This window comes from Henckelia pumila, chromosome 4, assembly GCF_033568475.1.
Source record: "Henckelia pumila isolate YLH828 chromosome 4, ASM3356847v2, whole genome shotgun sequence".
NCBI lineage: Eukaryota > Viridiplantae > Streptophyta > Magnoliopsida > Lamiales > Gesneriaceae > Henckelia > Henckelia pumila.
This window is the reverse complement of record NC_133123.1, coordinates 83,530,438-83,602,526: the sequence shown is the minus strand read 5'-3', so window position 1 is coordinate 83,602,526 and position 72,089 is coordinate 83,530,438.

Below are 72,089 nucleotides of genomic sequence, written 5' to 3'. Positions count from 1 at the left end.
GAGGATTTCTGTTTTCTGTTCGTGGACCTGATTCCGAAGATTGATCGTGAAGCCATCGGTTCCCGGGATTTTCAAGAAAAGCAGATTAAATTCTGTTGGAGTCCATAATCAAGTCGTTGCTTGAAGAGGTAAAATATTATTAATTGTGATTATTATTATTTTACTTGCATAATTTAATCGTAAAGTTTTGATACCCATGATATGGAATCGTTTCATATATAAAAATAAAATTTTTAAACTTCCGATGCACCGGGTATCAATTCTTAATTGATCCGAACACGTTTTTCCAACAGTGGTATCAGCGCCAGGTTGCTCAGATCAAACGATTAAATTAATCGATTGTACAAAATTTTTGGCCTCGGGTTTTTGAAACAAAAACAAAAAAATTTTAAATTAAAATTTAATGGGCACATCGGGCAGCGATTGTCGCTGCCCAGGGCAGCGACGGGCTGCCCGGGATTGTCCCGGGTAGCCCGGGAAAAAAAATTAAAATTGATTTTTTAATTAAAATTTTAATATTTTTGAATTTTAGTTTTTGGTCCGATCGAAAATTGTTTTTGATTGGTCCACGAGGCATCGGATCGAATTGTTTGAGTCAGAAATTTTTAAAATTGATTTTTGGATAAATTTGAATTTTTTGGAAAATTTATAAATTTTATCCGTTAAATTAGATTTTATAAAATCAATTATTTTGGTACAATTTATGATAAGATATGATCTTATGAAAGGATAAGATAAAATTTGATTTTATCTTTTAATTATGATGCCATTGCATGTTATCCAATTATTTAATTATTGAATTAATTATTGGATAAGGGATAATCGATTGCCATGACCAATGTTTTAGGTGTATGTTAGGTAATTTACATTTGGTTTTATTATTGTTGGGTTTTATTAATGGGCTTGGTTTATAGCCCAATTTAAATTGTCATTTGTAATAAAAGTGGCTTTGGTTTATGGCCCGTTCCCACCCCTTAAATATGTATCCCCTACTTGTCATCGAAATTTATTGTAAATTTGTTAGACTTAGTGGGAGATAAAGATTTGAAGTCAATGGTGGGCCCAGCAGACGATAAAGACCGAAGAAATGTAAATGAAAGCTCAATTTAATAGGATTGCATTGCATACTTGCATATCACCTAGGATTGGACTTAGACTCGTGATTGGCAACCACGGGTCGATTAGATAATGGGATCGATCATCCTTAAATAATATATGATATTATTGATGTATGCATGTTTAGACTAAATTGTATGAATCCAGCAAGCATACATAAATTGCATTATGAGACAAATTTTCAAAAATTAAAATCCCTCATTTTAAATATGATTTAAAATTGATATCAAGATTTATAAAAGGGAATTTAAATATTGTTTAAATGTTCCTACCTTCCATCAACGATCAATGTATGAGATGCTACCCGCGGATACGGTCCGGCTCATATTATTGGGGGGGCCCGTTCGTCGGAAAGCTGTACATTGGATCGACACATGTTGTAAGTTGGGTGGAACTCCCATGGGATTGGCTCATATTATTAGGGGATCCACATGGCGACCGTCCATCACAACTTAATATTGATGGGTTATCTTGACATGTCACAATAAACGGCGTCATATTATTGGGCCCTTATTGGACATGAGGTAAAAATATGGGGGTTACTTTGGAAGTAATTGGGCTCTACCTTTTGAAAATTATGGTTGGCTGATATTATTCGGGACTATGATTTGTCAATTGGACTCCATGTTCCCACTAAGGAAAGGAGTTTCCCGTTTTCACTAGAGGTTAGTGAAATCATTAAAATAGTGGGAGTGAAATTCATAAAATTAAATCGCCATATTTTATGTCTTAGTAAATTAATTAAACAATCATCGATTATTGTCTGTTTCATCTCAGTATATCATTATGATGAATCTTCGTAATCCACATGTTTCAATTCTCGAACAAAACAAACTTTTTGGCGCAAACCATACGGAATGGTTACATAAGTTAAGATTGTCCTGAGCTCGGAAAAGATTTTCTAAGTGTTAGAAAAGGCTCCTCCGAAAACAGCCCCGGCTGATGTAACTTTGGAAAGTTTGGCCGAACTAGAGAAATGGTAGGACCATGATCTCAAGGCCAAATGTTACATGCAAAGATGGACAAGTCTAAATAAGTTTGCCATCACTGCAAGAAACCCGGTTACTGGAAGCGCAACTGCAAAGAATGTATATCGAGCAGTTACGAACTACAAAGGATATATTTTATAAATGTTTCACTTAATACTATTTCTTGGGTATTGGATACCAGATGTAGATCTCATATTTGCAATGAGTTGCAGATGATGACAAGAAGTCGTAAGCTTAGGATGGGTGAGACCCAGTTAAGGCTCGAGAATGGTTCCAGAGTTGAATCCAAAAGCTATGGAAAACATTTGTTTGATTTTGCAAAAACAATTTTAAGTTATATTTTGAGAGAGATGTTTTTATTTGTACCAAGATTTCATTGAAACATTATTTCTTTTTCTATTCTTGATAGAGAAGATATTTCTTGAAAATTTGCGAATGGGATTTGCAATATTTACAAGAATGAATGTTTGATTTGAAATGGACAATTTAAAAACGATCTATATAACTTAAAATTAAAAGACGTTCCAGTTGATTATGTTGATAAACCGGTAACAACAAACAAAAGGAAAATTGATAGTCAAAACCCAGCAAGCCTTTGGCATGCTAGGCTAGGTCATATTTCCTCAAGGAGGATGAACAAGATAGTGGGAGGGGACATGTTTGATATGTCTGATATTAACTCTCTACCTACTTGTGAGTCCTGCCTAAAAGGAAAAATGTCTAAATCTCCTTTCAAAGGGAAGCCTGAGCGTAGTTAAAATCTGTTGGATTTGATCCATACAGATGTTTGCGGACCATTTAGTATCGGTACTAAATTTGGTCACACCTACTTCCTTACCTTTACTGATGATTATTCGAGGTATGGGTATTTATATTTAATGAAATATAAGTCTGAATCATTTGAAAAGTTCAAAGAATTCAAGGCTGAAGTAGAAAACAAACAAGGTAGAAGTATTAAAGCACTTCGATCGGATCGAGGTGGAGAATACTTAAGTACCGAGTTTTTGAACTATCTAGGACTCCTCCTATGACACCTCAGCTAAATGGTGTCTCGGAGCGTCGCAATCGAACTTTGTTGGACATGGTTCGATCTATGATGAGCTTCACTGAGCTCCCACCTTCGTTTTGGGGCTATGCGCTTGGAATGGCGGTATTGTTGTTGAACAATGTCCACACTAAAGCAGTAGATAAAACTCCATACGAGTTATGGAATGGCAAAGCTCCTAAGTATTCGTACTTAAGGATTTGGGGATGTCCTGCTTACGTGAAGCAGACAGTGGGAGATAAGTTGGATAGTCGATCCACCTTATGTTATTTTGTAGGATATCCGAAGAATTCAATCGGATATTATTTCTATCATCCTTATGAGACAAAAGTGTTTGTTTCGAGGAATGCCACCTTCATGGAGAAGGAGTTCTTATTAGATAAGAAAGGTAAGATGATGGAACTCGAAGAAATTCGAGAAGAACCCGAGATACAAAATAACGACCACACACCTCAAGAACCTTCAACGGACACGCCTATATCTAGGAGATCTGAGAGGACTTCTAGACCTCCTATTCGATATGGTCTTCTTCTTGAAGGGGATCAAAGTGAACCCGACATTGGATGTGATCCAAGAAACTTCAAGGAAGCAATTTCTGATGCGGATTTGAATTTATGGTTTGATGCTATGTAGTCGGAAATAGACTCGATGCATACAAACCAAGTTTGGTCTTTAGTAGATCCTCCCGATGGAATTGTTCCAATAGGGTGTAAATGGATCTACAAAAGAAAACTTGGGCCTGATGGCAAGGTACTTACCTACAAGGCATGATTGGTAGCAAAAAGTTATACTCAAAGACAAGGAGTTGACTATGATGAAACTTTTTCACCAGTCGCAATGTTCAAGTCCATAAGAATCCTTATTGCCATAGCAGCATGGTATGACTATGAGATATGACAAATGGATGTGAAGACTGCATTTCTTAATGGAAACATTAAGGAAGAAATCTATATGATGCAGCCCAAGGGATTCACATCCATGGGAAGCGAGCATAAGGTATGCAAGCTTCAGAGATCAATTTATGGTCTCAAACAAGCATCAAGAAGTTGGAACCAAAAATTTGATGAAACAATAAAGGACTTTGGTTTCATCAAAAACCCGGAGGAACCGTGCGTGTACAAGAAATTAGTTAAGGATGCGGTGACGTTCTTAGTGCTTCATGTTGATGACATCCTACTCATTGGGAATGACGTAGGGATGTTGCAGTCAACAAAGATATGGTTATCAGGTAGATTCTCGATGAAGGAATTGGGTGAGGCATCCTATATTCTAGGGATACAGATCTATAGAGATAGATCTAAGAGAATGATAGGACTCACTCAAGCAACCTACATCGACACCATATTGAAAAGGTTTCCTATGGATGAGTCCAAGAGAGGACATCTACCTATGTGTCATGGAGTTTCTCTATCCAAGTCTATGTGTCCCAAGACTGACGAAGAGATAGAGAAAATGACACACATACCATATGCGTCAGCCATAGGTAGTATTATGTATGGGATGATATCTACCAGACCGGATGTAGCCTTTGCTCTGAGTGTCACGAGCAGATATCAGGCCAACCCCGGTCAAATGCATTGGAAAGCCGTAAAGGATATTCTTAAGTACTTGAGAAGGACTAAGAATATATTCATGGTTTATGGAGGAAGAGAATTGAAATTGGAAGGCTATACCGACTCTAGCTTCCAAAGTGACGTGGATGACTCGAAATCAACCTCTGGATTTGTATTCATGCTCAATGGCGGTGCTGTCTCTTGGAAGAGTTCCAAGCAAGACACCACAGCGGATTCCACCACTAAGGCAGAATACATTGCAGCATCAGCTGCTGCTAAAGAGGCCGTTTGGATGAGGAATTTCGTCCAAGAGTTGGGCGTAATTCCTGAAGCTGTTGGTCCAGTTCCGGTGTACTGCGACAACACTGGTGCCGTTGCTCAGGCAAAGGAACCAAGGTCTCATCAAAGATCCAAACACGTACTGAGAAAATACCCCATCATATGGGAGATTGTGGAAAGAGGAGACATCAGTGTCGAGAGAGTGGCCTCTACAGACAATATCGCTGATCCACTTGCTAAGCCCTTGCCAGGACCATTGTTTGACAAACATCGCGAAGCAATGGGATTGCGTAGTGTGACTAGTTGGCTTTAGGGCAAGTGGGAGATTGAAAGAGTTGGTGCCCGGTTAGCCAACTTGTGGCTAAGGGCTTTTATGACTCTATGTATAAACAATCTTTGTTTAATATAAATTTACATTCATTAATGGCATTTTCTTTGTCTTTCTTCATATTGTTATATTGTGATATACTATTGATGTTTTGATAAAGACCTTGAATATACTATAGTGTAAGTAAGATGAGATAGTGAATAAAGAGAGATCACTATTATGAAACACATCTTATAGTCTCTGTATATTCTAAACAGTTCCTAGTCAATAGAGCCGTCCGCTAATAAGGATAAGGATCGCTCGAGATTGAGACTAGCATTTGTGATGCCAAGTACCACGTTTGATTGGCAATGGACATGGAGATGTTCAAAGCATGCAAATGGATATTCATATGATGAATGATCGAACTACCCTATTCGGACTTTCCAAGTGGTTATCACTTATCGAGTGGATAAAGTCCGCGGTTCTGGTTGTACACCATTAGTCCTTACTACTTGAAACATCATTGAGACTCTATATCCTAGTACTGTACTTTGACTCATTTACCGACTCTATTGGGGTCAACAGGTGTCGGGATTGGGTACAGTTACGACACATATAGGAGTCGATGCTTTGTTGTCAAGGATTCACCACATACTTGCGAGTGTGGATATCCTATGCGATCTGAGGAGATATTAGTGTGACGAATCTCTGGCCAGAGTACATGATGTGTTTTAGGTTACTCTGTTTTCCTAGTAACACATGCGATGTCACTATTTGATCTCCAAGATGTAATGCATAGTTATCGAATCTCGAACGACTCTCGATGCACCAATGGTTGTTGATTCGATCGGGATATATGGATGAAGGGACCGTACTGTACGCTAACTAAAATCTACTGGTTCTTGCAGGCACTATCAGTGATACCTAGGGAATCATGGGGCGATGTTGCTAGACGCTCTTACCATGATTCGTTGGGCAAGTCGTAAATTGTTGTTCCGAGTCACAAAGAGTTGTGAGCCCACGGCTAGCTGTATCCCTGAACCATTGAGGGTCACACAAGTAATGGATTACTAAACCCCGTTGAGATAGTTAAATTTAAAGAGTTAAATTTAATGAAAGAGAAGTTGGACTTCTTAATTAAAGGGAGTGGAATTTCCTAAAATGACATAGGGATGGACATTTTTGGAAATCACTGAATTCGGATTCAGAAAAATTATCTTGACTTTAAAAGATGCAGAAATGGTTTCTGTGTACATTGGTAAAATCAGTTTATCAATAAGAGTCACGATGAATTTATATTAATTTCTATAACAACAGGCTTGGCTTGTTGGGCTTAAGTTATGGATTATGGGCCCTAAGGAGTTAGAGTCCTAATATAATCATAACTTAATCTAGTCTAGAAATTATCTACAAATATATGAGTAGTGTTCGAAAAACATGGGCATTCCATCTTGCAATTTTCGAAATCACACATATATTTTCAAGGGGAATTTTCGAAAATTCCTCTGTCCCTTTAGAGAAAATTCGGTCTATGATTTTTGTGAAAAATTACATTCCGAATTAACAGATCAAATCTGTTTATTCTCTTCGATAAACATCTGATTGATTTCTAGTGCAATCAATCAGAGGATTTCTTTTTTTTGTTCGTGGACCTGATTCCGGAGATTGATCGTGAAGCCATCGGTTCCCGGGATTTACAAGAAGAGCAGATTAAATTCTGTTGGAGTCCATAATAAAGCCGTTGCTTGAAGAGGTAAAATATTATTAATTGTGATTATTATTATTTTACTTGCATAATTTAATCGTAAAGTTTTGATACCCATGATATGAAATCGTTCCATACATAAAAATAAAATTTTTAAACTTCCGCTGCATCGGGTATCAATTCTTAATTGATCTGAACACGTTTTTCCAACACGTCTTACTACTGCACCTGTGTTAGCTCTACCTTCTGGATCAGGAGGTTATTTTGTCTATACTGATGCCTCTGGTCAGGGGTTAGGATGTGTTCTTACATAGCATGGACATGTTATTGCCTATGCTTCTCGACAGTTGAAGACGCATGAGAATAATTATCTAGTACATGATCTCGAGTTAGCCGCCATTGTATTTGCACTCAAGATTTGGAGGCATTATCTTTATGGCAAGAAATTTGAGATATTTACGGATCACAAGAGTTTGAAGTATTTATTCACTCAGGCGGAGTTGAATATGCGACAGAGACGCTGGATGGATCTTCTGTAGGATTATGATTGTGAAATCAAATATCATCCAGGTTCTGCTAATCTTACTGCTGATCCCTTGAGTCGGCAGGTGAGACTGTCTGCACTTCAGACTAATGAAATATCTCATATGATACAAGAGTGTTGTTCATTGAGTTTTACGATCAAGCACAGGAAAGGGAGAAATGGGATTCGATTGTATACTATTCTATCTGAGCCATCATTGTATTCTCGGATCAGAGATGCTCAGATATCTGATGTTAAGAATCAGCGTTTGGCACATCTAGCCAATGGGGTTAATACATCTGGATTTAGTTTTCAGGCAGATGGATATTGTGCTTATCTAATCGAGTGGTTGTACCTGATGTTGCGGAACTCAGGAACGATATTCTTTCTCAAGCTCACAGGAGTCGATTATCAGTTCATCCTGGAAGCATGAAAATGTATAAGGACTTGCGAACTAGATTCTGGTGGAAAGGGATGAAGAGTAGTGTGTATCAATTTGTTTCGAGATGTTTGGTTTGTCAACAAGTCAAGGCTGAACACCGACGACCAGGTGGATTACTGCAGAATCTTGAGATTCTCGAATGGAAGTGGGAGCACGTGACTATGGATTTTGTCACACACTTGCCTATGACTTCACGTCAGTGTGATGCTATCTAGGTCGTTGTTGACCGTTTGACGAAATCAGCACACTTTATTCCTTACAACCGGGAGTATTCTTATGATCGCATGGCACGCTTATATGTCCAGGAGATAGTGCGATTACATGGGATTCCAGTGAGTATAGTAAGTGATAGAGACCCGTTATTTACCTCATGTTTTTGGGGTAGTTTTCAGCAGGCTTTGGGTACCACTCTGAGTTTGAGCACTGCATATCATCCGGAGACTGATGGGCAGTCAGAGCGGACAATTCGTACGCTGGAGGATATGCTACGTTCTTCTGTCATGGATTTTGGTTTGTCTTGGCAGGATCAGTTACCTTTGATCGAATTTGCCTACAATAACAGTTATCATCGTAGTATTGATATGACACCTTTCGAGGCATTGTATGGTCGATGGTGTCGTACTCCGTTATTCTGGGATGAAGTCGGAGAACGACAAGTTGATGGTCCTGAGTTGGTGCATCAGATTGTAGATAAGGTAGATTTGATCAAGTGGAGGATCAAAGCTGCTCAAGATAGACAAGTCAGTTATGCTAATATTCATCGCAGACCATTGCAGTTTGAGCCTGGTGAATATGTGTTCCTACGAGTATCACCTTTTAGGAAGGTGATGAGATTCGGTGTGAAAGGCAAGTTGTCACCTCGTTTCATTGGGCCTTTCTAGATACTGGAGAAGATTGGAGATGTTGCTTATCGTTTGGCATTACCGCCATCTCTTTCCAGTATACATAATGTTTTTCATGTGTCGTTACTTCGACAGTACATAGCTGATGAATCACATGTAATTCAATCTACTGATGTTCAGCTAAAGCCAAATCTGTCGTATGTTGAACGACCACTCCGTATCCTAGACAGGAAGGAGAAAGTTCTTCGGAACAAGACTATACCACTTGTGATGGTACAGTGGCAGCGCCGAGGCGTTGAAGAAGCAACTTGGGAAACCGAGAGCCATATGCGAGCAGAATATCCTAAGTTGTTTGCTGTGTATTTTTTATTACAATGTAAAGATGTAATTATAGTTGTTGTAATAAAACATGGTTTGATGTTTCATATTATTATCTTGATTTGTCTTTAGATTTTATTTCGCAGACGAAATATCTAAAGGTAGGGAGAATGTAGTAACCCAGATTCCATTTTAAGATAATGATATGTTAAACATGATTAAAGGTTAGTAATTAACCAATTCCAGGGCATAATTGGACTTCAGAATTACCAGAGGGATCGCTGCATATAAGGGAGATAGCCAAGTTCCACTTTCCATGCTATGATATGGCATATACTTTTAAATGTGGAAAAACATGATTAAGGAGTCCTTATTTGGTAAAAATAAGTGGAAAATCAGCTCCGAAACGTTTGAAAATGGTAGGAAGGGTCCTGGGGGTCTCGGACAGTTCGGAGGCACCGAAATGAGTTCGGACCATCCGAACTCAAATACAAAGTTCGGACCATCCGAACCTGGGTTCGGAGGATCCAAACCCAGCACTTAGGAGGCTCCGAACTCAGCCAGTTCGGAGGGTCCAAACCCAGTTCGGAGGCTCCGAAATCCGACCGATTTTTGGCTATAAATAGGGCTCTTCGGAGTCATAATTTGAATACGAATTTCTGAGTTTTATTCTTTAGTTATACACTTGAGGGCCCTATCGGTTATAATAGAGGTTCTGTAATAACTAAGGAGTGGTTATAGTCATCCGGGACTAGCAACTTCAAAGGGCTATCGACGGACGAAGGTATGGTTCGGGAATCTATTTAAGTTTTGGAAGTACTTATTAGCTTAGTTAAGGCTTATAGAACTTGTGTAGTGATACGATGAACTTCTGAATATAGGCTTGGAACCTAGGATCCTACTATACTTGAACTAGCTTAGAGGTACGTACACATTGACTGAGATTGCCAGCGAGTATACATGTTTATATGTTGCATTTATTTGGCATTATTATATGACATGATATATGATTTACCGCTTTCTATATTCATATGTCATGTGCATATACACGTTGAGCCTATTGTTAGAGTAGGTGCCCGTCGAGCCAATGTGTTGGCCGATGGTCCTTGAGAGAACTCTTGTATGACAATCTTTATTTTAATAATATTTGACATTATTTAATTTGGCACATCTTTATCTTTATACCCATGCAAACTGCATAGATAAAGCCCTTAAATATACAAATAGTAGAAAGAATATGAGATGGTCATGTGATGACTATCATGAAACTCATATTTGGAATACTGTATATTCTAAACTGTTCCTAGTCGATTCAGCCGCCATAAAGAAGGATAAAGACCGCTCGAGCTTGAGACTAGTATTTGCGATGTGAGTACCATGTTTCATTGGTAGGGGACATGGAGATGTCCAAGCATGTGTAAGAGTGGGTGCCCAGTGAGCCAACTGTGTGGCTATGGGCTTTGTTGACTCTTTGTATAAACAATCTTTTGTTTAATATTATTTACACTTTTATGGCAATGACTTTATATTACTTCATATTGTTATATTGTGATATACTATTGTTGTTTTGATAAAGACCTTGAATATACTATAGTGTATGTAAGATGTGGTAGAACATGGAGATGTCTATCATGAAATACATCTTATAGTCACTGTATATTCTAAAACCGTTCCTAGTCGATTGAGCCGTCCGATAATAAGGATAAGGATCGCTCGAGTTTGAGACTAGCATTTGCGATGCGGAGTACCACGTTTCATTGGTAGGGAACATGGAGATGTTCGAAGCATGCAAATGGATATTCATAGGATGAATAGTTGAACTACCCTATCCGGACTTTCCAAGTGGTTATCACTTATCGAGTGGATAAAGTCCGCGGTTTTGGTTGTACACCATTAGTCCTTACGACTTGAAACATCATGGAGACTCTATATGCTAGTACTGTGCTTTGACTCGTTTACCGACTCTGAGGGGGTCATCAGGTGTCGAGATTGGGTACAGTTACGACACATATAGGAGTCAATGCATTGTTGTCAAGGATTCACCACATACTTGCGAGTGTGGATATCCTATGCGATCTGAGGAGATATTAGTGTGACAAATCTCTGGCCAGAGTACTTGATGTGATTTAAGAAATGGTTTCTTAGTAGCACATGCGATGTCACTAATTTGATCTTCAAGATGTATTGCATAGTTATCGAATCTTGAGCGACTCTCGATATACCAATGGTTGTTGATTCGATCGGGATATATGGATGAAGGGACCGTACTGTACGTTAACCAAAATCTACTGGTTCTTGTAGGCACTATCAGTGATACCTAGGGAATCATGGGGCGATGTTGCTAGGCGCTTTACCATGATTCGTTGGGCAAGTCGGAAAGTGTTGTTCCGAGTCACAAGGAGTTGTGAGCCCACGGCTAGCTGTATCCCTGAACCATTGAGGGTCACACAGTGTAATGGAGTTTTAATCCCCGTTGAGATAGTTAAATTTAAAGAGTTAAATTTAATGAACTAAGGAGTTGGACTTCTTAAATAAGAGTAAGGGAGTAGGATTTCCTAAAATGACATAGGGATGGACATTTTTGGAAACCACTGAATTCGGATTCAGGAAAATTTATTTTGACTTTAAAACGTGCAGAAATGGTTTCTGTGCACGTTGGTGAAATCGTTTCATCAATAGGAGTCACGATGAATTTTATATTAATTTCTGAACGAGCGGGCTTTGCTTGTCGGGCCCCAGCTTATGACTAATGGGCCCTAAGGTGTTAGTGGCCTGCATTATAAATAAGTTATTTCAGTACAGAAATTAAACACAACAGGTCATAATTTTTTGAGACAGGATTTTCGAAACCCTAGCCCCTCTCAAAAACGTTTTCGGCCGCCCCTCCCTCCCTCTGCCCGAGAAAATTCCGGTCTGTGATTTTGAATCGCAGTAAGGAATAACGAATCAAATTCGTGTATTCTCTTCGCAGAAAACTTCTGATAGATTTTCTAGTGCAATCTATCAGAGGGATTAAACCTCTGTTCGTGGACCTGATTGAAGGCGTTCATCGGTTCCAGGGAGAGACAACAAGAGCAGAATTGTTCTGTTGGTGTCCATTAATCTCGTTGCGAGATTTGAGGTAAAATTTATTTAATTGTTATCTAAATTTTACACACACAATAATTCAATCGTTGTATGGTTGATACCCACACCATGGAATCGTTCCATGAGAAAAATTTTAAACTTCCGCTGCACCGGGTATCAATCGTAATTGGTCTGGGAACTCGCCAGTTTTCCAACAGTGGTATCAGAGCCAGGTTGCTCAGATCAATCGATTGAATTAATCAATTGTACAAAATTTTTGAGTCTCGGTTTTTGAAACAAAATAAATATTTTTTAATAAAAAATTTTTTTTCGGGGGCGAAACCCGGGCAGCGATTGGATCGCTGCCCGGAAGGGGCAGCGATGGTCGCTGCCCCCAGGGGCGGCGCACGGCGCCGCCCAAAGGGGGCGCACGGCGCCGCCCAGGGCGGCGACCGTCGCCGCCCAGGGCGGCGCACGGCGCTGCGCAGGGCAGCGCTTGGCGCCGCCCAGGGGCGGCGCTCGGCGCTGCCCAGCGGCGGCGCCAGGCGCCGCCAGGGCAGCAAGCGTTGCTGCCCTAAGGGGGCAGCCGGGCTGCCCCGGCCCGCGCCCCGGGTGCGGGCCAACCCGGGAGTGTCCCGGGTGGCCCGCGGGAAAAATTAATATTTTATTAAAAATTAATTTTAATATGTTAAAATTTTATTTTTGGTCCGGTCAAAAATTGTTTTTGATTGGTTCACGAGATATCGGATCGAATTGTTCGAGTCCGTAAATTTTAAAATTGATTTTGGATAAATTTGAATTTTTGGAAAATTTTAATATTTTATCCGTAAATTGAATTTTGAAATCAATTATTTTGGTACAATTGATGATAAGATATGATCTTATGATATATTAAGTAAAATATGATTTTATTTGTAAAATTGGATTTTATAGATAAAATATGATTTTATTTGATATGGAGATAAAATATGATTTTATATGTGAAATGTGATTTTATATATAAAATATGATTTTATCTTGTTTAAATTTGAATTGCCACAGCATGTTATCCAATAAATTAATTTTGAATTAAATGTTATTGGATAAGGATGATCGATTGCCATGACCAATTTTGTAGGTGTATGTTAGGAATTTACATTTTGTCTTTATTGTTGTTGGTTTTATTAATGGGCCTGGTTTATGGCCCGATATGAATGTCATATGTAATAAAAGTGGGCTTGGTTTATAGTCCGTTCCCACCCCCTAAAAATGTATCCCCTACTTGTCATTGTTATTTATTGTAAATACATTAGATTTAGTGGGAGATCAAGATTTGAAGATGGTGGGCCCAGCAGACAATGAAGACTGAAGAAATGTAAATTGGAAGCATATGTAATAGGATTGCATTTGCATACTGCATATTACCTAGGATTTGACTAAGACCCGTGATTGGCAACCACAGGTCAATTAGAAATGGAATCGATCATCCTATATAATATGTGATATTATGATTGTATGCATGTTTAGACATAAATTGCGTGAATCCGGCAATGCATGCAATAAATTAAATATGATGAGACAAATATTTTATAAATAAAATCCCTCATTTTAAATATGATTTAAAATTTATATCAAGATAAATAAAGGAAATTTAAATATTGTTTAAATGTTCCTACCTTCCATCAACGGTCAATGTATGTGATGCTACCCGCGGATACGGTCCGGCTCATATTATTGGGGGGGCCCGTCCGTCGGAAAGCTGTACATTGGATCGACAAATGTTGTAAGTTGGGTGGAACTCCCATGGGATCGGCTCATATTATTGGGGGATCCACATGGCGACCGTCCATCACAACTTAATATTGATGGGTCATCTTGACATGTCACTTTAAACGGCGTCATATTATTGGGCCCTTATTGGACATGAGGTAAATACATGGGGGTTGCTTTGGAAGCAATTGGGCTCTACCTTTTGAGAATTATGGTTGGCTGATATTATTCGGGACCATAAGTTTGTCAATTGGACTCCATGTTCTCACTAAGGAAAAAGTTTCCCGTTTTCACTAGAGGGTGGTGAAATCGTTAAAATAGTGGGAGTGAGATTCATAAAATTAAATTCGCCTATTTTATGTCTTAGTAAATTGTTAAGCAATCATTGATATATGTCTGTTTTTCCTTTTCAGTATTTCATACAATGAATTCGCGAAATCCTTTATTCTCGATCCTCGAACAAAACAAGCTGACTGGCGCCAACTATACGGAATGGTTCCGGAAGTTGAAGATTGTCTTAACTTCGGAGAAAATGCTCTACGTGTTAGAGAAAGCACCTCCGAAGGAAGCACCAGCTGACATAAGTCCGGAGGAATTGGCCAAACTTGATGCATGGTGTGACCATGACATCAAGACCAAATGCTATATGCAAGCCTCGATGTCTGATGAACTCCAGAGGCGATTTGAGGACACGGTGAATGCTGCTGACATTCACACGCAACTCAAGGAACTTTTTGGGGCTCAGTCGAGGGCTGAAAGGTTCTCTACTGTTAAGGAGTTGATGACGTGCCGCATGCGTGAAGGGACTTCGGTCCGTGATCATGGGGTACGAGTGATTTGGCTCATACAGAAGTTAGCGACCCTTGATTTGGTGTTGGAGCATGAACTCAATGTGGACTTGCTGCTTCTATCTCTTCCTTCTTCATTTGATGGATTCGTGATAAATTTTAATATGAACAAGATAGAGGCCACCCTTGAAGAGATGGTCAATATGCTCGTTACATATGAATCCACACTTAAGAAGGATAAGCCAGCTTTCTTGGTGGGCTCCTCATCTTCTGCTAAGAAGGGGCCAAGTATGAAGGGCAAGAAACGTTCTGCCCCACCCAAGAAAGTGGAACCCGAGAAGAAGCAAAAGACAAAGGCTTCAAACGATGGAAAATCCAAGGATGTTTGCCATTACTGCAAGAAGCCGGGTCATTGGAAGCGCAACTGCAAGGAGTATCTTGAGCAGTTGGGAACTGCAAAGGGTATGTTCTATATCGAAATAAACATGTCACTTAATACAACTTCTTGGGTATTGGATACCGGATGTGGATCTCACATTTGCAATGATTTGCAGGTGATGACAAGAAGTCGCAGGCTTATAGAATGGGTGAGACCCAGCTGAGGCTCGGGAATGGTTCCAGAGTTGAAGCTACGGCCATTGGAGATGTTTGTTTGATTTTGCAGAATGGTTTTAAATTATTGTTGAGAGATGTTTTATTTGTGCCAGATTTAATTAAAAACATTATTTCTATTTCTATGCTTGATAAAGATGGTTATTCTTGTAATTTTGTGAATGGGATTTGCAATATTTACAAGAATGAATGTTTAATTGGAAATGGACAGCTTGAAAACGATCTATACAATTTAAAACTAAAAGACGTTCCAGTAAATTGTATTGACAAACCGGCGACAACAAACAAAAGGAAAATCGATAGTCAAAACCCGGCAAACCTTTGGCACGCTAGACTAGGTCATATTTCCTCAAGGAGGATGAACAAGCTAGTGGGAGAGGGCATGTTTGATATGTCTGATATTAACTCTCTACCTACTTGTGAATCCTGCCTAAAAGGGAAAATGACTAAATCTCCTTTTAAGGGAAGCCTGAACGTAGTCAAAATCTGTTGGATTTGATCCATACAGATGTTTGTGGTCCATTTAGAGTAGGGACTCAACATGGCCACACCTACTTCATTACCTTTACTGATGATTATTCTAGGTATGGGTATTTATATTTAATGAAATATAAGTCTGAAGCATTTGAAAAGTTCAAAGAATTCAAGGCTGAAGTAGAAAACAAGCTAGGTAAAAGTATTAAAGCACTTCGATCGGATCGAGGTGGAGAATACTTGAGTACCGAGTTTTTGGACTATCTAAAAGAGAATGGGATTCTCTCTCAGTGGACTCCTCCTATGACACCACAGCTTAATGGTGTATCGGAGCGTCGTAATCGAACTTTGTTGGACATGGTTCGATCTATGATGAGCTTCACTGAGCTTCCACCTTCGTTTTGGGGCTATGCGCTTGAGACGGCGGTATTGTTGTTGAACAACGTCCACACTAAAGCAGTGGACAAAACACCATACGAGTTATGGAATGGCAAAGCTCCTAAGTATTCGTACTTGAGGATTTGGGGATGTCCTGCTTACGTGAAGCGGACAGTGGGAGATAAGTTGGATAGTCGATCCAGCTTGTGTTATTTTGTGGGGTATCCGAAGAATTCAATCGGATATTATTTCTATTATCCTGCTGAAACAAAGGTGTTTGTTTCACGGAATGCCACCTTCTTGGAGAAGGAGTTCTTATTGGATAAGAAAGGCGAGATGATGGAACTCGAAGAAGTTCGAGAAGAACCCGAAATACAAAATAACGATCCCACACCTCAGGAACCATTGCTGGACACGCCTGCACCTAGAAGATCCGAGAGGACTTCTAGACCTCCAGTTCGATATGGTCTTCTTCTTGAAGAGGGTCAAGATGAACCCGACATTGGATGTGATCCAAGAAGCTTCAAGGAAGCAATTTCTGATGCGGATTCGAATTTATGGCTTGAAGCTATGCAGTCAGAATTGGATTCGATGCATACTAACCAAGTCTGGTCTTTAGTGGATCCTCCCGATGGAATTGTTCCAATAGGGTGTAAATGGATCTACAAAAGAAAGCTTGGGCCTGATGGTAAGATATTGACTTACAAGGCGCGATTGGTGGCGAAAGGTTATACTCAAAGGCAAGGAGTTGACTATGATGAAACCTTTTCACCAGTCGCAATGTTCAAGTCCATAAGAATCCTAATTGCCATAGCTGCATGGTATGACTATGAGATATGGCAGATGGATGTGAAGACTGCTTTTCTTAATGGAGACATTAAGGAAGAAATCTATATGAAGCAGCCTGAGGGGTTCACATCCATGGGAAGCGAGCATAAGGTATGCAAGCTTCAGAGATCAATTTATGGTCTAAAACAAGCATCAAGAAGTTGGAACCATAAATTTGATGAAACAATTAAAGATTTTGGTTTCATCAAGAACCCGGAGGAACCTTGCGTGTACAAGAAAGTAGTTAAGGATGCGGTGACATTCTTAGTACTTTATGTTGATGACATCCTACTCATTGGGAATGATGTAGGGATGTTGCAGTCAACAAAGATATGGTTATCAGGTAGATTTTCGATGAAGGATTTGGGTGAGGCATCCTACATTCTTGGGATACAGATCTATAGGGATAGATCTAAGAGAATGATAGGACTCACTCAATCAACCTACATCGATACCGTATTGAAACGGTTTTCAATGGATGGGTCCAAGAGAGGACATCTACCCATGTGTCATGGAGTTTCTCTATCCAAGTCTATGTGTCCCAAGACTGAAGCAGAGATAGAGAATATGACACATGTACCATATGCGTCAGCTATAGGTAGTATCATGTATGGGATGATATCTACCAGACCGGATGTAGCATTTGCTCTGAGTGTCACGAGCAGATATCAGTCTAATCCTGGTCAGATGCATTGGAAAGCCGTGAAGGACATTCTTAAGTACTTGCGAAGGACTAAGAATATGTTCATGGTTTATGGAGGACGAGAACTCAAACTGGAAGGCTATACCGACTCTAGCTTCCAAAGTGATGTGGATGACTCGAAGTCAACCTCTGGATTTGTGTTCATGCTCAATGGTGGTGCTGTCTCTTGGAAGAGTTCCAAGCAGGACACCACAGCGGATTCCACCACTGAGGCTGAATACATTGCAGCATCAGCTGCTGCTAAAGAGGCCGTTTGGATGAGGAATTTCGTCCAAGAGTTGGGCGTCATTCCTGAATTTGTTGGTCCAGTCCCGGTGTACTGCGACAACACGGGTGCCGTTGCTCAAGCAAAGGAACCAAGGTCTCATCAAAGATCCAAACACGTACTGAGGAAATACCACATAATCCGGGAGATTGTGGAAAGAGGAGACATCAGTGTCGAACGAGTGGCCTCTGCAGACAATATCGCTGATCCACTTACTAAGCCTTTGCCAGGACCATTGTTTGACAAACATCGCGAAGCAATGGGTCTACGTAGTATGACTAGTTGGCTATAGGGCAAGTAGGAGATTGTAAGAGTGGGTGCCCAGTGAGCCAACTGTGTGGCTATGGGCTTTGTTGACTCTTTGTATAAACAATCTTTTGTTTAATATTATTTACACTTTTATGGCAATGACTTTATATTACTTCATATTGTTATATTGTGATATACTATTGTTGTTTTGATAAAGACCTTGAATATACTATAGTGTATGTAAGATGTGGTAGAACATGGAGATGTCTATCATGAAATACATCTTATAGTCACTGTATATTCTAAAACCGTTCCTAGTCGATTGAGCCGTCCGATAATAAGGATAAGGATCGCTCGAGTTTGAGACTAGCATTTGCGATGCGGAGTACCACGTTTCATTGGTAGGGAACATGGAGATGTTCGAAGCATGCAAATGGATATTCATAGGATGAATAGTCGAACTACCCTATCCGGACTTTCCAAGTGGTTATCACTTATCGAGTGGATAAAGTCCGCGGTTTTGGTTGTACACCATTAGTCCTTACGACTTGAAACATCATGGAGACTCTATATGCTAGTACTGTGCTTTGACTCGTTTACCGACTCTGAGGGGGTCATCAGGTGTCGAGATTGGGTACAGTTACGACACATATAGGAGTCAATGCATTGTTGTCAAGGATTCACCACATACTTGCGAGTGTGGATATCCTATGCGATCTGAGGAGATATTAGTGTGACAAATCTCTGGCCAGAGTACTTGATGTGATTTAAGAAATGGTTTCTTAGTAGCACATGCGATGTCACTAATTTGATCTTCAAGATGTATTGCATAGTTATCGAATCTTGAGCGACTCTCGATATACCAATGGTTGTTGATTCGATCGGGATATATGGATGAAGGGACCGTACTGTACGTTAACCAAAATCTACTGGTTCTTGTAGGCACTATCAGTGATACCTAGGGAATCATGGGGCGATGTTGCTAGGCGCTTTACCATGATTCGTTGGGCAAGTCGGAAAGTGTTGTTCCGAGTCACAAGGAGTTGTGAGCCCACGGCTAGCTGTATCCCTGAACCATTGAGGGTCACACAGTGTAATGGAGTTTTAATCCCCGTTGAGATAGTTAAATTTAAAGAGTTAAATTTAATGAACTAAGGAGTTGGACTTCTTAAATAAGAGTAAGGGAGTAGGATTTCCTAAAATGACATAGGGATGGACATTTTTGGAAACCACTGAATTCGGATTCAGGAAAATTTATTTTGACTTTAAAACGTGCAGAAATGGTTTCTGTGCACGTTGGTGAAATCGTTTCATCAATAGGAGTCACGATGAATTTTATATTAATTTCTGAACGAGCGGGCTTTGCTTGTCGGGCCCCAGCTTATGACTAATGGGCCCTAAGGTGTTAGTGGCCTGCATTATAAATAAGTTATTTCAGTACAGAAATTAAACACAACAGGTCATAATTTTTTGAGACAGGATTTTCGAAACCCTAGCCCCTCTCAAAAACGTTTTCGGCCGCCCCTCCCTCCCTCTGCCCGAGAAAATTCCGGTCTGTGATTTTGAATCGCAGTAAGGAATAACGAATCAAATTCGTGTATTCTCTTCGCAGAAAACTTCTGATAGATTTTCTAGTGCAATCTATCAGAGGGATTAAACCTCTGTTCGTGGACCTGATTGAAGGCGTTCATCGGTTCCAGGGAGAGACAACAAGAGCAGAATTGTTCTGTTGGTGTCCATTAATCTCGTTGCGAGATTTGAGGTAAAATTTATTTAATTGTTATCTAAATTTTACACACACAATAATTCAATCGTTGTATGGTTGATACCCACACCATGGAATCGTTCCATGAGAAAAATTTTAAACTTCCGCTGCACCGGGTATCAATCGTAATTGGTCTGGGAACTCGCCAGTTTTCCAACAGCATGCAAATAGGTGCTCCTTGTAGAGTGCACTGAACAACCTTCCCTAAAGGATTTTCCAAGTGGTTCTCACTTATCGAGTGGAGAAGTCCTCCTAGTTTATGGTTGTACACCATTAGTCCTATAACCCGAGACAACATGGAGACTCTATATGCTAGTGCTTCACTTTGACTTGTTTACCGACTCATCTGGGGTCATCAGGTGGCAATGTTGGGTGTTGTGATGAAACATATAGGATTCAATGCATTGTAGTCGGGGATTCACCTCTTACCTACGGGTATGGATATCCTATGTTATATCATGCATACGTAGCTTGAAATCTCTGATCAGAGTAAGTGTAATTAAGAAAGAAGTTTCTTGAATTACATTTTCGATGCAACTACGACATGACACATAGTTATCGATTCAATGACAACTCTCGATAAACCAATGGTTGTCGAATCGGTCGGGATATATGAGTTGAAGGGACCGTACTGTACGCTAACCATAATTGATTGGTTCTTGCAGGCACTATCATTTGATACCTAGAGAGTCATGTAAGCAATGCTGCTAGATGTTTACATGACTGGTTGGGTACTATCAGACTTGAGTTTTCTGACGTTCTTATTATCAATGTGTTGATTAATAAGAATGGAGCTATATAGGGTATGCTCATATAAGGGACTTGTTGATCCTGAATCACATGGAGATGTGAACCCACTGCTAGTTGTATCATTGAACCATTGAGGGTCACACAAGTACTAGTTTTCTAGATCCCGTTGAGATTAAAATTAGTTCATTGTGTTGAACAACTTATAAAGGAGTTTATAAGTAAAATAAATTAGAAGTTTGACTTCTAAATTGGAGAATGAATGGAATAAGTAACTTTTAATTTGTGAATGTGTTCCAAGATTAAAAGTTGACTTAAAATAATTAGTTTATGAAAATGGTGATTTTCTAAACTATTATTTTGAACTTAGTTAATTAATTCAAGTGTTGAATTAATTTAACACTAGTAGACATTTTAATGTACAAATAATTAAATTAATTCAAGTATTGAATTAATTAAACACTATTGAGTCTAGTAGAGCTCAAATTAATATAGTGTTGTATAATTATTGATACTAGTTGACTTGAATGGGTTCAAGTTAACTTTAATTAATTGATTAAACTTAAATGGGTTTAGGTTTAATAATTAATTAAAAATAAGTTCAAATAACATTTGAATATATATATTTATATATATATATATATATATATATAGGCGTGTATATATATATATATATGATATATATATGTGTGTGTATGGAATTTGAAGGGTTGAAAGATGGTTTGCAATTTTCCATGCATGTCTTCCAATTTTCCATGCATGTCTTAATTGTACTCATTAATCCCTCTCCTTTAATATATTATTTGGAATAATATATACATACACACAATCCACTCCAAAAATAACTTGAAGTGGCCGAACACTCCATCCATTTTTCCTCCAAGTTTCTTTCATTTTTATGGGAGAAGGAAAGGAAAATCTCAATGAAAAATCCTCTAAATATTCTAGTGCATAATTAGAGTGGATATAGATCGTCTAGTCGTGGACCTAATTCCGGCGACGGAGTTTCGGTGACGACTATGACGACTTGAGTTTTTCAAAAGGTGTTTTGGAATATCATGTGTCATAGGCCCTAAATTATTAAATATATTATAGTTGATTTTTATGAAAAATTAAACTTTATAATATGTGATTTTTCTCATAAAATAAATAGTTAAAGTGTGACTTTGATTATTTATAGTAAATTGTGATTTACAAGAAATTCAATTATAAATAAATTAATTTGAAAGTAAACAAAGGTGTTTGTTTATTTTGTTAATTTATTTTATAATTGTGGTGGTTAGTGATTGGACCAAGATATATAATATTTGATCAATTGATTATTGAGATAATTAATTGATGATGTATGATATGTGATATTGTGCATGAAGGATGATTAAAAGCCCAAGACCAATTTGCTAGGTGTATGCTAGGATATTTTGTGTTGAATGGTTGTAATAATTATCAAATTACAAAGTGAGCTTTGTTTATGGCCCGTTCCCACCCCATGAGATGTATCCCTATTTGCCATGGATATTTTCATGTAAAATATTTGATAGCGGAAGTTCAAGATTGGAAGATGGTGAGCCATGATGAATTATGAAGATCCAAGACATGTAAATATTGGAAGCTTATGTAATTGTTGCATTTGCATCCCATGGATTCCCTAGGAATTGGACCTAGGCCCGTGTTTGGCTCACACGGGCCAAATACTTTTTGGGGCGATTGATCATCCTTATTAATTAGTATGTGCGTTATTATTTTATAATAACAAAGTTGCATGAATCCGGCAAACATACGATCAAACATGGGGATCTTTAAAATTAATGATGAGACCTTTTTCAAAATTAAAAAAACCCTCATTTTGAATTAGATTCAAAATTTATATCACGCCCGAAAAGGGAAATTATAACCATGTCTTCCATCGACAATGGATGCATGACGAACGCTACCCGTATTCAATACTCGGCTCATATTATTGGGGGGGTTTTGGATGCCGGAAAGCTGTGACATCCATTGACATGGTGATGTGAACTACGTGGAACTCCCATGACTTCGGCTCATATTATTGGGGAACTCATGGCGACCGTCCATTAAGGTTCGATATCGATGGGTAAGGCTTGACACGTAAAGATGAACGACGTCATTTTATTGGGTCCTAATCAAGCGTGAAACAAAAGTTTACGTAAGGGTTGCATGGAGATGCAATCGGAAACTACCTTTTAGAAATTATGATTGGCTGATATTATTCGGGATCGTAATTGGCTAATTGGACCTTATGTACCTACTGAGGAAAGGAGTTTCCCGTTTTTACTAGAGGGTAGTAAAAATGTCAAAAACAGTGGGAGTAAATATTTATAAAGTTAAAGTCCACACTTTATATCTTATTGAATATTTTAAAATAGTCATTAACATTTATCTGTTATTATTTTTCAGTACAAGTTTTGACAATGTCATCAATTCGCAATCCGCTATCTACTATACTCGACAAACATTTACTGACCGGTCCAAATTACCTCGATTGGCTAAGAAATTTGAAAATCGTCTTGAACTCGGAGAGGATTGCATACACACTTGATGAGTCGCCCCCTGATACGGCTCCGACTGATTGTAGCCCTGAGGAGCTACAGACTTACAAGGATTGGTGTGACCATGACTTGAAAGCCAAGTGTTATATGCAGGCTTCTATGAATGATGAGCTTGAGCGACGTTTTGAGAGTGCAAAGCATGCTGCTGACATTCATTTGCATCTCAAAGAACTCTTTGGTGAACAAACACGCCCACTTCGACATGCGATTGTCAAGGAGCTAATCACTTTGCGCATGCGAGATGGGGCTTCGGTGAAGTGGATTGGGCTCGTGGACAAACTCGTTAGCATGGATCTTGTGCTACCTACTGAGTTGACCACAGACGTGTTGCTCTTGTCACTGCCTAGCTCATTTGATCCTTTTGTGGTGAATTTCAACATGAACAGGTTAGATCCAACCCTTGAGGAGTTGGTTAACATGCTTGTTACGTTTGAATCCACAATCAAGAAAGAGAAGCCGGTTCTTTATGTGGGATCTTCATCTGGTTCAAAGAATAGACCACATGGGAAGGGAAAGAAGCGTTCCTTCCATGCTCCCAAAAAGAACGTGCCCTTGAAGAGGCAAGCTCCGAGTCCCATTGTGGTAGCCACACCAGTTAAGGCTAACAAGACTAATGACGTCTGTCATCACTGTAAGAAACCTGGACATTGGAAACGTAATTGCAAGGAATATCTTGACCAGAATGGTTCTGGAAAAGGTATGTTCTACATTGAAGTAAACATTTCACTTAACTCTTCTTCTTGGGTATTGGATACCGGCTGTGGCTCACATCTCTGTAATGATTTGCAGGTGATGGCAAGAAGTAGGAGACTCAGAGATGGTGAGACCTTCTTGAGGATGGGCAATGGGGCAAGAGTTGCAGCCAAAGCTATTGGAGATGTTTACTTATTGTTGGACAATGATTTTAAATTATGTTTGAGAGATGTTTTGTTTGTACCAGATTTGGTGAAAAACATTGTTTCCATTTCTATGCTTGATAAAGATATTGTCTGATATTCCTATGTATAATGTCCAAGAGATATCAATAACATCCAAAAGAAAACAAGATACTCTAAATCCAGCACACTTATGACATGCTCGATTAGGTCATATATCTTTTAAAAGGATGAACAAGCTAGTGGGAGAAGGCATGTTTGATATGTCTGATATTAATTCTCTTACTACTTGTGAACCCTGTCTAAAAGGAAAGATGCCCAAAATTCCCTTTAAGGGCCATGTGGAGCGAGCCAAGGGACTGTTGGATTTGATCCATACAGATGTGTGTGGTCCACTTAGCATCACCACTAAGCACGGACATTCTTACTTCATTACCTTTACCGATGACTTCTCTAGGTATGGGTATGTGTATTTGATGAAATACAAATCTGAAGCTTTTGAAAAGTTCAAAGAATTCAGAAATGAAGTAGAAAAACAATTGGGACGAAGCATCAAGGCACTTCGATCGGATCGAGGTGGTGAGTACTTGAGTACTGAATTCCAAGAGTATCTTAGGGAGAATGGGATTCTCTCACAGTGGAATCCTCCTGGTACACCTCAGTTGAATGGTGTTTCAGAACGTCGTAATCGAACTTTGATGGACATGGTTCGGTCTATGATGGGGTTCACGGAGTTGCCGCCATCCTTTTGGGGATATGCACTTGAGACAGCGGCACTGTTGTTGAACAATGTCCATTCAAAGGCAGTTGATAAGACACCATATGAGATATGGATGGGAAAATCTCCAAAGTATTCTTATCTAAGAATATGGGGATGCCCTGCTTATGTGAAGCAGATAGTGGGAGATAAATTGGATGCTCGATCCATTTTATGCTATTTCGTGGGATATCCAAGGAATTCGGTTGGATATTATTTCTATCATCCCAAAGAAACAAAGGTGTTTGTTTCTAGGAATGCAACCTTCTTGGAGAAGGAATTTCTATTGGATGGAAAATGGGAGATGATAGAACTCGAAGAAGTTCGAGAAACACCCACGATTGTGGAACCCACACCCGAACAACCAAGAGAGGAGATACAAGCTCCTAGAAGATACGAGAGGATCTCAAGACCACCTATGAGGTATGGTCTGCTTCTTGAAGAGGGCCAAGATGAGCCTGACCATGGATGTGATCCAAGGACCTTCAAGGAAGCATTGTCTGATGCCGATTCATCCAAGTGGCTTGAAGCTATGGAATCTGAGATGAATTCCATGTATTCGAACCAAGTGTGGAATCTTGTGGATCCACCTGAAGGAATTGTTCCTATAGGGTGTAAATGGATTTACAAGAGGAAGCTTGGGACGGATGGGAAGGTTCTGACCTTCAAGGCTCGATTGGTGGCAAAAGGTTATACTCAAAGGCAAGGAGTTGACTTTGAAGAAACTTTTTCTCCAGTCGCAATGTTCAAGTCCATAAGGATATTGCTTGCCATTGCCGCATGGTATGACTATGAAATATGGCAGATGGATGTGAAGACAGCTTTTCTTAATGGGGATATTAAGGAAGAAATTTACATGTCTCAACCTGAAGGGTTCACATCTATCGGAAGTGAGCATAAAGTATGCAAACTTCAGAGATCTATCTATGGTCTCAAACAGGCATCTAGGAGCTGGAACCTCAGATTTGATGGTACAATCAAAGAGTTTGGGTTTACTAAGAATCCTGAGGAACCATGTATGTATAAGAAGGTCAGTGGGAGTGCTGTGACATTCCTGGTACTTTATGTTGATGACATTCTACTCATTGGGAATGATGTAGGAATGTTTCAATCAACTAAAGTATGGTTATCGAGTAAGTTCTCGATGAAGGACTTGGGTGAAGCATCTTTTGTATTGGGAATACAAATCTATCGGGATAGATCGAAAAGATTGCTTGGTCTCACCCAGTCCACATACATTGATACCATCGTGAAGAGGTTCTCGATGAATGAGTCTAAGAGAGGACATCTACCAATGTGTCATGGCGTGTCTCTATCCAAGTCCATGTCTCCCAAAAATGATGCAGAGATAGAGACGATGACACGCATTCCATATGCATTTGCAATTGGTAGTATCATGTATGTGATGATATCTACACGTCCTGACGTGGCCTTTGCACTTAGTGTTACAAGTAGATATCAATCGAACCCTGGTCTTCAACACTGGAAAGCTGTGAAAGACATTCTCAAGTATTTGAGAAAGACTAAGAATATGTTCTTGGTTTATGGGGGTGGAGAACTAAAATTGGAAGGCTATACCGACTCTAGCTTCCAAAGCGATGTTGATGATTCGAAGTCAACTTCCGATTTTATATTCTTGCTCAATGGTGCTGCTGTTTGTTGGAAGAGTTCCAAGCAAAATAGCACTGCGGATTCAACCACTGAGGTAGAATATATTACTGCATCCGATGCTGCAAAGGAAGCTGTTTGGATTAGGAATTTCGTCCAAGAGTTGGGCATTATTCCTAATGGAGTTGATCCAGTCCCGGTGTACTGCGACAACACTGGTGCCGTTGCTCAGGCAAAAGAACCAAGGTCTCATCAGAAATCCAAACATGTACTGAGAAAATACCACATCATCCGGGAAATTGTGGAACGAGGAGATGTCTTGTTAGACAGAGTCGCCTCCGCAGATAATGTTGCTGATCCACTAACTAAGCCTCACTAGTAGAAAAGTTACAATATACTTCGCCAGTTTTTACTTCGGCAATCAATATTGTCGAAGTAATACATATCTATTTACTGTGATAATAAAATTAATGAAGTAAAATGAAGTTTAGACTTCATCAATTAAAAAACACGGGCTTCACTTTAATTTTTAAGTCACATTTTACTTCGGTTCACGTATTTAATGAAGTAAAAGAGGACAAAATTAAGTATTTAATTTCTAATCGGTGAAGTAATAAATCGATTTCACTCTCGCTCAATCGAGAACCCCATTCTCTCTGTATCTTCATTCTCTCCTTAGGGCTTTCTCTGATCTCCATTCTCGATCTTCACTTCTTCCTGCTGCCATCAATTCCACTTTGAGATCTGTTCACTTCCACTTTGAGATTTGTGGAACCAATCTTCGAGAACACATTTTTTGGGAAGTTTTCTGTAAGCTATGATTCCATCTCCTCTTCGTCAACCCCACGGCGTTGGAATCTCTGTCAAGAATCTCAAAATTCATCGAGTACTTTTCCAATTTAAAGGTCTTCAATTTATTTCCTCTCATTTATCCCTACAATATCGGTTTCGAAAATCATTGGCGGAGTCGATCTGCGACTTCGAGGTTACTTTTCCTTAGTTAGGTTATACTTGTTCACATAGAAACGGTGTTGTTTGTTTTTTTGTTTGAATTTTGGTCTTGTATTTCTATTCGGGTGTTTTGTGATGAGTTCGAGAGCGAGATATCTGCCACCGGGAATGGGCGGTGGCAGAGGAGTTGGAATGAATTATAATGCTGGAGTAAACCCGAGATTTCAACCCTGAAACCCGAATCAACAATACGCACAGAGGAATCGGGTTCCTATTAATCTTATTTATTTGATTTGTTAATGTTATTGTGTGATGTTTTCTGCAATATTTGTAGTTATTTTATTGTTGTTCCTTTATGTTGGAAAGTATGCACTGTTGGTTTTAGCTGCTACTGTTCTATATTAATGTGGAAATCAGAGATTACTTTGCTTTTGTTCATGATGTTGTCAAACATTTACTTCATCCTCTTCTGTTTTAAACAGAAATTCTCGGCAATTTTGCTTTTGAGGCTTGCGTTTCAGAGCCTGGGAGTGGTGTACGGAGACTTGGGTACACTTGACTGTTTGAGGACATGGTATTTCCTTTGTGATGGTGGTGGTGTTGTGTTTCCCTCATTTTTCACGCTTCTTTCCTCTAAGGTGTGCTTTGATTTTGTTAAAGCTTGATCCTTAGCAAATGGAAGTTTAACCTATTGAATTTGGGAGTTTATGTAGAAATTTGGAACCACGGGTTTAGGTGTAGCTACAATTACTATCCAGTTATATTATTATTATCTCCTCGTGACATTGGGATTCTTCCTGTAGTGACCACATATATATAATCGTGTGAATCGAATCTTGCTTTTATATTCAAACTGTTTCTGTAACCTATCATCCAAATGATAATTGTGTTTGTTCTTCCTATACCTTTGTTGTATTTGATTTAATTTTGCTTCTTAAGATGGTATTGTCGTTTTTTATGCCTTTATCAAGTTGTTAATTGGTTATGCTCTAAGAAGTTGTGAAAATAGAAGAAGAATGGAATGGAGAAGTAGGTGTCGACTGATCTAAATTTGACTACACCCACTGGTTGCTAGTAGAAGTTCTTGGTTGGCATTGATCATTACCATTCTTCAAAGGATAACAATGAAGCAAAAAATGAATGCTGATGGTACTTGTACTAGCGGATTCAGATGTGTGCGGTGTGGGTACCCCATTGAATCGCTTTACATTCAGTTCTCCCCAGGAAATATTCGGCTCATGAAATGTGTAACGAAAGTTTCCCATTTTTTCTCTTATAATTAATCTTTTAACTTCTTCAGTTTGAGCATTTGCTGATTCTTTTCTTTGCGATTACTTTAATTGTTAGGAATTCTGCAAAGCTGCTGCTGATGAGTACATCGAGTGTGAATTCATGGTAAATTAAGTAAAGAAACTGGAATTAACAGATCACATATTAAGTTTCAAAATATATTTTTGGTAATTTTCTCTCTTATTTATAACCTAGATCCTCATAATAGATTTGATTCTGCACAAGCCAAAAGCTTATAGACATCTGTTTTACAATAGATTTTCTAAAGAGACTGTGAATTTCAATGTTCGTTTCTTTTCTTTGACCTAGTTATTTGCTTGAAGGACCTTTTAGGCAGATTTCATATTTGAGTAGTTTTGACTAGTGTTGTGTACTAATGTAAGAGTCATTTTGAATTTCCAACTTTTGCAGGGCTTGTTATGGAATAAATTTTTGCATTCCTTATTTTGGACATCTGTATCCATTGTTTAAATGTTATAAATTATTGTTCGCCTATAATCTATAGATTAAAATAATGTACGACATGCCTTGGCTGTACTAGACAGAATGTGGGTTTTGAGGATGAATGAGAATGAATGGACTTTGCCAGTGACAATTGTTTCATTTCTTCTGAATTTGTGTAAGGGGGCATCATCATTCTTGATTATTCCGATTATCAGATCATTTATGCCTTTAGCACACTTGACTGTTTGAGGACATGTGCACATGGACGCTAGTACAATCTAGAAACAGGAGAGGAGAGAGTGTATATATGGATGAACAATTAATTTTTTATTTTATTTTTTCTTCACTTGCCCCCTGAATCACAATTTTTAAAAACTGTAGGGGATAGTAATTTTTTGAAAACAAGCATGAGAAAGAAAATGCATATTTATTTGACTTGGACATGGTATTTCCTTTGTGATGGATTTTGTCCACATGGCACAAGTATATGCAAGATACTACTTGTTTACACGTGATTTTTCTCCCTTTTCCCTTGGAAAATATTATGAAAACTTCAGAAAATGGGAAAAAGAAATTTTAACATGGTGTTTAAATGTACCTTTTAGACATTTACATTAAGATGAGTTTGAAATTTACAAACTTGTAGCTTTGTCTGCTCGTCGCCCTACCCTACTAGATAATGAATTTTAATCAACTATTTCATTTGAGGGCCACCATTGTTTTTTTCCATACAAGCATTGACATAAGATTCATGCTCCCAAACATATTCTTAGTCGAAATATTTTTTTCCATATCTAATTATGCTCTTATATTCATACTTTTACTAATCTCTTTTTTTATTTAAATATATTGCATTGATCTAGCGATGTCAAGCACCTTTTCCTCCGTCTGTTTTTTATCTTCAGCCAGCATTTTTTCCTGCTCATGTAGGGGAAGGAATCAGGTAAGTAGCAGCAGAACTACTTTGTCTATATTCCAAATATTTTGCCGGAGGAAACCACTTAATCCAAAAGATCGAGCTCATGAAAGGTAGAGTAACAATAATTTTATACTTCCACAAGTTTACTTATGTTTGAACTGGAGATTGATTACTCATACCCTAAATTTATATCCTACTCATTACGTGCACATATATTGAGTAATAGCTTAAAAAATAGAAACTACTACCAACTTTATGAAGCAAAAAAAATATTGAACCCCAGATATTTTGCTATGAAAAAATATTGAAATTTATATGTGTTAGGAAGTGCTTAGAGTCTGCCATTACCTTGGGTGAAGTGTGGTTAGTAACACTTAGTTTTCCAATAAATTTGAGTTCTCTTTTTTGATTCAGTTTTAAAAATAAGAGATTAAGGTTAGATTTTTTGTTCTTTGCAGAATTTGAGAACAAAATATGTAGGTGTTTCGTTACTTCCTCTTTCCAGTAAATTTGTTAATATAATACCCTTTCCACAAATTCACAGGTTGAAACACCCCTCGTTTTCCCTCATGGATTAGTTGCATCCAAGTATTCCCCCATGTGGGCTGGCTTGTACTCTGGTTTTGCCCCAAATAACAAGGTGAATTTTCTCTTCTACTATTGTTTTTCAGCTCTGGTGTTTTTGGTCGATGCTTCACCCAAAATGTTATTCACTACTTGCTCTTCGGTTCGTCTCTCTTTTTCTTTATATTTTTCATCCCATTTGTTTCTGCTTTTTTTTTTTGCCTTTTTTCTGCTTCTACTATACTGTTTTTTAAATCTGAATTTTTATGTTTGGAACCTGAAAATCGTGGATATCTGAAAAAAATTACTTGTTATACCTTTGGTTTCTGGTCTAGGCCAATTGTTTTCAGTTATATTATGGATTCTGAACATACCATCCATTTCTTAAAAGCTGAGGCCTACTGCATTTTCCTGTCCTCCACGGGCACACATGAAAGCAGTATCACCTTTTCTTTTGCAGACAAATCTGTGAGATATTTTGATAGTTTTACTTTACAAACAAGATGATTAATGTTCATTAACATGTCAATACTTTCAGGTAATAGAGATGAGGTTGAAGCAGATAGGATAAAGTTGAAGAAAAATGGCGATAGGTCCGCCGACGACAACAGTAAATCGAAGAGAGAATGAGAATGTATAGATCATTATCGGTTCCTCCCGTAATAGAGATGATGTTGAAGCAGCAAGAACTTTTATTCAGAATTGTATATTGAATTTTATTACTGAATAAGACCTGCTAAGTTCGGTGAGTAAAATCCAAAAACTTACTTCCGATATTGTTTGTTTTTGCACCTAAATTCAAATTATATAAATGTTCAAATCTTTGCATTCTAAGTTTGTTGCAGGTACTAGTTACTGATAAAGGATATATGTCTCTGGATTGATTCAGGTTTGGAGGCATTGGCATGAGGGAACACCTGCAAATATGATAGATCCTATGTTGAAGGATGGATTAATGTATAGTTTTTTCCATAGTATTTATATAGTTAGAATTTGATTTTTTTTTTAGATGCACTTTTTGTTTTGTGGAAATACGTGTGGATACATGCATATTTTTGGGTTATTTTGGTGGATATACTTGTGAATTCATGGATGTTTGTTGTTATGAGATGAATAATTTATTAACCTTATTAGTCTATTTTAAATTATTTTAATTTTTTTTTTGTTTTTTAGAATGTCTTTTACTTCGTCAATTAGTGAAATTGCCGAAGTATAAGCATATCTTTTGCTTTGAAAATTTCATTAAAAATCGAAGTAAAAGAATACATTTTACTTCGGCAATTTCTTTAATTGACGAAGTATAAGCATATGTTTTACTTCGTAACTTATGAAATGAGCGAAGTAAAATATATGTTTTACTTCGGCACCGGTCCAATTCTGCTTCCATAAAATAAACAAAAACTTCGGTAATTTAAGGTATAAGACTTCGGCGATTCAGCGAAGTAAAAAGGTACCCTATTACTTCACGTGACACTACTTCGGTAATTAAGTGCCTACGATTCGGTTATTAACCGAAGTCTTAAGCGATTTTTCTACTAGTGCCTTTACCAGGACCATTGTTCGAAAAGCATCGCGAATCAATGGGTTTGAAGAATATGGGTAGTTGGCTCTAGTGCAAGTGGGATATTGTTAGAGTAGGTGCCCGTCGAGCCAATGTGTTGGCCGATGGTCCTTGAGAGAACTCTTGTATGACAATCTTTATTTTAATAATATTTGACATTATTTAATTTGGCACATCTTTATCTTTATACCCATGCAAGCTGCATAGATAAAGCCCTTGAATATACAAATAGTAGAAAGAATATGAGATGGTCATGTGATGACTATCATGAAACTCATATTTGGAATACTGTATATTCTAAACTGTTCCTAGTCGATTCAGCCGCCATAAAGAAGGATAAAGGCCGCTCGAGCTTGAGACTAGTATTTGCGATGTGAGTACCATGTTTCATTGGTAGGGGACATGGAGATGTCCAAGCATGCAAATAGGTGCTCCTTGTAGAGTGCACTGAACAACCCTCCCTAAAGGATTTTCCAAGTGGTTCTCACTTATCGAGTGGAGAATTCCTAGTTTATGGTTGTACACCATTAGTCCTATAACCCGAGACAACATGGAGACTCTATATGCTAGTGCTTCACTTTAACTTGTTTACCGACTCATCTGGGGTCATCAGGTGGCAATGTTGGGTGTTGTGACGAAACATATAGGAGTCAATGCATTGTAGTCAGGGATTCACCGCTTACCTACGGGTATGGATATCCTATGTTATATCATGCATACGTAGCTTGAAATCTCTGATCAGAGTAAGTGTAATTAAGAAAGGAGTTTCTTGAATTACATTTTCGATGCAACTACGGCATGACACATAGTTATCGATTCAATGACAACTCTCGATAAACCAATGGTTGTCGAATCGGTCGGGATATATGAGTTGAAGGGACCGTACTGTACGCTAACCATAATTGATTGGTTCTTGCAGGCACTATCATTTGATACCTAGGGAGTCATGTAAGCAATGCTGCTAGATGTTTACATGACTGGTTGGGTACTATCAGACTTGAGTTTTCTGACGTTCTTATTATCAATGTGTTGATTAATAAGAATGGAGCTATATAGGATATGCTCATATAAGGGACTTGTTGATCCTGAATCACATGGAGATGTGAACCCACTGCTAGTTGTATCATTGAACCATTGAGGGTCATACAAGTACTAGCTTTCTAGATCCCGTTGAGATTAAAATTAGTTCATTGTGTTGAACAACTTATAAAGGAGTTTATAAGTAAAATAAATTAGAAGTTTGACTTCTAAATTGGAGAATGAATGGAATAAGTAACTTTTAATTTGTGAATGTGTTCCAAGATTAAAAGTTGACTTAAAATAATTAGTTTATAAAATGGTGATTTTCTAAACTATTATTTTGAACTTAGTTAATTAATTCAAGTGTTGAATTAATTTAACACTAGTAGACATTTTAATGTACAAATAATTAAATTAATTCAAATGTTGAATTAATTAAACACTATTGAGTCTAGTAGAGCTCAAATTAATATAGTGTTGTATAATTATTGATACTAGTGGACTTGAATGGGTTCAAGTTAAATTTAATTAATTGATTAAACTTAAATGGGTTTAGGTTTAATAATTAATTAAAAATAAGTTCAAATAACATTTGAATATATATATTTATATATGTATATATATATAGGCCTATATATATATATATATATATATATATATATATATATATATATATATGATATATATATGTGTGTGTATGGAATTTGAAGGGTTGAAAGATGGTTTGTAATTTTCCATGCATGTCTTGCAATTTTCCATGCATGGCTTAATTGTACTCATTAATCCCTCTCTTTTAATATATTATTTGGAATAATATATACACACACACAATCCACTCCAAAAATAACTTGAAGTGGCGGAACACTCCATCCATTTTTCCTCCAAGTTTTCTTTCATTTTTGTGGGAGAAGGAAAGGAAAATCTCAATGAAAAATCCTCTAAATATTCTAGTGCATATTTAGAGTGGATATAGATCGTCTAGTCGTGGACCTAATTCGAAGGCTCGAAGTGTTGAATCCATTTTGAGCAAGGAGTGCTCTTGGAAGCTTGTAGATTGAGTCTACCTTTTTCAAGAGCCTAGTTGTTTATCAACTTGGTTGGAGCCATAAATCAATCTTTGAGATTGATAGGTAAAATTCTAAACACCCTATGGTTGTTTGAGTTTTTGAATACTACACAAGTGCTCGGATTTCTTTTATTAAAAATTTTATATTTCCGCTGCGTTTCCGGGCACGAGTTAACCGATCCCCTTCACCTATACCTTGATATACCTGATTATAGAGCCGCTCAGCTCTATACTCGATAGTCTGTCACTGAGAGTACCGCGACGGCGGGGACATTTATGTCTGACTACTCTGGTGTACTTGACAAGTGTGGTTGCACCCAGAGGTTGATCCGTGCGGTGGCAGCACTCATGTGGCACCGGTACTCAGCATGACTTTTCAGATGACCCTTTACCAGTCATCATGTTGCATGCACTATATATATATGTTTACTCATGTTTATGTACTGGGCGTTAGCGCTCACGTCCTAGTTATTATCTTGGACACTCTATTCCATGGGGCAGGTGGCAGGATGGACGGAGCTGGTAGTTCAAGGCAGGACTAGGGAGCAGGATCCTTGAGGAGTTTATTATACAGCAGGATTCGATATAGCTGTATAATGTTTACTTTTAAGTTTTTCGATATGGTTGTATCACTACAGTATTAAGCCTGGATATATTTTACTAAGTTGATATGTAATTTATGGATTACGTTTCCGCACGTTTTACTCTGTTAAGTATTTTGCTTTATTAAGTTTAATGCATGCTATTAGTTGTCAGTTGGTAGGTGATTCCATGCAGGGTCACTACACGGGGTGTCCAAACAACAACAGAAAACACTGGACGTGAGCACTAACGCTCAGTACAGAAGTATGGATATACGACTATCATGCATGCACATGCAGTATGATGGGTAACAGATAATCCTATCCAAAATGAGACTGCTCAGTACAAGGCGCCATGGTATGTTGCACGCTGGACCGTTGCATCAGGAGGTGGCTCCCATACCATAATAATAAACCGTGGATGGGCTCGGATCCAAATCCATGGAATCCAATCCACTAAAATATCCGGGGCTGAGCGGCCCCTACTACAGGCTATGAAAACAAGGCATAAAGGTCAACGTGTACATGCATGTTGCATAATATCAATGCATATAAATGCCACATAAAACATGAAAACATGATACATGTATATCCACCTGGTATCTCGAATAATACGTTCGTACTTTTCTAAGGCAGTCCTAGAAGCATCCATCTAGGTTCCAAGCCTACTATCCACACTACTGCGTCTACAATGCAAAATACTCATGCATCATTCTTGAAGCTTTAAAAGCCTTAACTAAGCTATAGCATACTCCCTAATAATTTTAGGAGACCAAAGCTATACATGTGTCCATCGTCAGCCCGCTGATGGAGACTGTCCCACAACTTGGGCACAACCCCGCAATAGCTCTGCTACTGCTCCAGACACTGTCCTCCAACTCCTACTCTTAAATAAGAACCCCCAAATCCCCTAAAATGAGCTTAGAATTGGAGAGGAAGAAGTTGGAAATTAGCATCAAATGAGGCTCTCAAACCCCATATTTATAGACAGCGATCGGACCGTCCGATCATGCCATCGGAGCATCCGATCTCCATCAACCGTCCAATCCTTGCATCGGACCATCCGTTCTCCGCCACACGTCAATCCATTTACATGCAACCATACACCTGTCCTGGGTACAGATCGGATCGTCCGATCCATGCATTAGAGCGTCCGATGTCCCCTCATGACGTCACTGCTTACATAATATCCTGGACAGCTGGATGCTCAAGATCGGACCGTCCGTTCTCTCATCAGAGCGTCCGATCTGCACCAAGTTTGGATGGTCCGTTCTCTCATCGGATCGTCCTTTCCAGTGTGATCCTCCGGGCTATTCTCGAGTGTCATGAATCCATTTTTGAACTCCGTAGACCCATTGGAAATTTCCTTAATCATGTTTTACTTAACCTAAACATGATCACTTGATTAATTACTCATTAATCATTAATTCTGGATACGGGTTACTAATTCTCCCCCCTTAAAATATTTCGTCCTTGAAATCTATGGAAATCCCGAGAACGCAATGTAGACCACTTTATCCCATTCACTGATTCTAAACATCTAGTTGAATAACTTTCGACAACTCAAACTTTTGCTAAAACTTACATGATTTGTCTAACACTGAACCCAATAAGATTCAAATTCTGTTTAGAATTCTGCGCTGATTCTAAACTCGCGTGCCTTAACAATAATTCCAGGCAATCACTGTCTCTTATATTCAAACAACTACCTTATCTTCCGCAATCTTGCTGGAAATAGCACTATTGACTACCGTCAGTCAATCCTTGCCCGTTTGAAACGACAAGGTAGAACCGACAGATAATTATTCCAAATACTTATCTGACCACACAGGAGTTTACCGACTCACTGTTCTACATAATTGTGTGATCTCAATCACTGATTGTGTAAAAATAGCTACTAACTGGCTATTAACACAATCCTTTGGATATCTAAATGAATATCATGAGATTACTGTAGCCTCCTGGCTACTTGTCGAAAACAAACTCTGACTGCATCAGCAACAATAAATACGAATCTTAGAGGTGACAGTCCTGCTAAGACCGTAACTAGTCATCAGCTATCTCTAGACACACATGGACTCTCCGCTGCCAAATGAGAGGACAAGATACAATTAAATTGCATCCCACTGGTCTTAACACTGACAACGCTTCCACGATGTTACCACGAGACATTTAACCAAACGTCCGTATTTGTAATCTCAGTGTTACATTCTAGAGATCTCTTTTAGAGTACTCATCCGAGTTACTCCTTATCAATAAGGATAAAGTATTTATTCCTAAAACCAATATCTCATGCGAAAATAAATGGCACTACTCCACCACTCATCGCATAGAACAGTATCGCTGAACTGATCACGATCAACCTTGATCCAAATCTTGCTATCGTATATAGCATCTACGCGATCATACTGGTCAACCTGTCATGGATAACAACAAGTTCTCAAATATTTCTAGCATCAGAATACGTACTTTCCGTACTTATCCGCTCGATGTTGGCTAACGTTCCCAAAGAACACCAACTAAGTAAATAGATGGAAAACTCTCTGTCTACTAGCCCCAATTTTGACAATGTCATTGTCCACAATTTATCGTTTTACTTAATCGCTAAGGTTGTCATCTCTGAAATACACTACTATCCCACAAAACGCTTAGATTGACTAACACCATCCTCGACATTAGTAGTCTGTATCGAATGAATACATCTATCTCGTCACCCGAGATAATACTTGAAACACAATACTGTTTATCCCGTCCTGGATAACAGTAAATTATCGCAAGATCTTAACTTATGAACTGAGATGAACAAAACTGTTTCACCTCGATCCCTCATGAATTCCTCAATACTAGCGGCAACATAGCTATCTTATCGGATCGATTTAAATCGATTCCATCATCTCAATGGCACAGCCCATCAGAACACACTGGACAATTAGTGATAACAATCACTCCAAACTCTGAGAACACAAGTCTTGGCTGCTGTCTTATCCCATGAATAGAGCAACTGATGCTAACCCTGCTAATGCTCATCAAAATCGGTAAGCACTTGTTACGACTCAAAGACAACTCTCGAGAATACTGCTTGACACGTCCAATAAAAATACTAAGCTAACAGCCTCCGAAGTCATCCACTGATAAATTGGAATAATTACTTAATCCCATTTCTGCAACCTGGGTCAACCATTGCTACACCAAGAAATGCCTAGATTGAGTACATCACTGATAATCTCAGCAACGTTACCAATCTAACTATGAACACAAGAGTTAAACTAGAACTTCTTCCTGTGATCCGTAGAAACCCAAAAATTCATTCCCTGCATTTCTGGAGATCCCCAACGACTAGAGAATCTTAAATGCACTCGAATCGCTGCTACTAAACCTTACCAAGGATCAACTACTAAGCATATCAGCTTATAGTACCATCTCAAGTACATCATGTTTTACTATATCCCAAATCAATCACGGATCGTCTTAAACTTATCGACCCCATTGATTTACTGTGGCTCACGCTCGGTCAGACAGTATCAACCCAAATCAGATGATCACTGATTAATAAAACTTACATGGCTCGATCACTATCGCTGATCTTGCTGCCACAACTCTGCAAATTCCAAAACACTTGGAATCACAAGAATCACTCTTGATTAAACATGCCTATTCCCGAAAGAGACCGATAACAGTTACAAGTAGTCATTGGTACCAATACTGCACCATTATGGACCTACTATCAATTGTTTCGTTCCTTCGAGATGAACACCAAGACTCGCCAAATCCAATATTTACAACAATTCAGAAAGATTCCACTATCGTTGAACATGCTCCTGGTAGTTATATCTCTTGCTATGACTATGCCACAAATCAAGACTGAGGTAACCTCCCACCAATAGTTCAAATCTGGAACAACCTTCCAGAGAACACTAGAATATATAGGTCACGCTTCCCTCCTGTCTCGAACAATCCAGTTCAGTCCTCAGCACTTAATATAATCCACTACTGATAAAGTTTATCATCACTGAACAATACCCATATCCGAGTCAATGTCCCAAAGATAGCTTACAATCCAGTAACCTGGATTAATCCTATTACAAGGAATCCCAATCTTCCTCTTATTATACCAAAATTAGATGATATTCCCAATCATCACTGGTAGAAATCCATCTACCTACTAGATCTATCCATCTAGTGAAATACCAATAACAAAAATCAAAACCTATCTGCTCAGAACAACCATGCATCAAGGAAAATCCCTCCAAGACTAACTCTGACAGCAGAAACTCCAAGTCTGTACCTCTGACAAAAGCCAGATGATAACTAACCCTGATACCACACCTGGTATCTTCCCAATCCAAAGTCATACCCTACTGTGACTGTGGCCAAAACCCTAGACCGAGTTTCCTTCCCTATAGTCCCTGAAGCACAAAGGCCTCCAAACAACCTCTGAAGTATGAAAAATTCTAGAGCAATACCGAATAAGGGTCGCGCCTCCTCACGTCTAGTCCCGGTCACAATCCACAACTCTTGGCATTACTTGACTTGGCACCCTGATGAAAAACACATCATCACATGGAAATAACCTAAGAATGTCAAACAAACAACTGTTCTAAGGTAACAACCTAGAACAAAACCCATGCCTACTGAATAACTCTTGTAGATGGTGGGTCATGGTGATGAGAGTCATGGTAGTGTGGGACGCTGGGGTGATGAGGATGATCGTGGATGCCATCGAGGAAATTATCGAGGTATGGTCACTATGAGTTCCTACTGATGTCTTTCGGGTTGACAAACGCATCGGCACTCTTTATGGATTTGATGAACAGGGTCTTCCAAGATTATTTGGATAAGTTCTTCGTAGTTTTTATCAACGATATTTTGATTTACTAGCACAATGTTGATGAGCATGCACAACATTTGAGGATTGTGTTGCAGAATCTCCTAGAGAAACAGTTGTATGCCAAGCTAGGTAAGTGCGAGTTTTGGATTGAGCAAGTGGTTTTCCTTGGTCATGTGGTTTCCTGAGAATGTGGTATTGGCATACCATGTGGAGAATGTGTATCATTTCAAGATAGCCTGTAATTTCTAGGGTCGCTCAGCCCTAGTGTTTTCCTTGTACGATCGGGTACCGTGTGACACCCATTGAATCGACGAGAAGTGTGCGGTTTACCTAGGACAATGATAGTTCAAGATCGGGTTCAGTATGTGTGGTATCCATTGGATTTTTGGAGTATCATGCGTATACTGGAGGTGCCTATGTTCTGAGCATGATATTACAGATCTTTATCCCAGTGTACCAGATCATATATATTTCATGTTGCATGCATCATATAGACTTGTATACCCATACTTTTGTACTAGGCATTAGAGCTCATGTATGTGTTGTTATCATGGACACTCCATTCAACGGGAATGTTGTAGGTTGCTCAGGAATTGGATCTGTGCGTAGTTGGTGACTGGGGCTTCTGAATAAAGGTCTTCGGTGGCTTAGTTTAAGTTTTTTTCTGGTATTTTATTTATTTGATTTGGTTGTATATTGATTTTATTTGGGTTAAAGTTAATTGTTTTGGTTGTTTTCTATCGGGTAAGATTTTGTTTTAAGTTTCTGTGTTTAATTTGATTATGGTTTTCTGTTTAAGTTTAATTTTGTAAGCAAATAAACCTCCAAGTGGTCTTTGGCCCGAGCATCTAAATCTGCATCGATCTTCCTGCCTCGTCCTACTTGAAACTTTTGCCTTAGAATGGGGTGTCCAAGATAATATCAATGGACGTGGGCGACTAACGTCCAGTTCGTTAAGTATAATTATACAAACTGATATGATGCATGCAATGTGAGATGACTAGGTGACTGGTCAACTATCAAGTCCTGCTCCGACTAGGTTCCAAATGATTATGTATTACCATATGGGAATCCAAATGCGGGATAGCTCACACACTCATCTAGATCACCGTAGCCTCAGTCTCCCGTCATCTTGGGTGCTCCCAGTGTCAGACCATATATATAGGTGTAGGGCTGAGCGACCCTATTAGAAATTGGGCTATCTCAATGGAGATGCGGGTCAACATGTATGTGCACATGCAGTATGTATATAAAATAGTAAAACATATATCATGACACATAAAATGCAACATATAAGCATGCATACTCGTTGGTAATCTCAGTCTGCACTTGCTTACTCTATGTGATAGGTCGAGTACAATCAGGGTCTAAGGGACAAGCCTATAGTCAAGTGATAACCATATCACTAAACATGATCTACATGTCTTAACTAAACTAATAAATACTCTTATTTTCTAATAGGGTTCTCAGAATATACTTGCGTCCGTTGTTGGCTTTGATGTTGAAAGTCATAGATTCTAGGCACAACTCTGCCGCTATCTCAGAAGCACCTTGTTATTGCCCTGCCCAACCTAGTATGGCTAACTCACAATATATAGTGAATTGAGAGAGAAATCAGTGAAATCGTGAATTCAAAATGAAGTCTTGCATGCCTATTTATAGGCAGATTTTGGACGCTCCGAACTCAAGTTCAGACATTCCTAACCCTGCTTGCTTTCCACATTTCCAATCACCTTAGTTCGGATGGTCCGATCGCCCCTTCGGACATTCCAAACTCTGCATGCAAACAATGAGTCACCATTTCTCGGACACCTCATGGACAGCTGCCTTTGGAAGCTTTGATCAGGACCTCGAAAGTTCCGATCTGCCACATGCAAGGTTAATTGCATGCTATTAGTTTTGTCAAGGAAGTGATCCGGGACATGTCACTACATTTATGGTATCAAAGAAGGCTTAAGTTTTTTGGAATTTAGGAAACTATTTTTGGGGTCGATCTTTGTTGCCTCTTGTAGATGGTGGGTCACGTTGATGAGATTCATGGTAGCATGGGACGCTGTGGTGATGAGTATTATCGTTGATTACATCGAGGAAACCATCAACGTACGGTCACGATGAGTTCCTACTGATGCATTTTGGGTTGACGAACGCGTAGGCAGTATTTATGGATTTGATTAACATGGTCTTCCAAGATTATTTGGATAAGTTCGTCGTAGTTTTTATCTATGGTATTATGATTTAATCACACAATTTTGATGATCATGCACAACATTTGAGGATTGTGCTACAGAATCTCCTAGAGAAATAGTTGTATGCCAAGCTAGGTAAGTTCGAGTTTTGGATTAATCGAGTGGTGTTCCTTGGTCATTTTATTTCATGGGAATGTGGGATTGGGATACCATGTTGAGCCTGTGTATGCTTTCGATATAGACTGTAATTTCTAGGGTCGCTCACCTACTGGATCAACAGGGCAGTGTGTGTGGTTTTAACTAGGATGATGATAGTTCAAGATCGGGTTCAGTATGTGTGGCACTCATTGGATCTTCCAAGTATCGTGCATATACTGGAGGCGCCTAAGTTCTGATCATGATATTCCAGATCTTGATCCCATTTTACCATAGCATTCATATTTCATATTGCATGCATCATATAGTCTTGTATACTCATACTTTTATGTTGGGTTTTAGTGCTCACGTATGTGTTGTTATCATGGACACCCCATTCGACATGATAGTTGCACGTTGCTCGGAATTTGGACCTGTGTGTAGTTTGTGACCAAGGCTTGGAAACAAGGGTCGTCGGTGGATTAATTTAAGTTGTTTTTTGGTATTGTATTTATTCGATTTGCTTGTATATTGATTTTATTTGGGTTTCGGACAATTGTTCCAGTAGTTTTTTGTCGGGTTAGATTTTGATTTAAGTTTTTGTGTTTAATCTGATTATGGTTTTTTTTGTTTAAGTTTAATTATGTAAGCAAATAAACATTCTAGTGGTCTCTGGCCCGTGCATCTATGTAGTGACCCTTACCCGGATCACCTACTAAACAGAACTTATGCATGCAATTAACTTAATTAAACAGATATCAGAATAAAACTGCGGAATCCAATAACATTATACAATCCCAAGTAAAGGAATCTGTAATTATCCAATAATATACAACCAAATCGAATAGTTGTATAAACCCAAACAACAGTAATAAAACCTAGACGAAGCTCCAGCTGGCCAACCACTGACTAGCCCCTCCTGGATCCACCCTCCTCGTCCAATCGCAAACCTGCCCCATGGAAAAGGGTGTCCAGAAAAATACAGAGTACGAGACGTGAGCATAAAACGCTCAGTGCGAGAGTATGAGTATACATGCATGCAAAGTGAACTCCCTATAGACTCGAGGTCAAGGATCAGATAACAGAGACAGACCGGGCCCTGGTATGTAGCACGCTGTGCCGTCACTTCAGGAGGTGGCTCCCATACCGAGATAACCGTGGATACGCCGGACCCAAATCGATGGAAGTCCATCCACTAACAGGATAGGGTACAACCCTACTACAGACATCTCGAAGGAGATACAGCAAGATGCAAATGAATGCAGCATAATATCATGGCATATAAATCATGCAGTCATATAATACATGCATACTCAGTCAGGATATCTCGAACAGTAATTTCGTACCTCAAAACAGTGAAAGCTCTACCAACTCTAGGTCCACGCCTATAGTCTGCTCTACACTGCCAAATGATACTACTATCATTAAAGTGCTCTAAAAGCCTTAACTAAGCTATTGCATACTCTTAAATATTTATAGGGAGCAAAAGCTATACCTTCGTCCGTCGTTAGCCCTTTGATGTCGATGCCTCCAGAACTTGGGCACGACTCCGCTACGACTACCGAACGCCTCTCCGACCTCCGGACCAAGCCTAAGAAGACTAGAACAGCTCCAAAAGGACTAGAAAGGAAAGGAGAACTCGGAATTGGCAAATGAAAGTGAAGTCTCGGCCTTCTATATATAGACAACGATCGGAACTTCCGATCCTTGATCGGAACGTCCGAACCTCGATCGGAACGTCCGATCCTGTCATCGGAGCTTCCGAAGATCCTGATCTGCCACGCGTCAAAATATCACTTGATGACTCCGGATAGGGTGATCGGAGCTTCCGGTCCTGATCGGAGCTTCCGATCCAACCACACGTCATGCCTGACGTAATAACATCGGTGCCTCCGATCGCTCATCGGAGCTTCCGATCCTGTTCGGAGCTTCCGATCGTGCCTTCGGAGCTTCCGATCCGTCCGATACCTAATTCAATTAATTAGCATTAATCCTTTAATTACTCAATTAGGGCACGGGCTACTACATTCTCCCCCACTTAAGATATTTTGTCCTCGAAATCAGATCTTAAGTACCGAATGCAAATACAGAAATCAGAAACATTCTTTATTCAAATCAAACATTTACAGAGTTTGCAACTGAATACAACTTAAAGAATGAAATCAAAACAACTCAGGATGGTCTTTACGCATCCTGTCCTCAAGCTCCCAAGTAGCTTCCTCAGTGCCTCGGCGCTGCCACTGAACTAAAACTAAAGGAATGACTTTGTTCCGTAAAACCTTATCCTTATAATCAAGGATGCGAAGAGGTTTCTCAACATAAGTCAAATCCTTGTCTACCTGAACCTCAGATCGCTGCAGAATATGAGATTCATCCGCCACATACCGTCGCAACAGAGACACGTGGAACACGTCGTGAATGCTGGATAGATGCGGTGACAATGCTAGTCGATAAGCCAAATCGCCAATACTCTCCAAGATCTCAAACGGACCGATAAATCTGGGAGACAACTTGCCCTTAAGGCCAAATCTGAGAATCTTGCGGAAAGGTGACACTCTCAGAAACACTTTCTCCCCGACCTCGAACTGCAAAGGCCTACGCTTGATATTAGCATAACTGGCCTGACGATCCTGTGCAGTCTTAATCCGTTTCTTGATCTGATCAACAATGTCTATCGCCTGCTGGATAGACTCCGGTCCTTCAGCCTGTCTCTCCCCCACTTCTTCCTAGAAGAGTGGAGTACGACAACGTCGCCCATACAACGCTTCAAAAGGTGTCATCCCAATACTAGTGTGATAGCTGTTGTTGTAAGCGAACTCGATCAACGGCAAATGATCCTGCCAGGCTGAACCAAAATCCATGACGCACGCTCTAAGCGTATCTTCTAACGTACGGATAGTGCGCTCTGACTGACCATCAGTCTCCGGATGATAGGCTGTACTCAAACTGAGAGTAGTACCCATCGCACGCTGAACACTCCCCCAGAATCTAGAAGTAAACCTGGGGTCCCGATCGCTGACAATGCTCACAGGCACTCCATAAAGTCGGACGATCTCCTGAATGTACATCCGTGCCATGAGATCCACAGAGTACTCTCGGCTATAGGCAATGAAATGCGCTGACTTGGTGAGTCGGTCCACCACCACCCAGATAGCATCACAGTTCCTCGGGGATACCGGCAAATGGGTCACAAAGTCCATAGTGATAAACTCCCATTTCCATTCAGGAATAGGCAGACTGTGAAGCAATCCTCCAGGTCGTCGGTGCTCTGCCTTGACCAGTTGACACACCAAACATCTCGAAACAAACTGATAAACACTGCGTTTCATTCCCTTCCACCAGAAACGAGTACGTAGATCCTTGTACATCTTGTTGCTCCCAGGATGAATACTCAACTTAGTGCGATGTGCCTGAGATAAAATCTCCTCTCGCAACTCTTCATCCTGTGGAATCACAAGCCTACCAGACAAACACAGAAAGCCATCTGACTGATAATGAAATCCAGACGAGCTACCCTCGTTAGCTAGACGAGCTAAACGCTGGGTCTTTGAATCAGACATCTGAGCATCTCGGATCCGCGAATACAAGGCTGGCTCAGATAATATCGCAAACATCTGGATACTCTGCATACCTTTCTTATGCTTGAAGGTAAAACCTGAAGTACAACAGTCACTGATCGCACTAGACATCGAACAAGTCTGAAGTGCGGATAGTCGCACCTTGCGACTTAAAGCATCAGCGGTGAGATTAGCAGCTCCCGGATGGTACTTAATCTCGCAATCATAGTCCTTAAGCAAGTCCATCCAACGTCTCTGTCTCATGTTCAATTCTGCCTGAGTGAACAAATACTTGATACTCTTATGGTCGGTGAAGATCTCAAATTTCTCGCCATAAAGATAATGACGCCAGATCTTCAAAGCGAACACAATGGCTGTCAATTCCAAATCATGGACTGGGTAGTTGTCCTCGTGAAGCTTCAGCTGTCTAGAAGCGTATGCGATCACATGCCCATTCTGAGTCAGGACACAACCTAACCCCTGAAGAGAAGCATCCGTGTAAACTACATACCCTACAGATCCTGACGGTAATGCTAACACCGGCGCAGAAGTCAACCGTCGTCGAAGCTCACGGAAATTCTCCTCACACTCGGAGGACCACTCAAAACCCACACCCTTGCGGGTAAGCTGCGTCAACGGTCGAGCTAACTGAGAGAAGTTCAGAATGAAGCAACGATAATACCCTGCTAGACCCAGAAAACTACGGATCTCAGCAACTGTCGTCGGACGCGACCAATTAAGTACCGCTTCAATCTTGCTTGGATCAACAGAAATCCCCTCCCTAGATATGATATGGCCAAGAAAAACCACTCTATCCATCCAGAACTCACACTTGCTCAGCTTGGCGTACAATTGCTCATCTCGAAGAGTCTCAGTACCAACCGCAAGTGAGAAACATGCTCTTTCGTATTACGCGAATAAACCAGGATGTCGTCAATGAAGACCACGACAAACTTGTCCAAATACTCCCTGAAGACACGGTTCATCAGATCCATGAATATAGCCGGCGCATTAGTCAAACCAAATGGCATCACTAGGAACTCGTAATGCCCATAGCGAGTACGGAATGCAGTCTTGGCTACGTCCTGATCACGGACTCTCAACTGATGATACCCAGATCTCAAGTCAATCTTGGAGTAAATTGATGTGCCCTGCAGCTGGTCAAACAAGTCATCAACACGAGGCAATGGATACTTGTTCTTCACAGTCACTCGATTCAGCTGCCGATAGTCAATGCACAGCCGCATCGACCCATCCTTCTTCTTCACGAAGAGAACAGGAGCTCCCCAAGGAGATACACTAGGACGAATGTACCCCTTGTCCAAAAGATCCTGTAGCTGATTCTTTAACTCACGCATCTCTGACGGAGCCAGACGATACGGTGCTCTAGAAATAGGCGAAGTACCCGGCATCAACTCTATGCCAAACTCGACTTCCCTAGCAGGAGGAAAACCCGGAATCTCATCAGGAAACACATCTGAAAATTCATCCACAACAGGAATTCTCTCTATCCCAATACTCTTAGCGGATAAATCAACTGCATAGATAAGGAAGCCTTCCCCGCCAGACTCTAGAGCTCGACAGGCTCTCAAAGCGGATACCAAAGGCATCGGGGGTCGCGCTCCCTCACCATAGAAAAACCAACTCTCACTCCCTTCCGGATGAAAGCGTACTAATCTCTGATAACAGTCCACTGAAGCTCGATAGGTAGTCAGCACATCTATTCCCAAAATGCAATCAAAGTCGTCCATCGCCAGGACCATGAGATTCGCCAACAGAACGTTCCCTTCGAACTCTAAAGGGCAACCCATCACTAGACGCTTAGCCAAAGCAGATTGGCCCGTCGGAGTAGAAACAGACATCACTACGTCTAGTGCAATACATGGTAACTTATGCCTCTTAACAAAACGTGCAGAAATGAAGGAATGAGATGCACCAGTGTCAATAAGTACAAGAGCAGGTATACCATAAAGCATAAATGTACCTGCGATGACTTTCTCATTCTCCTCCACAGCCTGATCATGTCTCAGGGCAAACACCTGGCCAGAAGCTCGTGGCCTCAAATGAGAACTCCCAGCAGACTGTCCCTGCGACCTCTGCTGTACGGTAGCCTGAGAACCCGATCCTGAACCAGAACCAGAACCACCTCCCACAGACATTGGACAATCTCTCCGGATATGACCAGTCTCTCCACAACGGAAACAAGCTCCAGAAGCTCTACGGCACTTGTCGGATGGATGGTTCTTCCCACAGTGATCACACTTGTCCTTCTTACCATAACGGACAATACCTCCAGAACCAGAGGAAGAAGAAGATCCAGACTTCTTGAAAGTTTGGGCACGGGGACCCAAAGAACTAGCAGGCCTCGACTGAGGGAAAGACCTGTTCCGCCGAATGCTGTCCTCTGCCTGATGACAACGGCTCACCAAACCCTCGTAGGACATGTCGTCGCCAACCGCCACACGGTCATGGATCTCAGGGTTAAGACCCTGAAGAAACAGATTATACTTCATCTCTGAGCTATCAGCAATCTCGGGGCAATAGGATAGCAGATCAAAGAACCTCTGCTGATACTCATCGATAGACATGGTTCCCTGTCGCAGACTCAGTAGCTCGCCTGCCTTCGACTGTCGGAGTGCAGGAGGAAAATACCGCTTTTGGAAAGCTGTGCGAAACTCGGCCCAGGTGGCCACTCCTCTCGCCGCAACAAAAGGTGTAGAAGTAAACCTCCACCACCTGCGCGCACGCCCATCCAGAAGATAGCCAAGGGTCTCCACCTTCTGCTCATCGGTGCATTGGAAAGTCTGAAAAGTCGTCTCCATGCGGTCTAACCAGTTCTCCGCATCCTCCGGAGACTCACCTCCAACTAAGGGCTTAGGACCCATAGCTAAGAATCGACGCACAGTGAAACGCTCGTCGTCATGATGACGATGACGCCGTTCTCGACGAGGATCCCGGTCGGCATCACCCCAACGCCCACCAACACTGCCATGAGAACTCTGGTCGTCACGATTTGACATCTACAAAAATACCTCAAGATGAGACTAAATCCCAAGAAATCTTTTGCATGCTCTGATACCATAAATGTAGTGACCCTTATTCGGATCACCTACTAAACAGAACTTATGCATGCAATTAACTTAATTAAACAGATATCAGAATAAAACTGCGGAATCCAATAACATTATACAATCCCAAGTAAAGGAATCTGTAATTATCCAATAATATACAACCAAATCGAATAGCTGTATAAACCCAAACAACAGTAATAAAACCTAGACGAAGCTCCAGCTGGCCAACCACTGACTAGCCCCTCCTGGATCCACCCTCCTCGTCCAATCGCAAACCTGCCCCATGGAATAGGGTGTCCAGAAAAATACAGAGTACGAGACGTGAGCATAAAATGCTCAGTGCGAGAGTATGAGTATACATGCATGCAAAGTGAACTCCCTATAGACTCGAGGTCAAGGATCAGATAACAGAGACAGACCGGGCCCTGGTATGTAGCACGCTGTGCCGTCGCTTCAGGAGGTGGCTCCCATACCGAGATAACCGTGGATACGCCGGACCCAAATCGATGGAAGTCCATCCACTAACAGGATAGGGTACAACCCTACTACAGACATCTCGAAGGAGATACAGCAAGATGCAAATGAATGCAGCATAATATCATGGCATATAAATCATGCAGTCATATAATACATGCATACTCAGTCAGGATATCTCGAACAGTACTTTCGTACCTCAAAACAGTGAAAGCTCTACCAACTCTAGGTCCACGCCTATAGTCTGCTCTACACTGCCAAATGATACTACTATCATTAAAGTGCTCTAAAAGCCTTAACTAAGCTATTGCATACTCCTAAATATTTATAGGGAGCAAAAGCTATACCTTCGTCCGTCGTTAGCCCTTTGATGTCGATGCCTCCAGAACTTGGGCACGACTCCGCTACGACTACCGAACGCCTCTCCGACCTCCGGACCAAGCCTAAGAAGACTAGAACAGCTCCAAAAGGACTAGAAAGGAAAGGAGAACTCGGAATTGGCAAATGAAAGTGAAGTCTCGGCCTTCTATTTATAGACAACGATCGGAACTTCCGATCCTTGATCGGAACGTCCGAACCTCGATCGGAACGTCCGATCCTGTCATCGGAGCTTCCGAAGATCCTGATCTGCCACGCGTCAAAATATCACTTGATGACTCCGGATAGGGGTGATCGGAGCTTCCGGTCCTGATCGGAGCTTCCGATCCAACCACACGTCATGCCTGACGTAATAACATCGGTGCCTCCGATCGCTCATCGGAGCTTCCGATCCTGTTCGGAGCTTCCGATCGTGCCTTCGGAGCTTCCGATCCGTCCGATACCTAATTCAATTAATTAGCATTAATCCTTTAATTACTCAATTAGGGCACGGGCTACTACAATCTAACCCTGCCTCGATATTTCTGCCTCGTCCAACCTGAGACTTGCTTCTACAAACTGATATGATGCATGAAATGCGGGATGACTAGGTGAATGGTCAACTATCAAGTCCTCCTCAAATTAGGTGTCAAATGATTATATAGCACCATCTGGGAATCCAAACGCGGGATAGTTCACACACTCATCTAGATCACCGTAGCCTTGGTTTTCTGTCATCGCGGGTGCTCCTAGTGTAGGACCATATATACCGGTGTAGGGCTGAGCGACCCTCTTAGAAATTAGGCTATCTCGAAGGAGATGCGGCTCAACATGTATCTGTGCATGCAATATGTATATAAAGCAGTAAAACAAATATCATGATACATAAAATGAAACATATAAGCATGCACATTCACTGGTAATCTCAGTCAGTACTTGCGTACTCTATGTGATAGGTCGAGTACAATCAGGGTCTAGGGTCCAAGCCTACAGTCAAGTGATAAACATATCATAATCATGATCTAAAAGTCTTAACTAAACTAATAAATAATCATATTTTCTAATAGGGCTCTTGGACTATACTTGCGTCTATCGTTGGCCTTTTGATGTTGAAAGCCCTGGATTCTAGGCACAACTCTGTTGTTATCTCAGAAGCACTTTGATATTGCCCGACCCACCCTCACTAGTATGACTAACTCACAATATATACTGAATTGAGATTTTCATCTTTCTCAAAAAAAAAATTCGTTTGAATGCGAGCTTTATTGAGGCAGCGGACAAGGTGATAATTCATGTGTGACGTCCCATATTTTTGACATTTACAAGAATTAAGATGCGAAAAAGTGTGGAAAAAATTTTCAAATACAGCAGTGCAGGTAATTCATCGTGTTTGCAAGTTCAATAAATCGTGCTTGAAATTAAAATCTATAAATAACCCTTAAAAATTCTCTTGACTCTAACGTGCATAAAATATTTGAAACAAAGAATGAAACCCTACAGTCAACGATCGGTTCTTATACAGGCACGCCAAAAACTAGTACTTACATAGCAACCTGAATAGACAATTAAAAAATTAAGAAAGCAGGTGAAACATGAGTTTCAATAAAATAAACTTAGTGCGGAAAATAATTTTTAAAACATTCATGGAACCAAGCATAAAACTATCATATTGAAATAAACAAAGTAGAGGTTAAAAACTAAAAATCATTAAATAAACAAAGTATTTATGCCCATCGCCACGAGTTCGTCATTGAAAATACTTAAATCTAAAATTTTAAAGGTCGGGCATAAAAGAATGTAACAAAAAAATATCAATAAACATATGCAAATTCTCTAGCTTTAAAACTCCATAGATTCGAACAGTCGTGTCATGCAATGCCTTCGCCTTTTGGACTCTTTAGCCTTTCTACCAAAACTTTTAATTGATTTACTTCTCATTCCAACTGCACCAATCAAGCATAGTGAGTCTAAAGGCTCAACAAGCATTACTTACATACAAAATAATTACATAATAAAAATCATCATGTTTTGGACGTGCAAAACTTAAACATAAACATCATGCATAAAGATATATATCGTAAAATTCTTCATTTAGAGGGAATGCATTTATGTTCGAACATTTATTGTTCTTGGAGGTTCGAACATTTATTGTTCTTGTATGTTCAAAAATAAATGGCGGATGAATATTGGAATTTAGGTATAATATTTAATTTTGTCATTGTTTTATCTATTATTCTTGCTTTTGGTGCTCTATCCATTCGAAATTTCATCACTACACATGTGAAATAAAAAAAATGCTTGTGAAAAAAAAACGTGTTTCTAATGATATTGAAGCTGGCCCATCGCCGCTGCACACTTCTTTTATGTCGTTGATGTTATCGTCGCCGCTGCCTTTGCCTCCGCGTCTATGGCCACGACTGTCGCCACTGCCACTGCTAGAGAGACCACTCATACCGCACCCGTCGTTGTATCTTTCTCCACCGTCGATGTCTCCGCCGCTGCAGCTGTCTTCTGAGTCACTCTCTCTGACGCCGTCTTTGCCTCCCATAAAAAAAACCAAACAAATTTAGACTATCTGTGACAGGAAATTGGAAACTCCAGACTAATATATAGATTTTCTGTGATAGAAAATTGTTAAATTATTGTCTCAAAAAATAGTTTAGATTAAAATTTCCAATGTACTTAAATATGTTTGGTTTACTTTTGTGAAAATGCAATATTTATTTTATATATATATATATATATTAAAAAAGAGTTGATATCTAAGAGACTATTTTTTGTTAGTTGTATTCTACTTGTGAATAAATTTGTCATATTATATATATTAGTGTATTGATGCACGCGTTGTTTGCTTGTATAATATTTTTGTAATTAATTTTATTTATTTAAAAATAAGAGTAATATCATAGTTATAAAAATTATCGTGGCATTAAACAAATATAATTTTACATATCAAAATTAAAAAAAAACAAAAGAAAAGAAAACAAAAGTGTAGTACATTTTTGTTAAATCCCCAAATCCAAACATAATTGTGCGCTCAGTCCCTGTTAGATAAAAATATGTTTGAGCTCCCTGATTCTAATCAAAACATTTTTGAACTCCCTGGGACCACATATCTTTTCTCGGATGAAATTCGGTACAAAACATTGAAAATATGGTATTATTTTAGCACAAATTATTTCAAATTTGGTACGAATATATGATTTTTGAGTAATCAAATATGTATTCAAGCATTGATATTAATTTCATATTTGTCTTTTTTAAATTGAACGACAGTATAAAACATTGGAAATATGGTACTAATATATGATATTGAAGTATCAATTGTTTTAAATCAGGTACTATATATGATGTTCTAACGGTACCCGCATTCCTGAACTCATATATCCAACTTTATCATGGGACCTACTATGACACGTCATTGTCATCTCAAAATTTTAAAAAACAAAACCTTTATAACTTTTCTCCACAATCCTAAACCCAAAAAATAACTTTTTATGGTCCCACTAATCATTTCTATACATATTATATAATTATTATTTATTACCTAGATTTAAATTTAAATATTATAATATAATATAATTAATTTTATATTAAATAATGATAAATACGTAAAATAATTTAATAAATTAAATTTTAATTTTTTATGTAATTAATTAATCTTTAATCAGAATTTACTAACGTAAAGTAATTTGATTAATTATTTTTTAATATTTTTCTTTATTTAAATATAATTATGTTTTAATATTTTTACTTATTTAAATAATATTTAATCAAAATGTAATTACTTTTAAAAAATTCATGAATGTATTAAATAAAATTTTTTAAGTGTTATAAAGAATATTTAATAAAATAAAAATGATTTAATTAAAATATTAATAATTAATAATAAAGCGTGAATTCATTAATCGCGATCGTACACAACAAATAAAAACCAACATAAATTAAAATTTAAAAACATAAAAGTGCACAATTGACAAAGACCGAGATAAATTTAAACAAGCATAAATGTGCACAACTGAAATATTGAATGATAAAGTTGTTCCTCAGTAATTGCTTCCGTCTCGTGTACATATGTGTTCAACCAAGTCGGCTCGAAGTTGGTGATGTGCTTCTCTCTCACGTAGCTCACTATAATTATTGTAGTACTCTCGAAATTCTTGGGTAGTTCCCATGACAATTTATGCTGGTGGAGGAGTGTCTTCATCCGATCAGTTGACTGATTCATCTTCCTCGTCCTCAATAATCATGTTGTGCAAAATAATACATGTGTACATGATATTCCTTAAATCATTCTTGAAATGAGATTGTGCAGGACCTCTAATTATTGCTCAACGAGCTAGCTTGGAGCACTTCAAATGACCGTTCAACGTCCTTTCTTGCAGACTCTTGTCTCTCCTTTAATTTCTTCCTCTTGGGATCCTCAGGGAATAGAAAGCTCTTAATTAACGAAAGCAGCCCATTCTAGATAGATTCAATCTGTTGGATAATATCCTTTTGTAAAATTTGTTCTATTCACTGTGAAATGAACATTCAGAGCATTTTCTTGTAGGAAGACGTTGAATAAATGTGATTCGTTAAGAATACTTATATCATTACGCGATCCTGCAACGCCAAAAAAGCATGTCATATCCACAAGTCTGTAGATGCTTCAACGTAGAATGTAGGATTTTCGAAGAAATAATCCCTGAAAAGGAGAGAATGCCCGTCTTCACGATCCCGATTCACATATCTCCTTGAATTTCCAGATTGTGGATTCCTTTGGGTGGTTTGGAGTCTACGCTCTTCCTCTTCAAGCGACGTAATCATCATTCTATCTACATCATCTTCTGCATCTTCCCACATCTCATTTCGCCAAAACTCACAAATAAGACATTCTGTAGCACGACATGGATCTTCAGACATTTTTATTATAAGTGTTGAAAAGTTTAAAATATTGAATGAAATAAATGAAAGTTTAATTTGTGTATTTATATAGTAAAATTTGAAATTTTAAACTATATGTTGCACGCAATTTAATGTAATAATATTCGTTGCACGTAATTCAACGATATTATATCCGTTACACAAATGCAATATTATAGTATTCGTTGCACTGTATTGATTTTTTTAATCTAAAAAATTTTTTATGGTTATTTTATTTTATTTTTATTTACAATTAATTTATAAAATTTTGAATTAAATCGTTACAATGATGTAATAAAATAAAACACAACCTGATATATTACTAGTTGATAATAAAGAACAACATAATTAATCGCATTCGTACACAATCGACAAAACCAACATAAAATTTAAAAACATAAACGCACACAAACAACAGACACAAACATAAATAACATATGAAAATAAACATACAACTGATACATCTACTGCATGCCACGTCTCTTTGCAATTGCTTCAACTACTTTCATATGCCAATGAAGTTGGGTCTCCGTCATACCACTAGTATCCTTCGTAAGTATTTCATAATCTTTTTGTTCCAATTCCAATGCTTTCTATTGCATCTCTCCTTCTTTTTGCTTAATCTCAACTTCCTTGTTATTTATCTCAGCTTCATTATTTCTTAGTTCAGCTTCCTTTATCGTCAATTTTTCTCTTTGATATTCTTGCATTTGTTCCCATTTCAATGAGAAATCTCCGTCATTTGTGACCTTGGCCTTTTGCTTTCTTTTGTTCTTCTGTTGCCCTATTGGACGTGCTCAAATTTCAAATGCATCATCAGTATTGGGATTGGTTGAAGATGAATGTGCCCCCGACTCGGATGTTCTCGACTTCTTATTAGAGTGATACCCAAGTGACCGGGGAGCCCATTTCTTGCACTACATCACAATATTCCACACATGTTCGTATTTGAATGTCTTATTCTTGTTTGACGTTTTTCACATATCATGTACAGCAGCTAAAACATCAGCGTCAATTTGACCACTAGCCCGATTATTGATCAAATTGTTGTACCATCCCCAAAAACTTATCAACATCAGGCATAACACAATAATAATGCGATTTTATCGAATTTCATTCTCTCATTGGTTTTCTCACGGATCGATTATCATTATAGTATGTGGCAGTACTTTGCCAGAAATGCTTACTTTTTGTGCGTTGCCAACTTTTTTATCGTTGGTACTAGTACCCAAAGCTCTCGCAAGATATTTATCTTCCTCAGTTGACCACATCACCTTACCTTTATTACGATGAACATTTTTTTTGTTTTGCACCCGAATCATCATCATCGAGGTTAATATTTTCTATCCCAGGCTGCGTCGAATGTGGTGGAATTTGAGAACTGAACCTTGAAATTGGTGTTGTTGGATTTCTGTCGGATCGAGATCCTCTGAAACCATAGTTTTCAAATTCACTTGGTGAGATTTTCCATGGTGATTGATGAGGGAATGCATGAGAATGATGTGGCATCGTATGAGGGCCACCTCTTGGAGTAGAATAATCGACTGGGATCATTGGGTGAAAAAATTGAGGGTTAGAAACAACATTCGAACCAGTGGGAAAATTTTGTAAAAAATTAGGAACAACATTCAAACCAGTGGAAATATTTTGTGGAAAATTAGGAACAAAGTTCGAACCAGTGGGAATATTTCGTGCAAAATTAGGAACAACATTCGAACCAGTGAGAATATTTTGTGGAGAATAAGATGAGTAAGGAAATTCAGAAGGACGAGGGTTGAAACGAGAACGAGATTGAGAATTTTGAAAGTTTTAATTTTCTGTTATTGGAGAACCCAAATCATTGTTGAATGAACCAGAGATCAAAGAACCCAAATCATTGTTGAATGAACCAGAGAATTGATCTATCATTTGATTTGTGGAGTTAAATGTAAGAAGCTTTCAAGGAGAAATTGGAATGATTCTACTGAAATCAGAGTCATGTCTATTTATATTTGATTTTATTTTCATTTTTAATTTTTTAATAAAATTAAATTATTTTTTTAAACGTGTATCTTATCAAATCTTATCTTGTACAGATTTCAATAATTGCTTCTGAATTTGGCAATAAAACCAAATTTATTTTATGTTTTAATTAATAAACAAATTTTTAAAAAATATTACGCGTGGGTCCCATGCCCCACGCGCGAGTGTGTGGCACTCGCTCAATGAGGGGGTGCGTCAACACAAGTAAAAATTGAAAAAATAATTTTTTTTATAATTATAGGATGTTGTGGCTAGCGTCCAAAATTGGAAGCCAACTACAACTTTCAAAGTTGTACCTGCAGGCTGCAAAGCGACAGCCTACAGAGGTCCAACTTTTCCCAACATTGTTTTTTGGGAAAAAAATTGGCATTGCAACCACCCTAAGGGCCCAACTTCTTAGGCATTTAATGAACGCATTTAATTTTGCATAGAGAGAAGCATCAAAATTTGAATATTATTTACTGACAGGACTTTGAGTCACTTTGCATTTAATATTTGCGTGGGGAAGCAACAAGATTCGAACATAAAGAGAGAATGCATTAATATCAAACATTTATTGTTCTTGGAGGTTCGAACATTTATTATTCTTGGATGTTCGAACATAAATATTTGGCAGATGAATCTTGGAATTTAGGTAAAATATTTATTGTTGTCCTTGTTTTATATATTATTCTTACTTTTGGTGCTTTTTCATTCGAAATTTCATAACTACACATGTGAGGGTGAAAAAATGCCTGTGAAAACAAAAGAAAAACGTGTTTCTCATGATATTGAAGCTGGCCCAACGTGGTCACTGTCGCAGCAGCTGTCTTCTGAGCCACTCTCTCCATCGCCATCGTCGCCTCCGCCGCCGCCTCCCATAAAAAAATAAGACAAATTTATATTATCTGTGACTGGAAATTGAAAACTCCAGACAAATAGATAGATTTTCTGTGGTAGAAAATGGTTTAAATTATTGTTTCAAAAAATAGTTTAGATTATAAGTTCCAATGTACGTAAATATGCCTGGTTTGCTTTTGTGTAAATGCAACATGTATTAAATATATCTATATTAAAAAAGAGTTGATATTTAAGAGACTATTTTTTGTTAGTTGTATTCTACTTGTGAATAAATTTGACATATTATATATATATATATATTAGTGTATGGATACACGTGTTGCTTTCTTGTATAATATTTTTGTAATTAATTTGATTTATATTAAAATAAGATTAATATCATAGTTGTAAAAATTATCGAAATATTAAACTACAATTTAAAATATCAAAATGAAAAAAAAAACAAACAGAAGAAAACAAAAGTGTAGTAAATTTGTTTTAAATCCCCAAACCCAAACATAACTTTGCATTCAATCCTTCTCATGAAAAAAAATATGTTTGAGCTCCCTGATTTTAATCAAAACATTTCTGCACTCTCTGGGCCCACATATTTTTTTTCTCTGATGAAATTCGGTACAAAACATTGAAAATACAGTACTAATACATGATATTTGAGCTTAAAATTTTTTAAGTTTGGTACTAATATAGGATTTTTGTGTACTCATATATGTATGTAAGTATTGATATTAATTTAATATTTGTCTTCTTTTTTTATAAAACGACGATACAAAACATTGGAAATATGATACAAATATATGATATTGGAGTATCAATTGTTTTACTTCTTGTACTAATATGTGATGTTCTAAGGCCCCAACTTCTTATACATTTAATGCACACATTAAATGTTGCGTGGAGATAAGCATCAAATTTTGAATACTATTTGTTGACAAGACTTTGAGTCACTTTGCATTTAATGTTTGCGTGGGGGGAGCAACAAAATTCGAATTAACATAAAGAGGGAATGCATTTGTGTTCGAACATTTATTGTACTTGAAAGTTCCAACATTTATTGTTCTTGGATTTCGAACATAAATGGCGGATGAACCTAAAAATTTAGGTAAAATATTTATTGTTGTCCTTATTTTATCTATTCTTACTTTCTGTGCTCTCTCCATTCGAAATTTCATCACTACATATGTGAGGGAGAAAAACTGCTTGTGAAAACAAAAAAAAAAAAAAAACGTGTTTCTCATGATATTGAATCTGGCCCGCCGCCACCGCACACTTCGCTAATGTCGTTGATGTTATCGTCGTCGCTGCCTTCGCATCCGCGTCTATGGCCATGGCTGTCGAAGATGTATCCGACGCCGCCTCTAAAGAAGCCACTCATACCGCACCCGTCGTTGAATCTTCTCTGACGCCGAAGTCTCCGCCTCTGTCACCTCCTCCGCCGCAGTCTTTTGAGTCCACTCTATCCATCGCCACCATCATCATCGCCTCTGCTGCCTCCCAGAAAAAAACCAGACAAATTTATATTATTTTTGATAGGAAATTGGAAACTCCATACAAATATATAGATTTTTTGTGATAGAAAATGGTTTAAATTATTGTCTCAAAAAATAGTTTAGATGTTAAGTTCTAATGTACTTAAATATTTCTGGTTTACTTTTGTGAAAATACAATATTTAGGAAATATATCTATAAAAAAAATTGATATTTAAAAGAATATTTTGTGTTAGTTGTATTCTACTAGTGAATAAATTTGATATATTATATATATTAGTGTATTGATGCACACGTTACTTGCTTGTATATTATTTTTGTAATTAATTTGATTTATATTAAAATAAGAGTAACATCATAGTTGTAAAAATTATAGAGGAATTAAACTACAATTCGAAATATCGAAATTAAAAAAAAATGAAAACAAAAATGTAGAAAATTTGCTTTAAATCCCTGAACCCAAACATAACTTTGCGTTCAGTCCCTGTTAGAAAAAAAAATATGTTTGAGCTCCCTGATTCTAATTAAAATGTTTCTGTAGTCTCTGAGCACAAATTTTTTCTCTGATGAAATGCGTTACAAAAAAATAAAAATATTGTACTAATACATGATATTTGAGCTTAAATTATTTCAAATTTGGTACAAATATATGATTTTTGTGTACTCAAATATGTATGCAAGTATTGATATTAATTTCTTATTTGTATTTTTTAAATTAAACGACGGTATAAAATATTAGAAATATTGTACTAATATATGATATTAGACTAACAATTGTTTTAGATCTTGTACTAATATATGATGTTCTAAGGGCCCAACTTCTTAGGCATTTAATGCACACATTAAATGTCGCATGGAGAGAAGCATCAAAATTTGAATATTATTCACTGAAAAGGCTTTGTGTCACTTTGCATTTAATGTTTGTGTGGGGAAGCAACAAAATTCGAACGTTAAGCGGGAATGCATTTATGTTCAAACATTTATTATTCTTGTGGTTCCAACATTTATTGTTCTTGGATGTTCGTGCATAAATAGTGAATTACTCTTGGAATTTAGGTAAAATATTTATTGTTGTCCTTGTTTTATCTATTATTCTTACTTTTGGTGTTTTCTCTATTCGAAATTTCATCCCTACACATTTGAGAGAGAAAAAATGCTTGTGAAAAAAAAACATGTTTCTCATGATATTAAAGCTGGCTCGCCGTCGCCGTCGTCGCCGCACACTTTGCTCATGTCGTTGATGTTATCGTCGCCGCTACCTTCGCCTCCTCGTTTATGGCCACGACTGTCGTCGCCGTTAGAGAAACCACTCATACCGCATCCGTCGTTGTATCTTTCTACGCCGCCGCAGCTGTCTTCTGAGTAACTTTCTCCATTGCCACCATCTTCGCCACCGCCACCGCCTCCCAGAAAAAAAAAACCAGACAAATTTAGATTATCTGTGACAGGAAATTGGAAACTCCAGGCAATTATATAGATTTTCTGTGATAGGAAAATGGTTTAAATTATTGTCTCAAAAAAATATTTTAGATTATAAGTTCCAATGTACTTAAATAAGTCTCGTTTACTTTTGTGGAAATGAAATATTTATGAAATATATCTATATTAAAAAAGAGTTGATATTTAAGAGACTATTTTTTGTTAGTTGTATTCTACTTGTGAATAAATTTGACTTATTATATATATTAGTGTATTGATACACGTGTTTCTTGCTTGTATAATATTTTTTTAATTAATTTTATTCATATTAAAATAAGAGTAATATCATAATTGTAAAAAATATCGAGAGATTAAAGTACATTTCGAAATATCAAAATAAAAAAAACAAAAGTTTAGTAAATTAGCATTAAATCCCCAAATTCGAATATAACATTGCGTTCAGTCCAGTAATAAAAAAAATATGTTTGAGATCCCTGATTCTAATCAAAATGTTTCTGCACTCTCTGGGCCCACATATTTTTTTTCTAATATAATTCGTTACAAAACATTAAAAATACATTACTAATACATGAGATTAGAGCATAAATTATATCAAGTTTGATACTAATATATGATTTTTTTACTCAAATATGTATGCAACTATTGATATTAATTTCATATTTATCTTTTTTAATTGAACAACGGTATAAAATATTGAAAATATGGTACTAATATATGATATTGATATATCAATTGTTTTAGATCTGATATTAAATATGATGTTCTAAGGGCCCAACTTCTTAGGCATATAATGCACGCATTTAATGTTGCATGGAGAGAAGCATCAAAATTTGAATATTATTCACTGAAAAGACTTTGTGTCACTTTGCATTTAATGTTTGTCTGGGGAAGCAACAAAATTTGAACCATAAGCGGGAATGCATTTATGTTCAAACATTTATTATTCTTGTGGTTCGAACATTTATTGTTCTTGAATGCTCGTACATAAATGGTAAATTACTCTTGGAATTTAGGTAAAATATTTATTGTTGTCCTTGTTTTATCTATTATTCTTACTTTTGGTGCTCTCTTCTTTCAAAATTTATCACTTCACATGTGTGGGAGAAAAAATGATTGTGAAAAAAACGTTTTTCTCATGATATTGAAGTTGGCCCGCCTCCGCCGCTGCCACACACTTCGTTAATGTCGTTGATGTTATCGTCGCCGCTGGCTTCGCCTCCGCATCTATGGCCACGACAGTCGTCGCCGTTAGAGAAACCACTCATACCGCATCCGTCGTTGTATCTTTCTACGCCGTCGCAGCTGTCTTCTGAGTAACTTTCTCCATTGCCACCATCTTCGCCACCGCCACCGCCTCCCAGAAAAAAAAAACCAGACAAATTTAGATTATCTGTGACAGGAAATTGGAAACTCCAGGCAATTATATAGATTTTCTGTGATAGGAAAATGGTTTAAATTATTGTCTCAAAAAAATATTTTAGATTATAAGTTCCAATGTACTTAAATAAGTCTCGTTTACTTTTGTGGAAATGAAATATTTATGAAATATATCTATATTAAAAAAGAGTTGATATTTAAGAGACTATTTTTTGTTAGTTGTATTCTACTTGTGAATAAATTTGACTTATTATATATATTAGTGTATTGATACACGTGTTTCTTGCTTGTATAATATTTTTTTAATTAATTTTATTCATATTAAAATAAGAGTAATATCATAATTGTAAAAAATATCGAGAGATTAAAGTACATTTCGAAATATCAAAATAAAAAAAACAAAAGTTTAGTAAATTTGCTTTAAATCCCCAAACTCGAATATAACATTGCGTTCAGTCCAGTAATAAAAAAAATATGTTTGAGATCCCTGATTCTAATCAAAATGTTTCTGTACTCTCTGGGCCCACATATTTTTTTTCTAATATAATTCGTTACAAAACATTAAAAATACATTACTAATACATGAGATTAGAGCATAAATTATTTCAAGTTTGATACTAATATATGATTTTTTTACTCAAATATGTATGCAACTATTGATATTAATTTCATATTTGTCTTTTTTAATTGAACAACGGTACAAAATATTAGAAATATGGTACTAATATATGATATTGATATATCAATTGTTTTAGATCTGATATTAAATATGATGTTCTAAGGGCCCAACTTCTTAAGCATATAATGCACGCATTTAATGTTGCATGGAGAGAAGCATAAAAATTTGAATATTATTCATTGAAAAGACTTTGTGTCACTTTGCATTTAATATTTGTCTGGGGAAGCAACAAAATTTAAACCTTAAGCGAGAATGCATTTATGTTCGAACATTTATTATTCTTGTGGTTCGAACATTTATTGTTCTTGAATGCTCGTACATAAATGGTAAATTACTCTTGGAATTTAGGTAAAATATTTATTGTTGTCCTTGTTTTTATCTATTATTCTTACTTTTGGTGCTCTCTTCTTTCAAAATTTCTCACTTCACATGTGTGGGAGAAAAAATGATTGTGAAAAAAAAACGCGTTTCTCATGATATTGAAGTTGGCCCACCTCCGCCGCTGCCACACACTTCGTTAATGTCGTTGATGTTATCGTCGCCGCTGGCTTCGCCTCCGCGTCTATGGCCACGGCTGCCACCGCCGCTGTATCCAATGCCGCCTCTAGAGAAACCACTCATACCGCACCCGTCATTGTATCTTTCTCCGTCGCCGCTGTCACCGCCGCCGCAGCTGTCTTCTGACTCAATCCAGAAAAAAAAAACCAGAAAAATTTTGATTATCTGTGACATGAAATTGGAAACTCCCTAAAAAAATATAGATGTTATGTGATAGAAAATAATTTAAATTATTGTCTCAAAGAAATAGTTTAGATTATAAGTTCCAATGTAATTAAATATGTCGGGTTTACTTTTGAGAAAATGCAGTATTTATGAAATATATCTATATTAAAAAAGAGTTGATATTTAAGAGACTATTTTTGTTAGTTGTATTCTACTTGTGAATAAATTTGACATGTTATATATATTAGTGTATTGATGCACGCGTTGCTTGTTTGTATAATATTTTTGTAATTAATTTGATTTATATTAAAATACGAGTAATATTATAGTTATAAAAATTATCGAGGGATTAAACTACAATTTGAAATATCAAAATTAAAAAAAAAACAAAAGAAAACAAAAGTGTACGTAGTAAATTTGCTTTAAATCTCCAAACCCAAACAAGACTTTGCGTCCAGTCCCTGTCAAAAAATATGTTTGAGCTCACTAATTCTAATCAAAACGTTTCTGCACTCTCTGGGCCCACATGTTTTTTCTCTGATGAAATTCGGTTCAAAACATTGAAAATACAGTACTAATACATGATATTTGAGCATAAATTATTTCAAATTTGGTACTAATATATGATTTTTATGTACTCAAATATGTAAGCAATTATTGATATTAATTTCATATTTGTCTTTTTTAATTGAACAACGGTACTAAACCTTGGGAATATGATACTAATATATGATATTAAAGTATCAATTGTTTTAGATCCAGTACTAATATATGATGTTCTAAGGGCCCAAATTTTTAGGCATTTAATGTTGCATGGAGAGAAGCCTCAAAATTCGTAAACTATTCACTGACAAGTCTTTGAGTCACTTTGCATTTAATGTTTGCGTGAGAGAAGCAACAAAATTCGAATATAGAGAAGGAATGCATTTATGTTCGAACATTTATTTTTCTTGGATGTTCGAACATAAATGGCGGATGAATCTTGGAATTTAGGTAAAATATTTATTGTTTTCCTTGTTTTTATCTATTATTCTTACTTTTGGTGCTCTCTCCATTCGAAATTTCATCACTACACATGTGAGAGAGAAAAAATTCTTGTGAAAACAAAAAAAAAACATTTTTATCATGATATTGAAGCCCACCGCTGCTGCACACTTCGCTAATGTCGTTGATGTTATCGTTGTCGCTGCCTTCTCCTCCGCGTCTATGGCAACGGTTGTTGCCGTCGTTGTATCTGATGTCGCTGCTAGAGAAACCACTCATACCATACCCATCGTTGTATCTTTCTCCGCCGCCGCTGCTGTCTTCTTAGTCACTCTCTCCATCGCCACCGCATCGCCGCCGCCGCCGCCGCCGCCTCCCTGAAAAAAACCAGATAAATTTAGATTATCTGCGACAGGAAATTGGAAACTCCATACAAATATATAGATTTTCTGTGATAGAAAATGGTTTAAATTATTGTCTCAAAAAAATAGTTTAGATTATAAGTTCCAATTTACTTAAATATACCGGGTTTACTTTTGTGGAAATGCAATATTTATGAAGTAGAATACAACTAACAAAAAATAGTCTCTTAAATATACCGGGTTTACTTTTGTGGAAATGCAATATTTATGAAATATATCTATATTAAAAAAGAGTTGATATTTAAGAGACTATTTTTTGTTAGTTGTATTCTACTTGTGAATAAATTTGACATATTATATATATTAGTGTATTGATGCACGTGTTGCTTTTTTGTATAATATTTTTGTAATTAATTTAATTTATATTAAAATAAGATTAATATCATTGTTGTAAAAATTATCCAGAGATTAAACTACAAATTGAAATATCAAAATTAAAAAATAAAATTAAACAAAAAATGTAGTAAATTTTCTTTAAATCTCAAACCCAGACATAACTTTGCGTACAATCCTTGTCAGAAAAAAATATGTCTGAGTTCCCTAATCTAATCAAAATGTTTCTGCACTTCCTGGGCCCACATATTTTTTCTCGATTTAAATTCAGTACAAAACATTGAAAATACAGTACTAATACATGATATTTGAGCTTAAATTATTTCAAATTTGGTTCTAATATATGATTTTTGATTACTCAAATATGTATGCAAGTATTGATATTAATTTCATATTTGTTTTTTTTTAATTGAACGACGGTACAAAATATTAGAAATGTGATACTAATATATGATATTGAATTATCAATTGTTTAGATCTAGTACTAATATATATATATATATATATATATATATATATATATATATATATATATAATATATATATATATATATATATATATTATAATTGAGTATCAAAACATGTGTTGCAAATGTTGATATAAATAAAGTTGCTCAAATTTTGTACCCAAAATTTTATCTTCTGTACCAGATCTAAACCAATTAGTTTTCAAATATCATATATGAGTACCATATTTTTAATATTTTGTACTGATTTCCACCGTGAAAAAATATGTGGGCGCAGGGAATGCAAAAACATTTTTGTGTGGATCAGGGAGTTCAAACATATTTTTTTTCTGACATGGACTGAATACTAAAATATGTTTTGATTTGGGTATTCAAAATAAACTTACCCAATATCTATATCACATAAGAAAAATTTGTGTAGAAAAAAAGATGATGTCTAATGGACAAATTTTTTTATATATAGGAAAAGATATATATAAACTAAAATGTAGATAACATAAAAATTATCGAGCGATTAAACTACAATTTGAAATATCGAAAAAAAAAGAAAACAAAACAAAAGTGTAATATCAATATATGTTATCACATAAGGGAAATTTGGGTATAAAAAAGATGGTATATATATAGTGAAATGTAGATAACATAAAATGAAGAACAAATATCATCTCTCATATTAAAAATGATGTTAATTTTCCTTATTTTGTTGAATTAAACATTTAGAAAATGATAAATTATAGTCAATAGTTTATCGATATTTAACATATGTGAATTTTTGTCTCACTTATTGCATTTAATTAATATGTAACTAAAGATTTATTAAACGAAAGATATACTTTTAAGAGCCCGTTTGGATTCTGTAGTGATGTTTTAAAATAAGTGTTTTTTTAATATATAAATTTTGGCTTCTGAAAAAGCTAGTTTTTGGTCATCCAAACACCTTATTAGCTAAAAAAGAACTTTTTTTAAAAAAAATGCTTTTTTGGCCTGACTTTTGATTCCAAACGAGGCCTAAATTTAAAAAAATTTCATGATCTTCTCGTAAATTTGACAAATCATTTGACATAATAGAAAAATCATATAGCAATTTCAAAATAGAGAGTGTGATTTACATTAAGTGTTAATCACACTTTATTTTACTTTCTTTATTTTAAATGACAATACTTCGATATTTATATCTATATTATAAAGAAAAACAAAGTTTTTAACATCCCGAAATTATCTTAATGGACTTTATTTGAGATAATCAAAGATTTTAGAAGTCGACGGTCGATTCGATTTTGATCAGGGACTAAAATGCAATTTTTGGAAATTTCAGGGACTGAAATGCAAATTGTGGATTTGTTATATTATTGGAGGCCTTGACTAGTATCCTCATCACTTCATCTCCTTCCCCATCGCCTCCTCCCTCCATTGTAGCGTCTCCCTTGTTCTTCGAGCTTCCAGATTTCTCCCCGAGCTCGATCCGGCCGTTGGAAATTATTTCTGAAGGCAGATTAGCGATCACGGCTGCGAGAGCTTCGTTCTATCGTAAGTTTTTCTACGATCAGATACATTCTAGTTTTTGGATGTTGTTAGAATCGATTGAGATTTAAGTATGTTGTTCTTGGCAGAGTTCTGATCATTTATTATCTGTCGGTTTTGAAATAGAGCGACGTTCGGATTTGTTACGATTTTCTGAGTGATTTTCGAAATCTTTGAAATTGAGATGTGTTGGGATTGGATTGGAAATTATATGTACTGCTTGAAATGAGTTTATTGGATTGTTGAATTGCTGTCTGCGTTTCCGGTTTGATCAGTTTATAGTCGTTATGCCGTCAGTTTGAGTTTTGGATATCGTTCAATATTTTGATCGTATCGAGTTTGATTGAGCCTTTGGATGTCGATATTGATCCTTTTGACTTCTTATGATAGATTGAATTGAAGTCAGCAGAGTTGCGAGGTAGCAGCTTTGGTCAGTTGGAAGATTGAAGTCGGTATAGTATCGATTTTCTTATTTATCGATTGAAGAAGTTGTTTGAGCTTTGAATGAGTTTGATAGGATATTGACTATTATCCTTGTTATTGATTTCAGATTGAAGTACCTTCAAAGAAAATAAGGTAAAAGACAACTTAGAATTGAATGAAACGATTAACTCGAATTAGACTTTATTCGAGTGTTCCGAAGAAATCACATACTTGCATGATTGAATGCTTATTTGAAATCATATTTGAATGTTTATTTGAATGCATGAGATTATATGTTTGACGAAATCATGTTTGAATGATATTTGAATTGATGAATGAAAGCATGATTGAATGCTTATATGAACTGATGATTGAAATGATATTAGAATGCATGAGATGACATATGCATTCATATTGAGCCTTGATTCATTTTAATTTGATTAGACAATCTAGAGATTGTAGTTGAGTGACCTGGTTGGAGATTTTATACCTTTGCAAATAAACTCTTTATAATGCTCTGGAGTCTAGAGGATTAAAATATGCCTCGTCCACCTCGAGAGGGGAGTTCGGTGTGATTGTTGGATATTTTAACCTCGGGATCCCAAACCGAAGAAAAAAAGAAGAATTATATTTATTATCTGAGTCTGATAATCCAGATGTTTTAAAGACATGCATATCATTTTAATTCAGTACTTGAATGAAGGATTGATTTTACTTGAAGTGATATATGTGAGAATTGATTCATATCATGTTTGATATGGTTGTTGATATTGCATGATAGTCTCTTTTACTGGGAATTGTATTCTCACCGGATTATTCGGCTGTTGTCTTTGTTTATATGTGTACTTGGAAACAGTGAAAGAGTGGGTGCCCGGTGAGCCAACTTGTGGCTAAGGGCTTTTATGACTCTATGTATAAACAATCTTTTGTTTAATATAATTTACACTTTTATAATGGCATTTACTTTATCTTTTATCATATTATTATGTTGTGACATACTATAAGATGTTTAGATGAAGACCTTGAATATACTATAATGTATGTAAGATGTGGTGGCACATGGGGATGGCTATCATGAAACACATCTTATAGTCACTGTATATTCTAAACAGTTCCTAGTCGATTGAGCCGTCCGTTAATAAGGATAAGGATCGCTCGAGATTGAGACTAGCATTTGCGATGCCGAGTACCACGTTTTATTGGTATGGAACATAGAGATGTTCAAATCATGCAAATGGATATTCATACGATGAATGATCGAACTACCCTATTGATAAGTGCAGTTAGTATGCATTATTTTATAGCATTTTGTGTTTAGTTTGCATGCATTTAAGTTATTTTTCGTTAGTTTTATTAGTGTTTTATGTTATGTGTTTGCATTAGACTCACCTGGTTGAATTTTGTAGGAAATTAATCAAAATTTGGGATTTCTGTGCGTTAAAGCCGCGCGCGTGCGAGCCTCTTTCTCGCGCGTGCGCAGAAGGGATGACCAGAGAGCTTACAGGGAAGCCGCGCGCGCGCGCGAGTTGATTGAGAATTCGCTGTTTTTTAACACTACGCGCGCGCGAGACGTCCTAGGCGCGCGCGCGCGTGTCCGCATGACCTAAGTTTCGAGATTTTTAGTTTGAATTGGATTCCAATTGGCGCGGCCCTATAAATAGAATTTTTATGCTCTTTTTCCGGACTTTTGGATCTTTTGGGAGCACAGGCGGCGGCTAGGAGGGAGTTCTTCAGATTTTCTGCTATTCTAGTATTTTTATTTTATGTTTTTAATTTTGGATTATTGAATTATGTTTATTAGTGAGTAGTTTCTTTATTTCGATCAAGGCCACGTGATTGGGCCAGACAGTTTATGTAAAAACTTGATTTATTTATTTGAAATTTTCAGACTTAATTGAGTTTATTGATTATCAGATTTATCTTTGCCTTACAAATTTCTTGGCCAGTTATTTGTTTGCTTGTTAATCGATTCCAATTTGTACAGAGGAGGTTTCGAATTCGATCACTTTGGTTTTCAACATAGTGTAAAACTGACTAGAAATAGAATTCAGTTTCATTATGCGGTTTAGGTGTTTACTGAATTTTCACAGTGTTTATGCATTTGGATTTGATTAGAATTATGAAATATTAATCCGTCAAATTTGAATAGGTTTGATTGTTCTAGAAATAGTCTTTCGAACAATTTAGGAAAATTCCCGTAAATTATAATTAAGTCTGATATCTTAGATAGATTGCTTGTTGTGTGAATTGTCTGGTACCTACGTGTGTCCTTGATCGAAGTTTTTCCCAAATTTTAAGTAATCCAAAATATTCCAGCTTTATTTTAATTAATTTGAGTTTTATTGCAATTTTAGTTATTAGTTTAAAAACCTGAAATTGCTCTTTTTAATTAGCCTAGATTAAGTAGAAATTAATATATTTTGGTAATCATATTTTTACAGTCCCTGTGGGTTCGACATCTGGACCGTTGTCCACTTTATTATAATTTGACCTGGTTCGCTTGCCAGTAGAATTTTATTCATACCGAAATAGCCGGTTAAGTTTTTGGCGCCGTTGCCGGGGACTGTTTGATATCAAAATTTTTATTTCTCTTGAGATTAGACTGTTTTTTTTATTTATCTGCTTTCTGAATTTTTTTTTTTATTTTATTTGTGTTTGTCAGGTACTCATCTGCTAGTGCATGCATCGATCTCGACTATTCAAAAATCTCCTACCACTCGATTTGGAGATAGAACACACGCTTAGTAGGATTCGGAGAGCTAGGAAAGATCTTAATTTGGAGCTTGATTCTGAGTCTGAGGAAGAAATGGCAGAAGAAGTTGACAACCGCACTGTTTGGGATCTTATTAGGCCTCCGGTTGAAGGTTATGGATCCAGCATCGTTCGCCCCGCTGTTGAGGCGAACAGCTTTGAGCTTAAACCCTTAACTATTCAGATGATCCAACTTCAAGCACGATTTGGAGGCACTTCTACTGAGGATCCTTACGCTCATCTGGAGCGATTCTTGTCAATTTGTGACACATTCAAGTTTAATTGGGTAACCTCTGATGCAGTGAGACTGCGGTTATTCCCATTCTCTCTATAGTGCGAAGCCTTGGAATGACTTGATGACCTGCCGACTGGTTGTATTACTACTTGGACGGGTCTTGTCCAAGAATTCCTAAAGAAATACTTCCCTCCTACAAAGATGGCTAAGTTATTCTCTGATATTATATCTTTCAAGCAAAAGAAGGGAGAATCTCTACATGCGGCGTGGACCAGGTTCAAAAAGATGTTGAGGACATGTCCTCAGCATAATCTTACTCAAAGCCAGCAGACCCAGACGTTCTACAACGGAGCCGATCAGTCGGTTCGATCTATGCTGGATGCTGCCGCCAATGGATGCTTATTCAGGAAGACGCCAGCTGAAGCTTGGGAGATCATTGGCAACATGGCAGAGAGTAATATTGGGTGGCCGGATGTAAAGAAGGAAAAGAAGGGTGGAATTCTAGAGGTCGATGCTTTGATGGCCCTGAACGCTAAGATCGACTCTCTAACACATCAAGTGGCACTCATGAAAACAGCGCCAACACAAGGGAATCTGAAAGAGGATCAGCAGTTGTTTGAAGTTGATGCTGTAAATTTTATGGGAAATCAAGGACGGCAGCCGTACAACTCCTACAACAATAATTATAATCAGAACTGGCAGTCCAAGTAAGAGGAGAAGAAGCCGAGCTTCGAGGAAATAATGATGAAATATGTGGCGGGTACTGAGGCTCGTTTACAAAATCAAGAAGCTATGATGCAGAGGTTGGAAAGTCAGATGGGTCAAATTGCTTCCCAATTGTCAAATCGTCCTACTGGATCTCTACCGAGCAACACTGAGCTCAATCCCAAAAGCGTGAATGCAATTATGGTAGTGACGAGATCACAATCTGAACAGTCTGAGAAGCAACCGGAAGACGAGAAGGCTGTGGAAGGGCCGAAAATTGATGAAGAAAAAGAGGAGGTGCGTACAGAAAAATCCTCCACGACAGGTAAGAAAGGTAAGACTTCAAAATTTGAAGTTAATAAAAATGTTGATTTATCTACTTTACCTTTCCCTCTTAGATCTAAGCAACTATTATTTGATTCTCAATTTAAGAAGTTTCTTGAAATTTTCAAGAAACTGCATATTAACATACCTTTTGCAGATGCTTTAGCTCAGATGCCGAGATATGCAAAGTTTCTGAAAGACTTGCTGAAAAATAAAAAGAAGCTGAATGATCTTATGCAAGTCACAATGAAGGAAGAGTGCTCGGCGGTGTTGCAAAAGAAGCTTCCAACAAAATCTCAGAATCCAGGGAGTTTTTCTATACCCTGTCATATTGGAAGTTTGTCTTTTGAGAATGTGTTGTGTGATCTTGGGTCGAGCATTAATTTAATGCCTTATTCTGTTGCTCGAAAATTAGGAGTTGAAAATATAGAACCTGCTGCTATCTCTTTTAAATTTGCTGATGGTTCTATTAAATATCCAAGAGGAGTAGTGGAAAATATTCTAGTCAAGATAGAACACTTTATATACCCTGTAGATTTTGTTATTCTTGACATGGATGAGGACTGTGAAGTTCCACTGATTTTAGGGCGTCCTTTTCTTGCTGCTAGTAGAGCCCTAGTTGATGTTGAGAAGGGAGAGTTGGTTCTGAGATTGAACGATGAACAAGTAGTTTTTACTATGTCTAAGTCGGCTACTGAGAGCCCAATTTTGAAATCTTGTTCTGTTATTCGTTTGGTTGATGAGATGCATGATGTTGGTGCATGTCTGCAGGTGCAGTTGTCTACAGGAATTAATCCCTTGCACAAGTTCTTTAATGATGTAGCATGCAAGTGCAGGACTGATTCGAGTTTTTCACAGACGGTGAATAAACCACCTTGAATTTCACCACTCAAAGA